The sequence below is a fragment of the Platalea leucorodia genome (assembly GCF_965183815.1).
Source record: "Platalea leucorodia genome assembly, chromosome: 4".
Classification (NCBI taxonomy): domain Eukaryota; kingdom Metazoa; phylum Chordata; class Aves; order Pelecaniformes; family Threskiornithidae; genus Platalea; species Platalea leucorodia.
Window position 1 is genome coordinate 73,815,130 of NC_138826.1, and position 65,988 is coordinate 73,881,117.

The 65,988-nt window shown below is 46.8% G+C and overlaps 3 protein-coding genes across 5 annotated transcripts; 1 reads left to right on the forward strand and 2 right to left on the reverse strand.

The window, feature by feature from the left end:
- The first annotated feature begins 3,808 nt into the window (after window positions 1-3,808).
- On the forward strand, window positions 3,809-9,921 carry HEBP1 (heme binding protein 1). The gene is made up of 4 exons (XM_082310602.1): window positions 3,809-3,918; window positions 4,083-4,221; window positions 5,471-5,651; window positions 6,970-9,921. Exons 1-4 carry the CDS (start codon window positions 3,841-3,843, stop codon window positions 7,139-7,141), a joined length of 570 nt encoding a protein of 189 aa, XP_082166728.1. The 5' UTR covers window positions 3,809-3,840; the 3' UTR covers window positions 7,142-9,921.
- A 19,680-nt stretch (window positions 9,922-29,601) lies between these two features.
- LOC309590133 (retinoic acid-induced protein 3-like) lies at window positions 29,602-32,421 on the reverse strand (the record flags this gene model as incomplete). The annotated part of the gene is made up of 3 exons (XM_082311102.1): window positions 29,602-29,694; window positions 30,392-30,444; window positions 31,500-32,421. The coding sequence occupies 3 exons, from the start codon at window positions 32,419-32,421 to the stop codon at window positions 29,602-29,604; spliced, it is 1,068 nt and encodes a 355-aa protein (XP_082167228.1).
- Window positions 32,422-55,284: 22,863 nt separating this feature from the next.
- Window positions 55,285-63,632, reverse strand: DDX47 (DEAD-box helicase 47). 3 transcript variants are annotated; one of them, XM_082308455.1, is made up of 12 exons: window positions 63,544-63,632; window positions 62,712-62,805; window positions 61,055-61,243; window positions 60,305-60,376; window positions 59,631-59,749; window positions 59,058-59,129; window positions 58,817-58,933; window positions 58,500-58,646; window positions 58,057-58,194; window positions 56,586-56,656; window positions 55,917-56,046; window positions 55,285-55,823 (listed from the first exon to the last, which is right to left on the reverse strand). In XM_082308455.1, the coding sequence occupies exons 1-12, from the start codon at window positions 63,622-63,624 to the stop codon at window positions 55,704-55,706; spliced, it is 1,350 nt and encodes a 449-aa protein (XP_082164581.1). In that variant the 5' UTR covers window positions 63,625-63,632; the 3' UTR covers window positions 55,285-55,703. The 3 variants fall into 3 exon arrangements, with proteins under 3 accessions (XP_082164581.1, XP_082164582.1, XP_082164583.1); XM_082308456.1 differs by lacking the exon at window positions 60,305-60,376; XM_082308457.1 differs by lacking the exons at window positions 60,305-60,376; window positions 61,055-61,243.
- Window positions 63,633-65,988: the final 2,356 nt, after the last annotated feature.

Sequence of the window (65,988 nt, forward strand, 5' to 3'; positions counted from 1 at the left end):
CTCTGTAGCCTCCGCCCTGTCTCGGCGGCTGTGGACAATCTTGTGAGGGAAGTCGAGTCGATAAGGAAAAGGCTAGAAGAACTGAATGAACGCCTCAATGTCATCAGCAAAACCGTCCTTCCCATCCGACTGAATGCTCTGCAGAGCCAGAGGCGTGGAAATACTCAGCTGCGGAGACTTCCAATGCATAGGAGAAGGCTGTATGCTCGCAGGAGACCTCAGAGGAGTTAATTTTCTACCAGAAAAAAGGGGAAATCTTTATTTTTCTCATCTGCTTAAGCCTTTCTCTATGGGACGCTGCTAGAGAGAATAAAGTAAAGCACGTACAAGTCAGCTTTACTAAGGAGACTAGAACTTCTGCATTTTGTTGCTGCCTTTCAAACCTAGGTCAGTAGGTGAAATCTGACCCTGTTCTTCAGTGATGGCTGTTTTGTGTCCCAAGCAGAACCAGTTGACAAGCTCAGTCTACTTGAGTGTGAATACCTTCAGGCTATACAGTCATTCTTTCTGCTTACCAGAGGAAGCTCTTTCTATAAAGATCAGGTGAATTTTTCTCTCTGTCCTATTTTTACAGCACTCCATCTGACACAGCTGGGGAATTTGATCTTTGAAAGTGCTGAATGCCTGATGAATGCAGAAAGATAGATTAGTGCTTGGCATTTCCAGCTGGGCAGGAAGGGGGAGAGGAAGCTGTGTTTTAAAATACAGCCTTAACCTATTCTCCATCAGTACAAAGAATGCCCCGTTCACATGTTCAGAGAGTGGGTATGGTTGGATAACCTTGGTCTGTGCATCACGTTTCAAGACTGAAGATGTGTCAGATTCTAGGGACCAAGCTTTAACATCTATCTTCTGCAAAGAGCATTTTTTTTATCTACCTGGAACTGGGCACTCAAAACCATGTTATTCAGCAGGCACATTTAGAATTTCCAGCGCTCTGAAAGACATCACATTGCCTTCTGCCAAGACCCTTGGAAACCAGGGATGTTTTTTCAAAACTATTTAGATACCTGGTGGCATAGATAGGTGTCTAGAAGGATTTTCCAAAGTAGCTTAAGAGACAGTTCAGTCCCCAAAATCACAGATAATAATTCAATTGGTGTCTAATTCGCAGAGTATCTTCTCCACATACAAGCACTGGCCTCCATTTTCCAACATCCTTTAGCACAATTAAGATCTGTAGAAAAAAAAAAATAACTACGCAACTCAAGAACTTTGGTGCCTCAGGGAGTACCCAGAATACCCCGCCTTCAGCTTGTCTTTGCCTGTGGCTTCCTGATGATGGAACCAGTGATAAAAACCAGTGCAGACATCAAATTATGCACTGAACAGAGGATAGAGTGGGCTTGCACTTCAGGTCTCTAAAGGTAAATCCAATACAGAGATTTCCATCCAGCATTGCAGCCAACTGCATACCTGAAATCTGTTGAAAGATAGGCAGGAGAGTCAGAGAGGAAAAGAAACTATTTTTTTAAAGGTCTGGATGAAGCAATTTATGGAAACAAAACTAAAGAATGGATTATGTCTAAATGGTTGTGGGGGAGGCTGGCATGACAATTGTTTTGCAAACACTCTCCAATCATAAACACTGAGGATGCAGACTATCTATTTAAGGATAACCTCCAGAGGGAAAGGAGAAAAACTAGTTTCCTGTGAAATCTTTCAAAATGAATCAGAAGAAGTAACACAGTCAGCATTTTGGCTGTAACCTGGGAGTTGAGTGGGGGAGGTATGAAGAGTGTATGAGAGAATCTGATAAATATGTCCCGGATGTAAATTCTCTGAGTTCAGGTTTTCAGAAAATAACAAAACTCTAACTTGGAAGGTCTTTCTTTGGCTTTTGCTTAAGAATTTGAAATGCTGCTTAACTAGACAAGGGAAAAATCAAGCCTGTGAAAAGGCTGATAAAAAGATACAGTTGTGCCTTTGGTGAAGTTGTCATAATTTCTCAGGAAATGTAGAGTATTTTCATCCTAGAATATATTTACCTAATTACAAGGAAAAACGGGAGAGAAAGGCCCCATCAACCTCCTCCTTGTTATTCTGTATTCACAGCTACTAGGCTATGCTGTAGCATCAGCTGTACACTTGCACAGACTGCTGGTCCCTCCAGGGGATGCTTTACGTACTTTGCTTGGGGCTGTAGGGACTGCTGGTCACTTTGTCCTATCTAGAGGAAGAATACAACATGAATGTCAGCTTTCATGTTCATATTTTAGACATGAGCATTTTATCAGGCAACCTGACGTATAAAATCCACCATGAAACAGAAAGGCAAGACTTCTGGCTCAGGGAAGTCTCTCAGTCACAGATGGCTGGAGGTGGGAGGCCAGACCAGATCACTGCATGCTTTTACTTTTTACCTAGATGTCCACCGCCAGCTTCTGCCAGAGACAGAGGACTGGGCAAGATGGACCTCTGCTCTGACCCAGTCCATGTATTCCTATACTGATATGTGCAAGTTGGTATTTTTGGCAAAATTCCTCAGCTCAATGGAGAAACTCACTGTTTTAAAAGAGAACAAATAAGCTGCAGCACACAATGTATATCACAATTTTGCAAATTCTTGCATAACGGTGAATAAACCAAATTATATAAATGGTTAATACATTACTAGATCTGTGGCCTTGTCACCACTGATAGCAGCCCCTGTCATTCACTCTGTTAAAGTCCATGCCAGGCCCCAGCCCTGCTCCCTGACCTGAACATGGCCTGTTTGATCAGATGACCGTGGCCAGCTGCTTTAACTTCTTTGTCTTTGCACCACTCTCTCTCTCTAAATGGAAATGCTTTAATGGCACATTTCTGTTATCATTTTCTCTTTTGCTTTTTAAGAGTACAGTAAAGTTACACATCAGTCTGCTTCCATGCCACTCACCTTCTCTCTGAGGAGGCAGAAGTCCAGCTGAGCAGGCATCTCGAGGTGCCTCTGCCTCATCTGCCTGGGGAGGCTGGTCTGATCCATGGCTGCCCAGTGACCGGTATTCGATTCCTGCCTCAGCTACCCACTTCTTAAACGGTCCTGGGCAAGGCATTTTCTCTACCTGGCACTTGTCCTTTGACATGGCTTACACAACTAAAACCACTTGTGATCATGAAGGATCCAAGTCTTCCATGTACGTGAACATAACCAGCTATATAAGCCATCTAAGCCCCCTGTTGTGTTTGTTTACATTTATTTCTGGGAAGGGACCTGGCTAGAGTTTTCAACGGAGCTAACCGGTTGGGCTGTGAACACATGCAGAGGTCAGCGGAGGGAGAGCAAATATCATCAGCGTCTTCTAAGATCTACCCCTTACCTAAAGCTTACAACATCCACAGAGACACAGAGCACTGCCTTAAATTCACTGTCTTAAAAACAACTGTGATCCCTCTTAGTTCCGTTTATTAAAAAAAAAAAAAACAAACAACAAACCAGTCGTTATGATTTTGCAGCTTCAGGAGAGCTGTGCCCCTCCACGCTAGATGTTACACACTTTTGTCAGCACTTCCCCTCCCTTGTGTTTTATTTCCTTCGGATTTCCTCTCTCCCCCAGATGAATAACCCCTGCTCCCACACTTTATTACTCTTCACACTCCTCGGCGTCCTCCATTCCTTCACCCCCGGGGCCGCCGGCGTTCCGCTCCCGCAGCCCGCCGCGGCCGCCTCCCCTCCCTGCCAGCTCCCACCCACCCCGGCTGCCGGCTGCCGGCTGCCCGCGCCCCGCGCCCCCGCCGCCGCGGCGGCGCCGGCGGCCCTTGAGCGCCCCCTGGGGGCGGTGTGCCGCGCTGCAGGCGGCGGGGCGTCCCCGGGGCCCTCCCACCTCGCCCGGGCCTGAGCCGAGCCGAGCCGAGGACACCATGCTGGGCATGATCAAGAACTCCCTGCTGAGCACGGTGGAGGCATGGCCCTACCGGGTGCTGAGCAAAGGGGAGAAGGTAGGTGGCGGGGCGGGCGGCCGGGCTCTGTTCCTCCGGGAGGTTTCTGCGCCAGCCGGGACGGATGAGGCGCTGCGACGGGGAGCGGGTGTCCTCCGGGCAGTGCTTTCCTCCCAGCCCTTCCGGGCAGCTGGCAGCTTCTCCGTCCCTCTCCCCTTCCCCAGGAGCAGCTCAGCTATGAGGAGAGGGCGTGCGAGGGCGGGCGGTTTGCGGCAGTGGAGGTTTCGGGGAAGCCGTTCGACGAAGCCTCGAAGGAAGGGGTGCTCAAGCTCCTCAAGTATGTCGGAGGAACTAACGACAAAGGTGAGAGATGCACCCAGCCCCACGGGGCTTGGGCGATGTTTGTGGTTGACTGCTGCTAGCAGAGGCTTGGTGAAAGCTGGATGGATGGAGACAACGGCACTGTGGGCCCACCTGGCTTGCAGTTCCCGGCACCGGTGGTCTGTGATGGGGATGGCCCCTCGCTGGGAAAAATAAACTTGCCACAGGTCAAAGCGTGCCCAGCCAACTCATGCTATGAGTCCACTCCTAACCCGTCTCTGTTTCAGGGTAAAAATCTCAAAAACGATTTGTTTAAGCAGGAATGAGTTACCTTGCAGCTGGGATAGCGTGAGGATAGGCACGTATATCTATCACAGTTCCCTGGGTGAGCGGTAGCTGATGAAAGCTGGGTTATCTGGGACACTGGTTCTGTGATCTGCCCTTGTAGGCAGTAAAATAACTTTTATGACCTTGATATTTTATCATCTACTCTGGCTATTTTTATTCATGAAAGGATAATGAACAATGAGCTTGCCTTTTAGTGGTACTTTGTAATGTTTTATAATGGTGCTTCCAGGTGATTGCTTCTAGTTCTCAATTTACTAAAGTATGTGCATCAGTAATCACCCATAGCAGGAGGAGAAGACCACAGAGTGGTTCTGAGGCATATACATTTTCTCTCACATCTTTCACAGGCAACTGATAGAGGGACTTGTATATTCTGTTCTTGGAGTGGTGGACAGCATGGACAGTCCTGCTGAAAGCCAGAACAGCTCTGAGTTTTGGGGCGCTGGAACGTGTAGGATGTCTGGAAACATTTGGAAGGGTTTAGGAGAAAGCTCCTGTCACGCAGTATTGGCTATGGGCTCACCACTAAGTGCAGATGATAACGATTTAAATACTGACATAGATTTACATGTGCCACTGACCTGCCCTGGAACTATAGACCCTGTTGTGTTAGAGGTGATTTGTCAGCAGAACAGAGTGTCTCGGTGGCAGGAGCTATATGGTTGAGAACCACACACACGCACACAGAAACAGGACCATTAATAAAAAGCCATCCAGATGTCACCTGGGGCCCTTATCTCCCAGGGTCCTTGTATGGTCAGTGGAGAGAGGAGTTTGGCCCAAGCAGAAGCCTAATGTGGCTGTTCTGCATGCCCCAGAGGACCCTATTCTTGACTGACTGTACAAGGAGTTCAGTATGAGGAGTTTTCCTAAACTAAAATTAGCTTTTGTGAATCCCGTTAATTCTGTGAGTTCTTCAGTAACGCGTGTGTGTCTCTTTCAGGGGTTGGAATGGGCATGACTGCACCTGTCTCCATCACTGCTTTTCCTGCTGAAGATGGCTCCTTACAGCAGAAAGTGAAGGTCTCTCTGCGGATCCCGAGCCAGTTTCAAGCCAACCCTCCTTGTCCTAGCGATAAAAGCATTAAGATTGAAGAGAGACAGGGGATGACCATTTATTCCACGTAAGGAACTCATCCTGGGATTACCAGTCCCAAGTGCTAAAGTCTCTAGCATGCACTGAAGGGCAGTGTTGGTTTTAGCAGGTGACTTGCTGGATAATGGGTGCATGTGGTAGAAGGAGATGGAGGGGTCTTTCTAGACTGAAGATGGGTGTTTTATGCCATTTCTTATCATTGATCATGTTGCACCCATTTGGATTATGGATTTTTTTTAACTGGGAAAACAAGTCCAAAGGTTAGCCCTGAAAGCCCTTTTGTTTCACTTGGGGAGGTAAAAAGCAGCAGAGGGTGAATGTGAAGTTACTGAGTCATTCCTAATCTCTGAAAACTATTGTTTTCCCCACTTTGTGGGATAAAGATGGTTCTTAGTCATCAAGAATGTCCTTCGGTGTGGTTCACATCAAATTACAGGTGTCAGCTGAAGCCTCATTTAGATGGACTCATGCCAGAGTCCATCATGGAAACAAGCAGCCATTGCATTGCTTCCAATAGCCTTTGAATGTCTTCGGTTGTGGACTGACAAGCTGGGCTCAAATTAGCATCACGACTGCAATAAGCTCTTCATCTTGTGTTTAACCCCTTGGATGTTCCCCTGCCTCCTTGCTGGAACTATTTTGGCTGACTCTAAACTGTCTGGCTCCTCCCTTGCCTGCAACCGCTGCCTGACCTCTGCTGCAGGCGTGGGCCACTTCTGCAAGAACAGGCTGTTTTGTCTCAAACCTTGGGCCTGAGGCAGAGTGGTGAGGTGCTGGCTGATGCTGAAACAGTTCCTGTTGGTGGGAGGTCAACATAAACCAGACCAATTCCAGCCTACCCCTTTTAAATAGCATTGTGGGCTGTAATTGCTAACATCTCTGTTCCCACCCCCCCTTTTCCTTGGGCTCACTAGAGTTTCGCTGCCCTTCATGATCTGACTTCCAGCAGATGGTTGTTCACACCACAGTGAACATGGTTGTTGACAGCATTAGTGTAAGGGCTGTGGGCTGAGCAGACTTGGAGATAACCTTGTGCTCTAGGAAGCTGTTCCTCTGATATGGCGTTAATTCAACAGGCAGGGCCATTCTGCTGACTGATACATATGGATCTGTTTGGGGTCTGCCAATGGCTGACTGCACCCCAGCTGTGTAACCCTTGAGACTTAATCTATCACAGACAAAGTGTGCTGCTTCACAAAGAACAGTGCCTGCATGAGTGCATGTTGGCGGGACCTGGATCAAAATGCATGGCTAAATATGTTGTGGCTGTATATTGTTCTCCCTCTCTTCCTTTCTGTGCTCTGCCAGGACTGCTCAGCACCTCTCTGTGCTTGGTTTCTTTGCAGGCAGTTTGGTGGCTATGCCAAAGAGGTGGATTACGTGAACTATGCTGCCAAGCTGAAGTCTGCTCTGGGGAGTGAAGCTGCATACTGCAAGGATTTCTACTTCTGCAATGGGTACGACCCCCCCATGAAGCCTTATGGGCGACGCAATGAGGTCTGGTTTGTGAAAGAGTGAGCATCTGGCTCCCAGTGGTGCTGGCTTGCACTGACAGCCTCCCTACACTATGTCCCCGTCCTCTTCAAAGTAAACTAACAATTTGGCAGAGGCAGAAAACCATTCTTTCCTTCCTCCACACCTATGCCTTGGTCTTTTATGGACCAGCCATTTTAGAACACTGCAGAACCTCCTGACGATCCTGCTCCTTCGTTCTGGGCCAAGTCCTCAACCACACAGACTCTCATGATCTCTTGGTGGCTTGCTTTTATCTCCCTCATGCTCCCAGAGTTCAATGCCGAGACAGCCAAAGTACTTGATTAGCAAGACTGGTGCCTGACAGGAGTCACTGCCAAGTGCTGCCAGACTACTGGTCTCACCTGAGGCAGGCAGAAGAACATGACGGAAGTGCATACAGGGACTTTCTTATCTTCTTGAGCTTGCTGCAGCTGTAAAATGCTGCTTTTATCTGTGCCATTCCAACAGCAGTCTAAAGGGATGTGGGCGTTGCTACCAACACAGCGCAGTGAAAATAAGCATCCTTTACATTGACTCAGACTTTGCAGGAGAGCAATGCTTCTGTCATCTGACTGAAAAATGTCATTTAGAGGAAGATCCAGGTTTCTGTTTGCAGCTGTCCTGTTTGAGTTGAGACATTTTGGGGTGTGTTATGTCCTGATCTTGGCTAGCAGCTGGACAAGGTGATGTGGAGACCCAAAGATCATTTCCTCACCTTCCTGTTACTTGTGTGTAACATTCCCTTTAAAACTAGCCTACACAAGGGCCAAAGCTGAAATGTGTGTGGTAATCTAATTGAATTAGAAAAATACAGGCTGTGGAAAAAGCAGGCGCCTATTACTTGTGATTTGAGGGTGCATTTGAAGAATGGTGAACATCTAGTGGAACTACTGTGGGTGCAGATCTTTAAAAAAACTCGTCTTAAATGGTGTTAGTTTCTGAAGGGCTACCCAGAGCAGCTGTCTTCTTTAAAGGAAAACCTGGCTGTTCTTGAAAACAGGGATTTACATCAAATAATGAGTAGCCCATTGGAAACTTTGAATACAATAGTAAGGGTGGATCTTGTTTTAGGAAGACCAGCAATGTTTAACTGTTGGGCATCGAACCAGCATTTTAGCTGTGGGCTCTGCCAGGTAGGCAGCAGGATGCCCACAGTGGGAACACGCTCATACGCCATGCTACTATGGGTGCCTCTATAATTCATTAACTCCCCTAAAAGAGGTGCGCTCTTCTGATGCTTAAGTGCCCCAAAGTTCAGCTGCTTTCGAAAAGCCATTTTCCCCCTGGAGCTGAAAGAGAGATTTGTCAGATGGCATCCCAGGTTCTGGCTGGTTGGGCTGTTTGACATGTGCCTGCTTCCTGAGAACAAATCTCAGCAGTAAAAGGAGAAAACCTGAGGTTCCGATGTGCCTTCCTTTTCTCCATTGTGAGCCATATAAGAGCTTTGCTGTGGACGTTATGACAGAGTTTCAGTCACCTGTGTGCAAGAGCAGCTAGTCAGGATGGGTAAAAAGAGCAGATATCATTTAATTTTCAAAAAAAACCAAGGGAAAAGCTATTGGCTGCAGTTAGTGATTGCAGTGCAGGGGATGAAGAATCAAAAGGGAAATCGAAGCAGACAAAGAGTTAGGCTTTTGAAGGAGTTTTTGAAGGAGCAAAGGCCCTTCTAAGGCCGTCCCTGAAGCCAAAGGGGTCTATTCAAGTCCCAGATTATTTTTATCTGTGTGGGTGAGGAATGGAGGGGTACAGTGCTGCCTGGTTTATGCATTCCCGGGTTCATTTTGGAACTTGTGCGTAGACTGCGGATACAGTCCTTTCTGGCTGCCAGTGATGAATGCCCTGCAATGATCAAAATCCTGAAGTTTCTCAAAATTTCTCCTGTGAAATCTCAGACATTAGGAAGACCAATAATAAACCTGGTATGAACAGAGCTGCACATCTCAGCAGCATGGTTTTTTTTTGTAACATGCATACACTCTGAACAGAAAGCAAGAGCTTCTGACCCAACAGTGAGAGTAATCGTGTCTGTAGGCTCTGCCTGTGCAGTCCTGCTACTGGGCTTTTGCATGCAGTAGGAAGGGTACAGTTTCATAAACAGTGTTAAGTGATATCAAAAGCTTATGCAAACAGAATTGCCTTTTCTGTATGTCATGGTTTAACCCGGTGGGCAGCTAATCACCACACAGCCACTTGCTCACTGCCCCCTGCAGTGGCATGGGGGAGAGAATCGGAAAAAAGGTAGAACTTGTGGATTGAGATAAAGACAATGAATTAGGACAGAAAAGGGAGAGAAAATAATAATGATAAAAGAATATAGAAAACAAGTGATGCACAATGCAATTGCTCAGCACCCACTGACCGATGCCCAGCCAGTTCCCGAGCAATGGCCGTGCCCCCCTGGCCAACTCCTCCCAGTTTTTTGTTCAGCATGATGTCATATGGTATGGAATAGCCCTTTGGGCAGTTTGGGTCAGTTGTCCTGGCTGTGTACCCTCCCAGCTTCTTGTTCACCTCCAGCCTCCTTGCTGGCAGGGCAGTATGAGAAGCTGAAAAGTCCCTGCCTTAGTGTAAGCGCTGCTCAGCAACAACAAAAACATCACTGTGTTATCAACATTATTCTCATCCTAGATCCAAACACAGTACTATACCAGCTACTAGGAAGAAAATTAACTCTATCCTAGCTGAAACCAGGACATTGTGCAAGCAAAGATGTCTATGTTCTGTCTGCATTTTCTAGAGTTTTCAAATAAATAAATAAATAAATAAATAAATAAATAAATAGTGATTTACAATTTTTGTGCTGATCATTGCCTTTGTAAGCTCAGTGGGAGTTGATGATTTGAAAAGACTTTTGGTTGCCAGTTTATCTTTTCTGTTTGGGGTACTAATCATGTCACAGCATCTATAGTCATAATGCTTTTTCCAATAAATTGCTATTTTAGGTATCCTGGTGTGGCCCTGCATTATCTGACTGTGCGAGACAGGAGCTGATGGAGTAATCTCCTTCTCATTGGTTCCAGCCACTGAGAGGCTTTGACTGATGTATTTGTGCTAATGTAGAAACTAGGGGCCCTGCTCACCTGAGGAAAATTGTGTGTTCACTTGTGTGTTCCTGTGGCTGGGGTTCACAGAGAGTGTTCAGGCAAATATTCGTGACTGATTTTCAACACGACCTACTATCTGGAAATGTTAGATATTGTCACATGTCTAGCTCAGTGACCTGCTGCCAGTGATGGACAGTAGTGGACAACTGAGAGATTACAGGATCAGTGCAACTGTGGGATGATATCTCTTCTAAATATTCCCCCATCTTTAGTACAGTGTGGCTCGGGGGTATTTGTTACTGTGCTTGGTAGACCCTGAAAGGCTTAATCCCTTGCACTTGTCCAGTTGCTTTTTAGACTAGGTAAATTTACTATATCTGCAGCATCCTTTTGTCCTATGGCAAGGAGTTCCTTGCATGTGGAAGGGCAGAAATACTCTTTGGCTGAGGGTTTCCAGCAGGTTGTCTCTCTGGTCCATAGGCAGCTGGGTCATCCAGCTCTTTGATGCACTTCCATCACTGCAGGTGCAGGTTTGTTTGGACAGCCAGACTCACTGTTGACATTAGAGGGTTTCCAGCAACATCTTTGTGCTGGGGCCAGGAGTCAGAGGTGCACTCTGGATTTTGACTCGAGGCCAGTATGGTCACAGCCACTCCGTTACAAGCAATTGACTCCTGAACTGATATTAAAAAAAAAAAAGCTTTTTCTCTGCCCCCTCCAGTATTTGCTCTCCGAGGAATAGCAGTGCAGCAGGTTGCCTAGAGACCTCCTTGCTTCTCTTCTGTGCCTGTGCAGTGTCCTTTTCCGTCTCAAGCAAACACTGAAACAGGGATATTTTGGCGCTTTTCTGATGTTCGAAAGGGAGTCATGGTGTTAACTGTTGTGTGTGGATTTAAGAAGACTGTGCAGGGGAAACTGGAAGAAGGACGTTTCTTCTTGCTTAGGCACCGTGGCGCTGGTAGCAGCTGCCTTGCTGTGTTGTTGGGGTGCGGTGGGCATGCGCAGCGAAGGCTGCATCGCTGCCCGGGGCTCCTCTCCCATCGCCCCACTTGGTGGGGAAGAGGAGCACCTCCATGGCTGCCTGCGCTGCCTCCTGGGCTGGACCGGCTCAGCGAGGTAACGGCCTTGGGAATTATCTCTGTCTTCCAGAAACAGGAGTGGCCTTGCTACTAATTAGCAGCCCGGCAGGTCCCTCCCAGCACAGTGCGGTGCAGCGGTGTGATGGTGATAGGGCTGGCCACAGGAAGGGCCACATTTAAATAGAGCCAAGTTCGAAAGCATAATCTTGATGGGAATTATATGCATGCCGTGTAGATTTAGCCATACTGGATATACTGGTTTCCTAAGCTGCCCCACTTGTTAGTAACGTAATCTGTGAGAGTTTTCCTGCTGGCCTCAACAGTGGCAAACCATATATATTTATATATATGTACATGTGTACCTGTATAAATATTTGTATATGTGTGCGTACGTGTATATGTACATGTATATGTATACACGTAGTGTATGTGTAGGGGCCTCCAGACTACCCGCTTTGATCTATTGGTTGGCTTCTGCTGTCGCTGAATAACTTGCTAATGCGAACACAGCCACAGGGCAAACATTTGCAGACTAACGTTTTAAGTCTGCTAGAATGAGAGCTTTGTTAGTTTCAGAAATAAATACTTTCTTTTGTAGACACATGCCTAAATATATCTAACACTGCATTAAGAAGGCGACAGCCTTTATAAAAGAGTTAATTGGTTAAGTTGTCCGTATAAATCTGGCCAGATTTACAATACCATAGTCACTTTGAGGGAATGGGTGATTTATGGTGAATGGGGAAGTAACATCATTATTTCCCCATTTTCATCAATCACCGTGGCAAAGGGTGTGTGAGCAGCTATTGTGCTTGTGGTAGCAAATTTTCAGCTTTGCAAGACTGCCTGAAGGCAATGGGACAGGGGAAGAAGATGGCTCCTAGCTCACATCGTCCCTCCTGCTGTAATTACAGTAATACCTCTTTTACCATAGCACTCTGAGCAGCGACTCTCTCTCTTCTGTGACAGCATTTCAGCCACACTGAGCTAAAAAAGAAATGCAGGTCTTTTGATGGGACCATAAGTAGCTTTGGATGTATAACGCCTCTATAAAACTGCTTGGCAACATGATTTATTGGAGCAGGATCAGTGGTAAAAGTGACTTCTCTGACAGTAATGGATGAAACACTTCCAGTGTAGCTACTCTGTCTCTGCTTGGTGCCTATGCCAACAGCAGGCTGGTTTTGTCAGCTCATTCATAATCTCTGCTTTGCTTTCAGCAGAATCTGTTGCACAAGACAGGTTTCAGCCATGGTGGATACTTTTTTCCTAGTCCTCTGTGGGAGCTGCTGCAGAAGATGGGTCAGTGCAAATGCTGCTTGATTCCTAAGGTGCTGTCTGTCTAATTCCACATCCAGACCCCATGCCTAGGTGAGACTTGGGTGCATGCTGCTCCCCTACCCCTCACTGCTGCCCACCCCCCAGTTTCCGTGAGGAGGAACTTGAGTGAATAGGGTGGAGGGAGCCGCGCTGTTCTTAGACTGAGTGTGAGGTCTGGCAGCCCAAGGTCAGATGTATCTTCTGTGCAGTCCCAGTGAGAAGACTGGGTTGAGAAGCCTGAATTTTAGGTGTGGATTTTTCAAAAGTACAAATGGAAGTGAAAGATCCCAGAAACCACATCCTGAAAGATACCACTGGGATTTGGGTGTTTCAATGTCTTTGAAGATCTGGAGTCTCATGCTGAGTCATCAACTCACGGCCACATACCAAGCACAGGATCAGGCCACTGCCTCCCATTTTACATCCCCTGCAGCCTGGGCTGCAGCGTGGACTTACAAGTGCCATGGCCCTTCTCCCCCTCTGAGATACCACGAGCTGATGCAGCTGGACATTGTAAGCTGTGAGCTTCTCACCAACCCCGCTTGCTTTGCGGGACCAAGAAGCAGCAGAGATGCTCTGGAGCTAAGAGGCCATTGAGAGGCAGCCGGTATGGAAAAGCAGTTCCTCAGCCATGCACTGCAGTGCCCTGACCTGCATCGTGACTCGGGTGACAGCGTGGCGTTGTGTGTGTAGTGTGGCACTGGCAGTGTGACCGGACACTAGGGCTCCCTGTGGTGGGACAGCACAGCCCACGCCTGTGCTATGTGGGCAGCGGCACCACCCACCCTGCCCATGCCTGGACTTGGAAGCTAAGTGGGTTTGGGTCTATGTGAGGAGTGTGTTGGGGAAGTGTCGTCTTCAATACATACTTCTGTTATCCCAAGAGAAAACAGAGAAGCATTGCCATGGCAACTATTTTCCCTTGAGTATTTTTCCAGAGTTTTCCAATCTCATTCAATTTTTTTTATATCCTTAGTGTTTAATTTAAGGCCTTTCCTAATTGGAGTCCAAAGAAGCAATTGAAGCGTCTTCTGTCATTAGACAAAAAGTTCAGTCATCTTCCCACATGACTGATGAAGTACAAGATCAACAGAATTGAATGTTGCTGTGAGTAGGAGAGGAGAGGATCTGAAATTTGAAATGCATTGTACTTAGACAAATGAAACAAATGAAACCTTCTTCCCAAAGCAAAGCATCGAAATAAATGGTAGTGTACAGCATGACAATTTTGGGTACACTTTCCTGCTGGCAGATCTTTCTGGCTGTTTAATCACTGATTGCAGAGTTTCTCAGTCCTCTTTATGACTCAGCTTTACAAGGGAACATCTTTCTAAATCAACATGTGCGGGCTCATTGAAATCTCTTTCATGAGCGGTAGTATTATTTAGCCAGAGTACTTTGAAGGGGTTGGTTACTGCAGTGGTGTTTATCTGGGGTAATTAAGTTCATGTAAAACCATGCCTCTCATTCTCCCATTCCTTGCTTCTACCTGCACATCGGTACCCATGTGTGGGAAACCCAAGCTGAAGGGGGAGGAAAAATCCTGTGGAGATGTAGGAGGGAGAAGGCTGATGCCCTGGTTGTGCTGTTTCAGGGGAGGGTGGTGTGAGGGTGGGTTGGTTGGGCACAGTGCCTTGGGTGCCCCATAACTCATGTGCTGGCCCTTTACCTTGGCAGACATTGCTGGGGGAGACAGCCAAAACCCTTCCAATAAGGGTTTATGCTGTGATGGCTGCAGTACAATTAAACTTAGAAGAGGAACCAGAGATGCCTCCCAACTTCTCCAGCTCTGCCTTGAGCCAGACCCTGTCTCCTCCCTACACCGGGGCCCAGGGAACAAAGCTCTCCATGGAAATCTCAAGCACAACTCTGCTTCTGCTGTGTTGCCATCTGCTTTGCACAAGACTTTGGTATACGCCTTTGTGGAGAGCCACGCTCTTTCTCTGAGGACATTCTCAGCACTGCTCCCCAGGAGGGGCGAAATCCTGAGCCACGAGAGCAGCTGAGACTGCTCTGAGCAGCCCTCCCTGCCCCAGGGAGGGGAAAAACAGAAACACTGCTTTTATGAGATGCTCCGTCTTGGAAACCTGGCCTAAAACACCCTCCTGCCCAGCCAATTTCAAAACAATGAAGGCAGTCCTGTGGGTTTTGGAGTGTTTGCTTGATCTGAATGGGGAAACAGGGTCTGGAGCAAATAGAGCTGGAAAAAACAGGTACAGTTTCAGGCATACGAGGTACCCAGGGTGGTTTTGTTCCTCCCAGGTGTGTTTGTTTGTCTGACTGTGTGTTGACCCCTATGTAGCTTCATGCCTCACCTCTCCCATCTCCCTGGGCATGGTAGTGGCAGTGCTTACCTTCAAGGCAGGCAGTGGCCTGTTCCCTGCTTTGCTCCTCAGATGCATGCTCCAGGCAAGGTCAGTATCAGCTTTTTAATGGTTGCACAGATCTCTCTGGATCCAGGAATGAAGGCCAGTTCTTGAACCAGGGGAGTCATTTGACTGGAGACAGCTCTCCACAGAGCTGGTTTGTTAACAGGCAGCAGTTCATTTATTTTACATTGCGATGGTGCTATTTCTGAACAAGAGAGTAAAATGAAAGTTTTTTTCTGTAGTATATGATTTAGTTTTTGGCTTTTCAGAATTTGTTTATTTTGAATGGAAGCCCAGAATGCACAGAATGTAGCAAAAATTGCATAGATACAGACAGGGGTTTTTGTTTCACCTTTCAAGTTACTTCCACTCCCGATGCTAAGGCAGTAGCATTTGAAAAGGCTCTGGATGTTTTCCCTTTCCCTGGAAATAAATACGTGAAAATAACAATCCTGAAGAAACACTGGAGGCAGCTGCTTCCACGTAACTCTACTGAAAGCAACACTATACGACCAGGCGCACCAGTGAGATGAGAAAACTGTCCTGGGAACCGCCACCCAACCAGAGAGTTTCCCAGTGACTGCAGCTCCCTGCCCTGGGAGATGCGGCAAGGGGATGAATGGGAGCTTCCCAGACAGTCCTGATGTGAAGATAAACACAATTGTTTTCCAAAATTTTTGATCCCATAATCCATGAGTCCATTTATCATAAATAGCCATTGCACAGCCCACTGTTATGACAAACTCTTCTGGAATGAATCCCATTCCAGAATTATGACAAGCTAAAAATGATGTCTATTCCCATGGCTATAGACAGAGAGCTGCTACTCAGCAACAACTGTACCACCAAGTGCCATAAAAATAGCCCCTTTGGAATTATTCAGTGTTTGGGAGTTGTCATTTCATAGGGGTAAAAATGGATCCATATTGTCACAAAATATGCATAATATGTATTCACAGCTTTATAAATAGCATTTATAAAATTATGTGTATAATTTTATCTTAAATTGATGCTGAGCAAATAGACAAAACAATCAACAAGAACTTAGCACAGAAGTTTTGTTCTGAGGAGAAATCTTGGTTGCTGGTAACACCTTAGATAACTAAGACTTTTGCCTTAGAAATGCAGATGTCAAAAGAGACCTTCATCCTCTCTCCCCCCTTCCTTTCTTTCTTTCTTTAAGACAGCTTTACAGAAGAATGTTCAAATAACTGCCATCATGGCAAATGTGATGACTCTAAGCTAAAGAAGCAGCCCGGGCCAGAGTTGTCACCCCACACAAATTAATTCCACAGCTTTAGCTATTCTGTAGGAGAGAGGTTTCCAAATGCAGAGCTGTATATCACTTGGAGTCCCAGCTCTTGGAAGTGGAGTCACAAATGTAATGGAAATTCAGTTGCTGAAATGGGGCTCTGAGCCAGAACTGGGGGCAGTAGCTGGGACATAACTTGAATTGGCTCTTAGAGGAGCATTTGGGGACTCTGCTCTTTGGCTTCCTCTCTTGTTATTCTGCTTCCTTTCATCTCACTTGCCCTTGCAACACTGGTGTGGGGACAAAGCATTTGTACTGGTGGGTGAAGAAGATGAGGTCTCATTGAAGGCATCTTTCCTTTCCCGCTTATTGGCTCTGCTGAAAGGGAGCAAGTACAAATAGGAAGGTTTTACTGCTGCCCTGCCCCAGGCTTTCCTGTCTGCCCTCTCCCCTCTGGAGCCTGGCTCAGGTGCTCAGTCACATCCTGTAGTGGCCAAAGCCCTAGGGAATGGTAGGAGCTAGGGGTGAGGAAGGCGATATCCGGGGAAGAAATATTGCAACATTGGAGCAATAATGCAGCAGAACTCAATGTGAGGCCTTATAGGAGAGGACGATGGTTTTGTCTGAGAACAGAAGTGGTTTTATTCACTCACACTCACATATCTGTACTCATAAGCAGCTGGATGCCAGCATCCAAGTGGTAGTTTACTCTGGGTCAGATTGCCACAGCCATCACTGATAGTCCCAGTTGGGGACTACCCTCCAGAGGAGTGACCTGTGGCTTGCCAGGAAGCACAAGGTGGAGAACTGGATTCGTGTCCTGGAGGGTGCCACCCCCATACAACATCATGCATCAGAGCTGTGTTTGTGGAGTCTCGGGATATAGTGCATGAGCAGACACGGTTGTCCTGTCCTGACCAGAGGGGATGAGGCAGTTTAAAAGCAGGATTTAGCAACTGAGAGAGGAGAATAAAATGGACATCTCAGAATGGTGCAACAGCACAAGACAGCAATTTCACTGAAACTCTGAGATCATTTAAATTGTAATGCTTTTCCTTAGAAGTCAGCATTAAAAAAATCCTTTTAATGAAATATGACATTTTTCTTTGAAAAAATTCTTAGAATAGTACATTTTAAAAAAAAGGTTTTTTTCATTTTTTCCTATGATTTCACAAAAGTCAATAAATATTTTCTGGGGAAAATTGTATCCCTCTTACCGTTTTACTGAAATTATCAAATCGTTTCCAGGACAACTTTCCAGTAGCACTAGGGTTCACATTTCTACTTCTTGACAGGTCAGGGAGGTCTTGGTCAGAGAAATCAAGGGACAGACAAAAATGTCAGAACTGTGCTTTGATGTTTTTCCACCTCTTGCTAAACCAAGAAATATTGCCTGTTAATGTGATAAAAAGGAGTGAGGGTAGCAGGGGATTTATGCCCTCCTGGAGACATGGTATGCGAGCTCTCCTCCAAGTTCTCTCATGCTATTTCCATGGCAACTCCATATAATGATAACTCCCACTGATTTTCTTCTTTTATCTGTTATTTTGGTCCCAGATAGTGATGGAGCTGAGGCACCCATTTCTTTCACACCATTTGATGCCCATCGACAGCCAAAAGTAAATAATATCCTCATTCTTCAGACCTTTAGGAAGCGCAGTTAGTTCACAGCACTTTCGGGAATTCACCTGCAGAGCTGGACAGAGCTGAGACAGGAAAATCAGTGCTACAGATGCTCAGAGGAAGCTGCAAAAGACAAACATTCGCTGTCAGCACAAGGTGACAGGATTACATCCCACTCCTGCCTTTCTCCTCCCCTTGGCCAGGATACCAGCTGGAGGCTAAGTAGGAGGCCATGGTGCAATGGGAGGATGGATGATTTGGGTGCAGGCATCTCAGCTGTCCTGCCCACGGAGACAGGAGGTCACTCTGCCTGACTGGAAGATGCTCCCATCCCCCCTGCTGTCTGTTCATGATTGCATATCTAGTCCAGATCACGAGACAAGGGACAGGAGGTTCTTCCAGGCAGAACTGCAGCCAGAGAAACTCTTGACCAAGTGCCTCTAGCTTGTGACTTCCTCCCTCTTACGAAATCTCTGCAGCAAACTGCTGCTGGCTGATTTTACATAGCAGAAGTGGCAGGCATGCAGCTTGTTCTGGGAAACCTGTGCTTGCTTCATCTAGCTAATAGAACAGGACAGGACAAATCGTCAGGGCCGGGGGGGGCGAGTCTACAGAGAGCCTCAAGACCAGCTGCCAGCATGGGCTGTGATTCAGTCAGTGCCAGGGAGGACAGGACAGTCTGAACAGGGTGGCCTATCCTAAGCATCCCCTTACTTCATGCAATGAGAGCATCCCGGTGTTTTGGCTCTCCTCATTTCTTCCTACAGAGATTTCCATTTAAGCAAATGATCAGTGGCAGCTGAAAGGACATCCTCCTTCAGGAAGGCACCTTAAACCCCACTGACTTACACTTGGTAGTAGTGCCCCTTCTGAGTAAGGCTGCAGATCAGAAGAGCTGTCCTACTCTGTTTAGTCCTCTCTGTCCTGTAAGCCAGCTGTTGGTGAGAGCTTTGCCGGGTCTCAGACTGTTTTAACAGATGGAGAGGCTAATTATGCAAGAAGTTATTCAGTTCTCTGCATGCAGAGAGATTTGCAAGGGTGGGAGCATGTCAACGATCAATGCCGCTCTGCTGTGACAGTGGTTAGAGCAACTGTGTGGAGTGGCGGGGAAGATGGCACTGCACCCACAGGGACCGTGTCCCATGGCTGAAGTCACTTGGGATTTGTGTTGCCCACTACCCTGGAGGGGTGAGCCAAGAGGGGGCACACAGTCTCCCTGCCTGGCTCCCCATCACTCCACTGGGTCTCTCTTCCTTCCACCCTTGCAAAGAGATTGGGACTGTTTCAGGTCTGAGATCTTTCGCTGCTCAACTTCACCTCATCAACACCCAATGACAAGAGTTAATCCCAAGGAAAATGGAAAAGGAGCCAGAAACTCAAAGCTGCGATTAGCCCCTGCTCCCCAGTTAGACAATGTACTTGCTGGTTGAGACTGGTGTCCATCACTGCCTGGATAACGATGAGCCACTGGCTCAGCTGAGGGTCCAGCCTGTGAGTGCGTGAGATGAAGTGTGTTTGCAGGAGCTGGTGTGGCTCAGCCTCTGGCTCCCTTGCAGTCACCTCTGAGTCAAGCCAGGGACATGCAATTATCCAGACATCACCTCCATTAAGGGGAGAGGAAGGAGGGCTCAGTAGGGTGAGTGCCTGGAAGCAGCCCAGGTTTGGATCTCTTCTCTGAGCAACACAGAGCAACTCACCTGGGTGTGAGGATGAGCAGTCGCCTAGGCATGGTGGAAATCTGCTCTTGACCTTGTGCCCTGAATGTAGGGAACAGCATTTCCCCAGCATGCTGGCATGACGGAAGAATAAGCACGTGAAAGGACTCCTGTAGGACTCAGCAATTCAACAGACACATCAAAAACACAGTAGGAGCATTAGTAAATGCCAGATCTGAGGTCACTTATACAAACTCAAGCCTAGCACCTTGTCCGCATGTATTGTGATGATCCCATCAATCACAAACAATTCTCTATCCCCCAGGGTAGGACTGGTGTTGAGGCAGTGGGGTTAAACACAGCAACAAATCTCTGCTAAGCGGGAGGTCACAAAGACACATTTCTAAACTCCTTGTAAAAAATGTACCCAAAGTTCATGTTTTTTTACTTCTTAGGATGTTGCTAAGACACATATACTCATAAAAATGATTCTTTCCAGACTTAGACATACAGATGCCTCTAAAGTGAGAACTAAAGCCAAAGAAACTTTTGTCATTGATTTTATCAGCAAGAATTTAACTTTTTTGTCCCAGATTCTCACTTCAAATGTATCATCATGCTTCTATTAATTTCAATGTGAGCATTGTATGCACAGTTGGAGGCAGAGCATGCCCCAAAAGCTGATTACATTTGAAGAGTGCACTGTGAAAGAGAAATCAGGCGAGACACTATCAAGGGTTTCATCTCTTTGGGATCCTGTAAAGGAGCATGCAGCTTCTTTCAGCATTTCCCCATTCATTCAGTATAGACAAAGTTGCTTCCACTTTTAGAGATTACCACCAGACAATAAAGACAAATGATATTCAAAAAAAAGGTGAGATGCATAATGAAACTTGCAGAGCAAGGACCTTCCCCTCTTCCCACCCCACTTGTCTCCAGGATTTGGAAAGAATCCTTTGTAGCTAGAGCCAGGGCTGGACACCTCGGTAAATCTGGCTTTAGGACTCCTCCTGTCGGGCGAAAAATGTGATGGTTGCCAAGACACGAAGCACTGATCTGCTGTGTACTCACTCGAGCAGTTTGAATAGGTTAAAAATGGTTCATGATCTATCTTCATACAATCTGGGTAACTCAGCAGAAACGGGACCGTGTGTCCACGGTGGATGCAGATCCCGCAGTGCCCCCGCCTGGTTACTGAAGATCGTGCAACAAGGGCCCGATATCATGGGAAAAATGAGCCCGTTCAGTATTTCAGGTCCTCACACAAGACAGGTTTTTAGCTGGTATTTCAGGGAATAGGCTAAAGCAGAGAGGGTATCCTCCTAGGAGAGGAGCAGGGAGGGTGCCACCAGTGCTGCGATACTGCGAGAGCTGCACAGGCAGGATCCCAGGTCATTTGAAGCAGTGTCATAACTGCCCCACAGTCCTTCCAGCAGCCTAGCAGCAGCCCGTGCCATGGAGAACTGAACTCCTGTCTCACAACCCAATAGCTTGCCACGTTGCCAGAAACTCACAGATAGGTCTGTTGTGCTGGAAAAACCTTATGCTTTTATCTTGTCCGTAGACCACCCAGTAGAGCCAGGTAGACGAGTTCATACATTTTTCTACCCTTTCCCCTTCAAACCAGCGCACACATCGCTGCATCAGTGACTACATCTGCTTGTGAGGTGACTTGTGCTTAAGAGCTGGGCATTTAATCCTGGCCCTGCCAAGGTCTCATCTCACACAAATCATCTGCCATTTTAAACCCAAAATCTGGTTGTAACAATGGGAACCACAACACAGCCTCGATATGGAGCGGTGATGGTGGTGATGGGTAAGGAGACACACAGGCAGGTCATGTTATCTACCTGCAGCTCCTTGCAATGTTATCTAGCTGCTGCTTCTCTGTGTAATAAAATTGTCCTGCATACGTCGCTACCAGATGTCACCAGCTCTGTCACTGGGGACCTCCTGTCCTGCTGACCAGCACAGTCCCACCTAGGCAGGCCCAGGAGCTTGGTGGCCTCCATTTGGGAGGCTGGACAGGATGAGAAGCAGAGCTGGTAAGCCATAGCCTGCCTGGACAGCCAGGCTGCCAGAAGCATGCCTGCTTGCCCGTTTGCTGCCCTACCCCAGTGACTGTCCATCTTCCGTGGCCTCGTGAAGCACCAGGAGGCTGTGGCCCAGGGTCTGGGGACTGACTGATCCTCCTTGCCCATAGAAACCTCACCAGAGCTGGGCAGGAGGCTTTCCAGGCAGTCATTTCCCTCCAGCAGCTGAAGTGCAATCAATCAGGAAGAGGTTAGTTGAAATCAAACCAAACTGTGCCTAAAGTAAAATGCGTTCACAGACCAGCTTTTTGTATTGCTGTATAAAACAAGCTGAACGTCACAATGGAAAAGCTTCCTTTTTAGGCTGAAAAGTTTTAGTTGGTTTTTTTTGTTTGTTTGTTTGTTTTTTAATTGGAACATGCTGAGTCAAATAAATCATGTCATGGGAGCAAAATAGCAAATTTTACCAAAATTCAATGAAAGGCCAGAAATAACTTTTTTTTTTAACGGTTTTAATAGTAAAGCTTTAATGAGATGCGTTTTTTTTTTTTTCTTCTTTTAATCACAACAAGGAGTCCAGCGTGTTTTGCTTTGACCCCCGGGGAGGTGGAGACGCCTCGGCCTGCGGCAGGAGCCGCCCCCCGGACGCGCCCCCGCCGCAGCCCGCCGGGGCCAGGCCCCGAGGCGGCGGCCGCAGCCCGGCCCGCCCGGCGCTGGGCTCCGCGGGGCAAGGGCGCCACCCGGCGGCCGCCGGCGGAACGCCAGGAGGAGCCGCCCCGGTGGGTTTCAGTCCTCCCGGCCGCGCCGCCGGCTCTTTTCCTCGCACCGACTTTCTTGGTGTTGCCTCCGCTTCCTTTGCGGAACCAGAAACCTAAAACCAGCATCCTCCTCCCTGGGTTTGAAGGGGTTGCTTTCACTCCTGCCAGAATCAGCCCAGTGGGATGGGGCCCGCTGGTCTGGAGACCACCATGGGTACCAGGCGGATGCCGAAAGCATCCTGGATGCTTCGTGCCTCATTGCTCCCTTGGCACCAGTCTCAGGTGGCTGGGTTAAGGGCTGAGGGTCACGGCTGGCTCCTTCTGGGCAAACAGGCAATGAGAGAAGGTGTTTCGGCACTGCTAAAACTAGAGTGCCTGCAGAAACAGCCTGTCTCTTCACTCTGATTATAGAGGGGTCCTGGGATGACTAAGTGACACTGAGCAACACCGAGGTGCCTAATTTCTGAGATTTATATATGTGTTTGTTCATTCTGGCAAAACCAAAGAGCTGATTTGCAGGAAAATGTGCACTGAGCAAGGAGCAGCACCAGAGTCAAGGATGTTACCTAGGTCCCTTTCTCCCCATGACTATAGATCTCACCCAAAATTTTCAGCACTTCTTCACACTTCTGCTACAGCATTTGAGCCTCACTGCAGACTGTTTTGGGGTGGGGGGGAACAGCAGACAGCGCCATACATTGGAGACACGGCATCCTATTTCAGCTCTTGACTAATTCATTAGAGAACAAAATGCCCATTTTGTTAGCCACAGTCTTTGCTTTCTTCTCAAATGCACCTGTTACTGGTTTGATGGGAGAAACTCCTCAGCCAGGCAGAGCCCCAGCTGACTCTGGAGATAGATCCAGATAAGATCAGCCTGGCCAGCTGGAAGGGCAGCTCCTGCTCCATGCCTGGCACTTCAGAAAGCCTTTTGCAGAAAAGGGCACTCATATCTAGCACGGTGCTTCATTCGTCACCATAGCAAAGGCAAAGCAAACACGAGTTTCCCTAGAAACTATGGGTGGTAGGGCATGTTGACTTTAAGCGGAGGAGAGGATCCACCCATGTCCGGGGTGCAGAAAGGTGAGTGTGCTGCAGGTAGGGAGAGGGGACAGGACAAGTCCCAGGCACATAGGGACCAGGGTGGCCAGAGTGGGTCAGGGTCCCCCAAGAGAGACTCCCATGGCCACTGTCCTGCATTGCTCAGTGCAGCAGCAAAGACTGCCTTGGGACAGAGGGAGCCGAGTCCCCGTGGCTGGATGGCCCAGTAAGGGCACAGATTCATTGAGCGCAGCTGGTCAGCAACAGCTCACCAACCCCAGCCTGGGTGGAGTGATGCACACCAGCTGGTACCCAAGGGCTGGGCTTGCTGCTGTTGAGGCACACCTCCACTTTGCATTTAGAGCCCCCAGAAAGCAGGCAAATGGTGGCATGGGCCCTTAGACTTCCTTCCCCAGGACTCCCTGCTGGGAGAGGCAGCTTCTGCTGCTGCAACCCTCAGCTCACGAGTGGCCTTGGGTGCTGTTTCTGGCTCCTGCCAGAAACCACCTGCCTTAGAGATGGAACCTCAGGATAGTTCAGTCCCTTCTATTTATAACCAGACAAGATCCTCCAGGGCAAAGGGAGTAACTGGTGCTGGGGAAAATTAACCTGAAGAAGGCATTGCCCAGTGGTGCACACTTGTAGCAATGTATGCCAACCACATACCAGACTGCATAAGTAAGGGCGAAGTCAGCAAGGTGAGGGAAGTGGTTATTCCCCTTTATTTAGCACTTGTGAGGCCGTATCTGGAGTACTGTGTCTAGTTTGGGTCTCCCAATGCAACAGACCATGATCAAGTGGAACAAGTCTGGCAGGGGGGCTACTAAGACAGTTGGGTGCTACTTGGAGCATGGGAGACAGAGGGACCTGCTCGGCCATGAGAAGAAAGGCTAAGGGGGATCCAGTTGCTCTTGTCTATGAGGTAAATGGATGCTATAGGGAAGATGGGACTAGACTTTTCTTAGAGGTGCACAGTGAAAGGACAAGGGGTGACAGATGAGTTGCAACAAGGGAAATTCTGATTAGGCACAAGTTTAAAAAAAATCCCAATGAGAGTGATCAGGCACCAGCACAAGGACCCAAGAAGCTGTGGGATCTCCACCTTTGGAGATATTTAAAGCTTATCTGGACAAGGCCCTGACAGCCTGGTCTACTCTGAGGTGAGCCCTGCTCAGGGCAGAAGCTGGACTAGATCTCTCCAGAGGTCCCATCTGACCAAAACCTCTGTGTGACTCTCTAATTCTGCTAAATCTACTAAAATGCAGGAAAGCTGGAAATGAGGAGGAACCTTGTGGCTTCTCAGAACCACAACCTCCCTGCACATGTGGGAGCTTATGCACTGAAGGGAGCTTAGGGCAGAATAAAGCAAGAAGCATCCCACGTGTTACCCACGCATGACCTGCACACTGGCAGCCTTTAGATCTCGTGTTTGTCTTTAAGGCACTGCAAAGTCAGTTCCTCCCTGGGGAGTGCGTGTGTCGAGGAGAACAGCATAAGCTAAGCAACCCACCTGGCCAGGTGGAAATGCAGGGGGAGGTCTCTTCACGCTCTGTTGCTGCCACTTGCTCCTTTGGGTGGTGGTCCCATTTGGGTGCTGCTCACAGGCTGTAGTGCAGCTACTTGGGGTGGCTGAAGGAGACTCTGCTCCAGCTGTCTGCCTTGCCTGTATCAGGGCCAGGAAAATGAGAGGTGTTTCTGCTCTTCAGCTCCCTCTATTTGTGGTCCACTGGGATGAGATACACTGAAGCCTACAGTGCAGGGTTTGAATGGGAGAAAGTGAGTGCTGTCATCGGCGTCTGGACACACCAACTGTACTGGCAGCCCTACTGTGGAGATGGTCACCTTTGTCAAAGGAGCACCATGCACACTTGGGTCAACAGTTGCCACATCTGAGATGTGGCCCCGTGGTTTTCTTCCTTGGGGAGCAGATCTGATTAAAGCGATCCCCTGGCCCCATGAGCCTGCAGAGAGTGGGTGCACGAGGCTGTGCCAGGCTCCCCACAAGCCCCAATTACTCAGGCACAGCCTGAGTCACTGTTTGACACCACTCTGTGTTGAATATTGAAACAAGGAGGGGAACGGATGGCAGCAGAAGGGACATCTGAAGGGGGAAGTCAGGGGTGGCTTCTAGCGACCCATTGCTCATATGGGGGAGGCTAGAGGAGGATGCAGCTTTTCAGCACTTGCCTCAGAAAAGGCTGGGGGGTGTGAGGGGTGCCCCACACTTACAAGGGGCTTACAAGGTGTTGTGAGTTCCCCATCCCATGCACCTGCCTCCTGCCACCCCAGGAAATGAACACTTGCTTTCTTGGTCCCAGCCTGGTGAACATGGGAGCTGGGCAAGCTCCCCAACACCTCTGCCTCCAGAGCCTGAGGAAGGATGCAACCCAACCACGGCTCCACCGGCTGGCAGTGTGCTCCTCCCTGCCTCCAACCAGTCCCCAACATCTCCTGCCACAGCTGAGAGAGGAGGACTCATTTACCACCCCTGTGCCCCAGCAAGAACTACAGGGCTTGTGGGGAGAGGGTGGATCCTTCCCTATACTGGTTTTGGCTGGGATAGAGTTAAACACTTTGTGTGGGGAGGATGGCGCCCCACTGGCTGCCAAAGGGGAAGCTTTTTTGGCAAGCAGGGGAGCATTTGGGAGGTGAACCCCGCAAGGTCCTTTCCCATCCCAGGCCCTGGCAGCACTGGCCTGGGACTGTGCCCCAAGGGTTTACTGCACCCCCTGTGCCCATGCCTGGCTGAGCACTTGGAGCCCTCCAGCCCTGGCAAGCCTGCGAGATGGTGACCCTGAAGGTCCTGGGTGCGAGCAGTGCCTCTGCCCTTCCTTGCCCTTTTCCTGTGACATCCCTGACCAGAAGTTCAGCTGAGTTTATCCAGCCTCCCGATAATCCTGGCTGCTTTCATAATCCAGGTGCTCCGTGCCTACCCTTCTCCAGTGTGTACATTTCTGGTGCTCTGGTCTCCTTGAACAGGGAGAGGAGGGGTGAGAAACCAGAGGGCCCTGCAGGCAGTGGACCTGCAGGCCCCAACATCAAAGGAGCCCTTTGCAGGGGAGAGGGTGGGTACGAGCCTTACTGGGTTTACTGGCCTTCCAGTGGGCAGATATTAAGAAAAAACAGCACAAACATCAGGCAACCTCGTGCCTCCTCCACTCGCTTGTTCCTTCTGGATCTGATCTGTCTGGCCCTACCAGTGTCGGATTTTCCCAGGACCTGTATGTGTGTGACTAAGTGGTCACCTGGGTTGGTTCAAGGTCAACTGTAAGGAAAGAGGAAACTGCTGCTTTCGCAAATGCCTCTCCCGAGCCTCTCCCACTGCTTTCCCGCCAGCCCCAAGTGCCACAGAAATTTGTATTTAATTTGGCATTTAAATCAGCCTTCACCCAAAGCTGCCTTAATACTGAACAAGAGCAAAATAACACTGGGCAGATTAGTATTTGTGTCATTACAGAGGTTTAAAAAAATTACTCTAAAAGGCGCTGTAAATCCATGGAAGGAGATTTTTCACTCTCTGCCGAGCAGCATGCACAGTAACAACCAAGTAATCAAGAAAATTGCTGTGCCCTGGATCGATGGGAGTGCATATGGTGTCCCTCATCCCTCCTAGTTCTGCTACCTCTGGGGCCAAGGCACATTTGGGAGGCACTTTCTGGTCTGTGGCAGTCAGTGAAGGAGTTGATAAGTGTCTGGGATGTGGAAAATACACATCGTAAGAGCACACTTCGCTGTTATTTTTCCTGTTAGCCTGTCCCTTTGCTCCACCAGACCTCACTGAAGCAGGGGAGCTGGCTCTGTCTTATCTAGCACATTTTTGGCTCCTCCTAGGACATACTCTAGCTACACATAAGCCATCAATGGCACCACATCAGCTTGAAAACCTAATTTCTTGAAAGTCTGGTATTTTTTCAAGCACATCCCTCCTACCTTCAGCCTGCAAGTCAACAGCTTGCATCAGACCTCACATACCCGCTTCCCAATCTGCTCTCCAATGTTACATTAGCACCCTTGAATTTTCTCTCCCATACTCCGTGTTACACATGTGGAACTGCGTAGGTGGAGGGCAGGGTAAGCATCGTTTCCACCTCAAATTTACTAGAAAAAGACAAGATGTCCTGTGATGCATTTCAAACCAATGCCTAGGAGGGCTCTTTCTCATGCCAAATGATTCAGAAGACCCAAATGTCTCTGCGTCGCCCTTCAGTGCTGGTAGTCAGAGTGGGGAAGGCCCAGCCTGCCATTTTCTAGACAGCACTGTGCCTGAGGAAGGGGGTTTGCTTGCCAGGAGCATATGGATATGTGGTAGCATGACATACCATGTAAAAACTCATGGGAGAGGAAGCCTCTAAAATGGGAGATTACAGCCTCATACCATCAGGAGGTTTTAAAAAAATCATTATTATTACTATTATTATTAATATCATCATCATCATCATCACCATCATAATTACTTTGCTTTGATATTATTTCTACTTTCAACTAGAAATATTACATATGTTCAGAACATCAGAAAGACATATTTTTACATGCTGAGTTAAATACCTACAAGCTCCTTTCCTATTCTTGATTATGCAAGTATCCAGCAAGCCACAAGTGAATAAATGCAGGAATACAGACCCAGCTGACACAGACATATGCAGTGATGAAAAGATCACATCCTTCTTCCTTCATTTGCTTGCTGTGGCTTGGGTTTGTATTTCTTCATTTCTTAAGCACTTCTAACATTGAATCAGCTTTCTTTATTCAAGAAAAGTAGCATGCAGAAGCTACTAACTCTCTTCTGCACTCTCAAGCAGCTGATCTCTGCTCCACAACGACAGCTTCGAAGAAGCCAGCATCTCTTTGCCATTTTCCCCCACAGCTGCAGTCTCCCAGGTGGCCCACTCCAGCCCATGGGGAGCTGTTGCTGTCACCCCACCAGCCACTGAAGGAATCACATTCCTGAGGAAGAACACCAGTCTCTTGTAGTCAGGCCGTTTGAGTTTTTATTAATTAAATATTCCACGTACGAAGTACTAAATAAATACACAACTGTGTCAGACACCAGCGTACCATACACACCTGCTTGGAGAACTCTATGTATTTATATATGAAATATCATGGAAAGCTATTTACCAAATGCAAAGCAGGCTACAGAATTATTCAACTCTGCAGACTTGTGGCTCATCACCAGGGTGCAGTCCACACAAGCACACACACACGCGCGCGCGCACGCATGCACACTCATGCACATGCTCACTGCTGGGGAGCTCACTCCTGGGAAGAAGCGTGTCCACCCTCCGTAACCTGGCTTCTTGGGAAATGTTCCTGTTAATGCCACAGACACACTCGGGAGGAGGCAGAGTTCCAAGATGCATGGGATTAAATCTCACCAGGGTATTGCAAGCAGCTGCATAGAAGAGTTTTTTTCTGCAGGGATCGACAGCCTGAGGTGGCAGGGGTGGGGAGGGAGGGTTTGTGGGGTTGGGCAGGCACCCCGGGGATCTCAGCTGGGGTGCGTAGTCAGGAGTCAGAGCTAGGAGGAAGGCTGATGCTAGAGTGCAAATCAGAAAATATGTCAGGGTAAATAGGTGTAGATGTTTTTATGTCTTTAAATTTTCTTCCCCCTCTCCACCATGGTGTCTAGGTGATGAGGAAGGGGTCGGAAGTGAACAAGAAGAAGAAAAAGGAATACTCTTTCTCTCTCTTTCTCTCTCTCTCTCTCTCTCTCTGTCTCTTCTCCACCGATCTCTGGAGGAGAGCCAGGCAGGGCTGGGAGTGGGCACAAAAGTAATGGTGGATAGATAATGGTGTCCTCGGTAGTACCCGAGATGTGTTCATGGGTGGGCAGGAGTGGGGATGTGTAGGGTTGACACTCCTGCTCCTGGCTCTTCTCCTGTCAGATGTGGGGCGCAGGCATCCCCACGAGCTGATCAAAGTGAGTCCTGGCTGGGGCAGAGCCAGTCGCAGACCCAGCTGATGATCTTCCTGCTGCTCTAGCCCTACAGCATTCCTGCTGAAAATAGGCCAGGACAGGCTCTTCCCAGCACGTTCCTCTGTCAGAAGAGATGAACTCCATCCCATGGAGTAAGCAGGAACAGGATGGCCAGAGCAGTGCCTGAAAGCTGTGTTTGAGGAATGAGAGGGGGCTACAAGGGTGCCTGTGTGAGGAAAAGAGGACCCCTCTCCTCTTTTGCCAGTGTGCGTTGACGGTCTCTTCTGCAGGATCGGCTCACTTGTCACCACGTGGCCCATTCCCCACGCCTCTGCTGATGGGCACTTAGTCTCTTTGCTCCCTGCGGAGCTGCTACATGGGGTCTTTCCCACCGATGTAGTCATGGTATGGGCTTGTCCGGGCCTTGGGCCGAGGGATAGAGAAATCATTTTGGGGTTCAATGCTCTGAAAAGGAAGCAAGAAAGTCTTTACTGTTCAAAACTGGAGAGATGTAATAGAATAGGGCTTTGAAAAAACCAAACAGGAGAGGGAGAAACAGAGCTGAAGGTTTCCTGAGAGTGTGATCAATGGGGCTGTGGAATAGGATCCTGGCAGAACAAACCAGTAATGGAGACATGTCACCAGAGGACATGTGGAGACATGATGTGAGCTACTAGACCTGGCTAGGCTGTGGTCTGAAAGAGGACCGGTGAATGGACATGGGGACATACAGACTGCCCCACTCTCTGGATCTGCACTGCAACTTCCAGTAACTGCTGGTGGGAATACATTCAGGGCATGGGCTGGGGAAAGGAGCACGACCTCCTGAGGACAGGGCACAGTCTACTGCAGGAACTGTGCTGAAAGAGAGGACTTCTTATGTGGTGTCAAATCCAGAAGTATTGAAAACCACAACCTCAGACTTTGCCTTGGGCCTCTCTTGCCTCCCCATGTCCCTGGACATGTCACAGCTCCCTCCCCCCAGACACAGGCACCTCCATGAACACGTCATGGTATCACCCAGCTCCATGCAAAGCACCTGCCTGTCTCCACAGAGCCTGCTCTAGGTCCATCTGTCTTTGTCCCTTCTCCTTCCCTTCCTTTCAGTGCCTGAACAATAGCCTATGTGTGGTGAAACAGGTGAAGGGGGGCACGAACTTACCTTCATCTGGAAGTGAGAAGAGTATGGGGAGTAGCTGAGGTCTCCCGTGTCTCCTGAGTCACAAGACAAGAAGGGGGAAAGTTAGTGAGTTAGCGTTATATGGTAGCTTGGAAATACTACATCAAGGGAGACTCAGAGAGCCTGTGGCCACGTTAGCATTTGCTTTTAGACAGATCAAACTATGCAATATGTGGGCAGGAATGGGTTAAAATCCATAGGTGGGTGACTTATTAAATATTTCCTTATGAAAACAGGAATGAATGGTATTGTAAATAACAGGACATAGGTGGCCTTGGAGTTTAGACACCTCCTGTTGCCTCACAATTACTGTCATCATCACTGGCCAAATCCCTCCCACTTGCATGCACAAGACCCTCTCTGTGGTATTCCCTGGGAAAGCACAGCCTTTCTTGGCTATTCTTTTACAAACCTGGAGGTCTGACTCCAGGGGACAAACGTGATCTCAGTAGCAGATCCACGGGGAGTGCAGTCACATCTCCTACCCATAGATTTGGGAAGCCTCAACTGATAAAACATTTTGCTTTGTCCAAGTAGGCATGAGACTCATACAGAAAAGTAAGACCTCCTTGCCTCCTTTTTGGATTATGAGTTCATTTTTAAATAGCTAATGGGAACCAGGTCAGAACTGGAATAAATAATCTCCAAGGTATAACCTGGAGAGGCCTGAAGAACTGGAGCATTGCTAAGGGACAAACAAAAAACTCCTGAATTTTTACATGGACTTCCCAGATGTAACAGAATCATAAGGAGTTATGTCTCAGCCCTGACACCCAGTAAGTCTCCTACTCGGTCACTTCTCCTACACATCTTTGGCTTTTGCATTGGTCCTTACTCTTTTTCCTCTTGTCTGGAGATTCATTTTCACCTGCATTTCTGAAGTTTCATCAGTTTGAAACTTTTTCCTACCACTGAATTATCATAGAATCATAGAATGAGTTAGGTTGGAAAAGACCTTTAAGATCATCAAGTCCAACCGTTATCCATCATCTTCAAATCTTTTCTTGTAGCCCTTCTACCCCTTTTAGCTCATGAGTAGTGCATGTGTGCTTAGGGCTGAGGGACAGTGGAGTTGTTCACTTCATCATACCTTGCACAATTTCATCTTGAGTGTAGGCATGGTTTTCCACTCCAGTTTGCTTTAAGTACTTGGGTTCGCAGAAGTCATTTTCTGGAGGGTAGTCTCCCAGCTTCAGAGGGGCAGTGAGGAAACAAATTTCAGGGACGATATACATTATCAGGAAGATCCATCCATTGGACACCAGGGCAATGGCCACGACAGGATCATCCCAGGTACGTCTGTCTAAAACTGTGTTGCCTTTTGTGAGCATAGTGATCCACACTACCCAAATAGCAATAGAGAAGAGGACAGTGACAAAGATGTGCGCCCCGTGCCTCTTCCAGCTTTTGTATGACCCACAGAATGTGAGCATGGAAACCAAGAAGGTCAGAGCCATCAAGAAGAGCACATAGATCAAAAGCATGACAAAGTCCTTGTTGGTCTCCTCTGCAGACATACTCAGAAATCTGTCTTTCTGGTTTACGAGCATGGTGACTAAGTACTCAATGCTGATCACAACTTGTACCAGGGCAAAGGAAACAATGAGGAGCAGCAACACCAGCCAGGAGAAGGGCCTTCTTCCTCTCACTAGTTTGTTGAGGTTGCAGGCATGGGTGAAGAGGCATGAGAAGCAGAGAGCAAAGATGACTCCAAATAGGAAGAAGCGAGTGGGGCGAGTCCTGTCATTGAGTTTGATGATGAAGGCAAAAGTGAGACCAAAAATGCCAAGTGTGCCTAAGAGAAAGAAGAAATAGATGGAGATCATGTGCCGCTTGCTGTTGTCTTGGACTTTACAGATGAAAAAGAAGAGCGAGCAGATGAGGAAAATGGTGACGAGGACACCAGCTGCTGCCAGCGACTCCAGGACAATCCCCCAGGCGTTCTCCATGTCACAGAGCAGGTAATAGTCAGCATTGATGCTGCCACAGCCTCGGGGAGGTGACGTCACCATCCTCTTGCCTTCTTGAACAACCTCCCCGTGAAATGTTTCCCTAAAGCTGTAGAAGAAGAAAAGACACAGGCTGTCGTTATCAACCACCTGGGTGCCATCAGCAGAGGGCAAAGAGAGGCAGGACAGGCGTCCATCCCCAGCTCACTGGGCAAGGACACAACAGTACTAAGGACATGGGGCTGTGGGAGCAGAGCCATCTCCTTCTGTGGCATCGGCTCTCTGTCAAGGGCAAGCCAAGCCCCTTAGCAAGAGGTGATTCACCTTGCATGTCCTCTGCACCATGCCTGGGGTTGTGCAATGTTGTAGGAGCATGGGGAGCAGGGAGAAGGTGAGGTGATTTCACAGGCGTTAGCTTGGTGCCCTGCAGCAGAGACTGAGCTGCCTTGTCACTTTTGTGGTACAAGAGGAGCTGTTAGTCATAATACAGCTTAGGCTCTTTTGACAAGTTCACACAACATCAGTACCTTGTACCATTGAAGTTCAGATATGAACAATGCAGAACAGGAAACCATTATTCTGTTTCTTTCCCCTCTATTACTTTCTCCGAAACACTCTTTGTTTTGGTTTATAGGTATGAATGAAGGGGAACTTTAACTGCGTTCTACCCTGCAGATAACTAATCTGGATGCCTCCAGCATAACTCCTCTCACTCCAAATTAAATAGCAAATATCGGCCACTAACCCTGAGCCCCAAACTCATATTCCTTCTTCTTCATGGCAGCATGGCAAGAAGAACTCAAAGATCTCAGTCCCCTCCCCAAGATACTGCCTTGTGCTGGCTGGAGGCCTGACATGTCAGAGCTAAGGCTGTTCATTGCACGAGAAGTAACCACCAAGTTACTGCTTGAGGAGTCCACAAGTCAAGGATGGACAAAGACTCTAATGCACCCAGCAAATTCCTGCTGCCTCGTCATGAGGAGTTCAGTGCTGTCTGAGTAAGCCTGGTTTAAGCCTGTCTCGCCAGAGGATAAAAGGGCTGTTTAGGTGAGCTCTGCCCATCGCCGCGGGGAATTAAGTTGCCTGCTTCCTTGGGAGTCTGAAGCATGTGCAGAAATCACTGCATGAGGACGCTGCGTACTTCGTGGCCCATTATGCAGGCACTGAGTGAGTTTAGATCCCAGGGCCAGGTACTGCTTTCTAAGTACCAAATTGCTCAGTTAGGCTCGGGTCTCTAAAATCTATCAAAACAGGAGTTTACATACAATATCAGCACGAAACATGGGGGAATCTGGCCTTAATGGTGATCCACACTGGAAAACCAAGGGTTTTCTTTTTTGAGATACAAAGAAAAAAGTTCCCCTTGCAAAATTTAGTGTTTAGTGCTCACTGTGCCATTTGCCTGCATTTTCCCCCTCCAGAACAACACACTGCAGTTATGAGGCTGGTTCTAAAACCTTTCCAATAGATTTTAGGGAGGGGAGGTTGAGTCTTCAATAAATGGCAGATGATCTAATCAAAGGATGAATGAAGGGAGAAAATATCACTGACTCACTCTCAGCCCCACATATGCCTCAATGTGACCTGCTTATAAATGGTGGGGTATTTTTCCAGCTTTTAACTTCACTGTGTAAAAAGAGATGTGCAGCTCTTCAAAAAGCTGGCTACAATAAAATGCAAATTATGCAACTATGCAGGAACTCTGGACTATCATGAAGAGAATGGAATTGGTGAATAACACACGTGAGTTTTCACAAATCATCATTCACAAAATTTTGGGGATTTATGATCTCTTGCATAAATAGCTGAGAGTTATCTGGACACTTGAGAGTAGTAAATAACAAACCTTTCTGAAAATCTGGAGAGAAAATGCTACAATTTTAACCACAGAAATTTACCGTTGATCAGATAAGCTTATCTCTTCACAGCTCTGGCAGATACAGATCAGTGCCTGCTGTCGGGGTGGGTGGAGAGCCCAGAGAGTCAGCGTGACACCCCAGGGCAGCACAGAGAACATCCATATCTTTGGGTCCTGACTGGTGCTTACTGAAAGTAGTACTTGCCACACAGTCGGCTGCCATGGCCCTTGGAACAAATAAGATGGAAAGAACCTTGCCGCCTTGGACAACTGGGTCGCTTGTGCTGATTTTTACTCCCTTTTCTTTTTTTTCAGGGTAGATGTCCTGTGAGGCATGAAGAGTCTCTGCCCTGTATCCTGGGTGAGTGTTGCCCCCCCCAGAAGCCGAGTCTGCTCATCCAGCACCTACACAAGTGTCTGGGATTTCCAAGGGGCTCTGCAGTCTGTGCAAGGGAGCCTGTGCTGTGGTCACTTCACTGCTGCTGGGTCCACATCACAGCTCACCCCAAATCATGGTTCTCACTGTAGTGCTGAGTCTTCTCCCTCCAGAAGTATCTTTCATTGATACTTGTGCATAAAATACACCCATCCAGCCACAAATTTCAAATCATTTCCCAGAAAAGTCTGCCATAACTCTCCCAGCTCCAGCTGGCAATCCCATGTTAGGGTCAAGGGTGAGAGGCAGTCTGTGTTCACCGTGACACCCCATGCCCCTGCTCGCCCACCCCACAGAGCTATGGTCCTGCATACCATCCCGCCCCAGCCACAGAAGGCAGGTCTGCCCTCAATCCTGTAGGACATCATTGCCTTGAATTACCTTTCTGGGTCCTGCCTGGAGACAGCAACAGGGAGGCTCCAGCTAGAAAAGGCAACTTCCCAGTGCACCGGTAACACAGTCACCTCCGCTCCTGTTAACCCCAGCCAAGCAGCAGCCCCGTGCGTGCCCTCCTTGGGAGCTTTAACAGCTGGAGGGCTGAGGAGGTGTGGCTGAGCACGCCTATTCCAGTTCCACAGCCTCTCCTCTCTGGCAGGACACGGCTATGAAAATACAATTCTTGTGCCAGGAAATGAAGTAAGGCCTCCTGACGTCAGCGGGGCACTCACCCCCGTGTCGGGGTGGAGATGGAGCCGCTGCCTGTCCCAGCCCTGGGATGGGATTGAATGCTGCTCAGCGGAGCGCCTGGTAAGGTTCTCTCCCCTGTCTGACTGCTGGCAGCCATGGGTGGGGACCGTGGCGATAAATAGCAGTGCATCCCCTCCCTGCTCCAAGGCTTTTCTCTCTTTGTGTGCTTTCTTGCTGGATAACTGCTTGCAAGGTGAAAGACAGAGGAGGTTGTGGGATGCAAACGGACCCACAGCACCTGGAGGGAGAGTGGCTGCATGCCCAGCTCCAGGGACAGTTTCCTCGGGGCTCTTGCTGGGCGTTGTGTCTGTGTGTGGGGATGTGTCTGCTCCGCTCATCACTTCTACCTGTGCCAGTGAAAGCCACGGGCTCCTTTCCTGAAAAGGGCAGTTTGTCTTTCCTGGTGTCTTGCTCAGCCCAGCCCTGCTCTCTGAAGGCACAGTTTGTCTGCTTGTGAGTCACTTTGTCCAAATTGCTGGCCCAAACAGTTAATGAATGAAGGCAATGACAAATTCCCCCTTGCTCTACATTGTGCCTCTGGCCTGACACACCTATCAGCACAATCCCATTCAAAGCCTCAGGTATCTCCAATGCGTTCATGACTTCATCTGTAATTTTAAATATTATTCACTGGGAGTATATTCTGATTAAAGAATTGACATCAGGACCTATCCACACCAAGCACTTGGTCCCCACACACAGCTCCTAAACCTGGAAATCCTTCCTACCCCATGGAGGTTGTGCTCCTTCCCAAAACTGAGGGGGCAGCTGTACATGCCTGTGCTGCGGTCTGACTGCCCATGGTTATCTCATTTGCATGTTAATTTTGTTTGTTTTTTTGTTTTAGGGCCCCTGGCTTATTTCTGGGTGCTGATCCCTTTTGAATGTCACAATGGAGATTGCCGCAAAACACATACAAGAGAGTCCTCTAGAAGTACACGAGGGCCTGCAGGGATGAGTGGCTCATCGAGTGAAAGGCAACGCTCAGTACAGTCGCTGCAGGGTGGGCCATGCTGAACCCTAGGACAGTTCCTCATGTCCTTCCTACTTTCATTTCAGTGTAAAATCCTCAGGCTTCTTAGGAAAGGACATACCATGTTTCTTTACATGAAATTAGCCTTAACTTTAAAGTAGGTCCCAGGCTTAGTGAGCCAGCCAAGAAGGCGGCAGTTGTGAAAAATGAGAGGAGGAAAGAAGGAGTGATGGGGAGTAGTTTAGCACCAGCTCAGTGGGACCCAACCTGTTTAGGAAGACATCCCAAGAAGCTTTCAAAGGCCTCTGGTCACCGCCAGCCTATTTTTATCTTGTCAGAGGACATTATGGACCGCCAGCTACTTCCCTATATTTACACAGATACACAAAACCTCATGGAAGGCAGCGTGTCAAATTATATTGGGGAAAAATAGAAGAAAAGATAAGAAGAATAACACTGACATTTTCCAGAATGCCTGAGAAATCCTTGAGAGTCAGTCATCAAACACACCCTGTACTTTCAAAAGGCCAACGAATGGGGCTAAGTTTAAAAAAACCATCCCAAGTGACTTAGGAGCCCAAGTGCTGTTGATTCATGGTAGGTAGCTTGAGAAATGGTGCCCATGGCCTTCATGCTGTGTCAAGGAGGGTGGAGAAGCATTGCTGGTCTACATGGGTGAGTACAAACGGCGCAACAATCACACCAGAAAGGTGAGTTGCTTGTCACCTTGCTTTAGGGATGGGATGCAACTTGCAGATAGAGGCACCTAAATTTAGATGTCTGATGGGTATTACCTAAATGTGAGCTGGGTGTCTCAGCTCCCAAACAGCCAAAAGGTCAGAAGGACTGGCCCAGCTGACTGGATGCAGGTGCCTATTTCTGTGTACACTGAAATGCCCCTGGGTGTGGTTGGCTGGATTGCCTGGGGCCTCACCTTAGTTGCTTGCACATCGGCATATAATGTTGTTTGAGATGCCACAGGGTATCCTGCTCAGCTTCTAGGGACCACTCCAGGAGCACATGAGTCTCCCATACCTCCTGTATCAGATCTGGCAGTCCTGTGCAGATATTTTGGATACCCTTAGGCAACTCAAATCACTTTTGTAAGAGCAAATGGATTGAGTGCTGAATCTCTACTGGCTATTTCAGAGCTGAGATGCCCAGCTTATATGTAGGTACCTAGATATAGATGTCCACCATATGGACTTCATTCTGGTGCATCAGCATAGACAAGTAGTTCATTGAAGGTAGTGTAGCTGAGTCACCTGTAACTCAGTCACCAGCACAGGGATGGCATACAGGATACAAGAGCTGTGGGAAACTACCCTTCTGGAGCATCAGCTCACACTGAATAACCCAGGGGATCTCAAAGGGTCCTAGGCACCAGTGTGTGGGCAATTAAATGGACTCCTAGGTGTCTACAGAGCAGACTTCTTCATCGGAGGCAGTCATCCAGATTCCCACTATGGTTGGTGGAGAGAAAGAGGCACTTCCAGGGGAGTTTCAGTTGACCTGCTTCATGACAAACCAAATCACACCTGAGGAGTATCTGTTTCTCTCCAACAGAGGTGAAGGGAGACAAGATAATGAATTCAGATACACATCTTTACACTGGTCAGCTGAATTGCATAGCAAGTCTCCAAAATCATTTCAACACAATCCAGTAGCAAAATGCTTGTAACATTGGAAGTTCCTTTGGGTGGGAGGCTGTTAGTAGCAAACCAGCTTGCTTTGGCCATACCTCAGCCCTGGACAAGCAAGCTGGCTGCTGGTGAATGGGAAGGAGCAGTGGCTACAACTGACAAGGAGAGGCAGGGATGGAAGCACAACTGACACCTTTGGGCAGCAGGCACCCACACCTTCCATTCCAGTCCTCAGGCAGCTCGACAAGATGGAGGAGGAGGGCTGGGCTCTCCCTCTGTGTCCGCTCCACTCCTTTCCCCTTCTGGCAGCTGGCATTGCCTGCCCGTGCTCCCTCCCGTGGGGTGCCAGTGCCCAGTGCTGCTCACGGTGCCCTGGGCCAGCCCTGCTCTGCTGGCTTCAGTGTTGCAGGACTGAGCTGGCAGCGAAGGGCAGAGTGCTGCAGCCCCTCTCAGCTCAGCAAGGTCTGGGGGAGAGAGCATGTCTGGGAGGTTCAGGGACTGAGTTAGTATCTTTTATTAAGCCAAGTAATAAAGCAAGTAGATGTCTGGGGAGAGACGGTGCTTGGCACTCTAGAATGTGTCTAAATAACATGTTTATTTTAGGTCACTGGTATTGGCTGCATTATGAATATGCTTTTGTCATTCCTTCTGCTTAGCTACCTGTGCAGTACATTGACAACACAAGAACAACCTCTCTCCCTGAAAAAATCCCCCTTGCCAGCACTTATCACAGTCATACTGAGCTAACATTACAGCAGCCTCCACCCTGTCCTGCCCTATCCATTTCCTTCATCTTTAAATCAGTTCAGACACAAACATTATGACACCCTTGGAAACAGCCTGGCACCGAGGTGACAGGTCTTCAGTCCAGGCAGCCAGCTCAGAAGCATCTCTGCTTTAGACAGTGCTGTGGTTTAACTCCAGCCGGCAACTAAGCACCACACAGCTGCTCGCTCATTCCCTGCGGTGGGATGAGGGAGAGAATCTTTCAATTCTAAAAAGTAAAAAGTGAGAAAACTCATGGGTTGAGATAAAGACAGTTTAATAGGTAAAGCAAAAGCCATGCATGCAAGCAAAGCAAACCCAGGAATTCATTCACTACTTCTCATCGGCAGGCAGGCGTTCAGCCATCTCCAGGAAAGCAGGACTCCATCACATGTAATCGTTACTTGGGAAGACATAACCAAAACTCCATAACCCTGAGTGTCCCCCCCTTCCTTCTTCCTCCCCCAGCTTTATATGCTGAGCATGTTGTCATTGGTATGGAATATCCCTTTGGTCAGTTGAGTCAGCTGTCCTAGTTGTCTTCCCTCCCAGCTTCTTGTGCACCCCCAGCCTACTCGCTGGTGGGAGGGGGTGAGATGCAGAAAAGGTCTTGACTCTGTGTAAGCACTGCTTAGCAGTATCTAAACATCCCTGTGTTATCAACACTGTTATCAGCACAAATCCAAAACATAGCTCCATACCAGCTACTATGAAGAAAATTAACTCTATCCCAGCCAAAGCCAGCACAGTGAAGACAGGAGCAGGGGGTGTAATTTTCTGGAAAGGGACATATGGCACCTCTGCATAACAATGGGTTTTCTCCTGGGGGGTCCTATCCCTCAATCCCTGGTGCTCTGGCTCTGAAAGCATGTATCCGAGGATTCCCAAAACCCCTGTCTAAGAGCTGAATCTTTTTCCTTTGGAAATGAAAACTGTGGCACCAAAAAGTAAATGTTATTTAAAAAAATTGCAAAAGAAACTTATACTGGTGTCCTTCAGAGCTGTTACTTTTCTCTGCAGCCATCAGCTCTTCCAAACCGTGCTGTGCTCCCTGCCATTTTCAGTCTCAGGAACCAAATAAACTTTTCTAGTATGTAACAGTGATGTGCTTTGCTTTGCTTTGAGTATTGATTGCTGCTCCTCTCAAAGTTGCTCCCTTCTTTAAATGCGTAGATTTTGGCCAACCTGTTTCTCTTCCTGGCTCCTAAATGCCCAGGTTTCTGGTAATTTACTGGGAGGTGGAGAGATTTGGGCAAGAGAAGGGCAAGGAGATTTGTTAAAATATTGAAGTCAGTGCTACCGAGTATGTCCTATAAACTGAAACTTTCAAACCTGTGAATTATCTGCTAGAGCATCCCTAATTGGTGAGAAGACCCTGCTTCTGGAAATTTAATGGAAATGGACTGCCTCGTTCTCCACTAGGAACATAATGTTCTACTGTGCTGCAAACAGGATCATTTCTGTATGTAATCCCAGGTACAGCCAGCCTAGTACCTGGAAACCCAGGGGTAGGGGGTGGCTCTTGGAGCACCTCCTGAAACTGTGCTGAGTTCATGCCTTAGACTTGCTCCTATCCCTCAGTGGCAGGCACTGTCTTTCATATTCCACAAGTGTGGAAGCCAGAGCAAGAACAGGAAGAAATAAGTGGAGTACAGCTAAAAACTAAGAGCACCTGTGGCTGTGATCACTTTGGCTAGGAAGAGCTTTTTAATACAATGAAACTGGTGCACTTGAAGGCTGTGAGCAAGTTAAAAAAATAGATTTATCATCTCCTTTAGGACTTTCAACAGTATGCTGATAAACATTTCACTCAGGACAACTGAGCCACTCCTCTAGAGGTTTCTGGAGGTATCCCATGCTCATCCACTTATCAGAGCCGCTAAGAAGGCTCCAGTTCTCCTTTATGGCATTAACCTCATCTGCTTTTGTGCTGATGTGTTCCCAAAGCAGCAAGTTGCACTGATATGGATGAATGGGTATTGTATGTAGACAGACATTTGGGGAGAATTGCATAACTCTCAGGAAACAGGGATCTGAAAACATACCAACTGGTGGGGATGTTGCCTGATACCCTCAGAAAGGAAGACATGCAAGGGAGATCCAGGAGGCATTTTCTCTCTCCCAGAAAGGCTGATCCCAAGGCTGGGGAAATGATTTAGGAGAGAGGGGATGTCTGGCTGTATCTTTAGCTGGTGAAGCCTGATAAAGAGACTCTCAGCAAAGCACTCCAGGAGTCAGCCTTTGCTTTCCTTGTGTGCCAGTACTCGTTTTGGTGCCCTTGCCTGGCCCCTAATGGTGTTCCTTTTGGTATTCCTTGCCCACTGTGCCTGGAGTAGTTTTCCCTTTTCCGTCCTTTTCCACTCCACGTGGGGCTGAGATGACTGGCTGAGATTCTTACTGAGAGAGGATTAGGCCCTCTCTCACATGGGTGGCTGTTGGCAATAGACGTTCTGAGACAGCCATTCTGCCCTGGAGTCTGAGACTGGTTTCTCCTACCAGCAGTGCTTTGGGTAAGAGGCTCTGCAAAGGACTGCGTCCACGCAAGAAGCATTCCTGGCAATCAGGCTGCACACAAAAACTCCCTGCTCAATGATATGGAAAATTCTGCTTTACTGCTCCTGGATCAAACAGCACTGCAATAACACAAAGCAAAGCTGAGATCCAACATAAATCACTCCTCCCTTTTAGACTTCATCAGAAAAAAAAGTGTTGATAGATTTTGTTTTATTTTTTATCAACAAGCTTCTTGCTGGTACAGATCTGTGTCCCCACACAGCCAGCATAAAAGCTGGCATAAACTCAATATCGTATATCCTGGCTAAATTATCAAAAATACAATTGTATTTACATGCTTAATCTTAATCAAACACGTCCTATCGAGCGATATGGCTGTGCACATATCTGCTATTGGCTGCAGAACCATGGCCTGGGATCAGCCAGCAGTTTCGGTCGGTGTGCGTTATCCAACCAAGGCTAATCATTAATCAATGCTGTGATTTTTCTTGAAGGAAATGGGCAGCAGGGGAGAATAATATAAGAAACAACTGTAAGGTCAAGTAACTGAATTCACAGCCTATATAGCCTCAATATTTTCTTGTGGTTTAGAGCAGGTCCCCAGTGCAGGCAGTTCTTGATCTCTGGCTGCCACAAATCCCAGTATCACCTCTTGGAGCTGGAGAGCTGCTGAGGAGCCATGTAGGTCCCTGGGAATCCCGGTCAGGCTTCAGGGAAATGTAACTGAGGAACATGGTAACACACAAGGCTTTGGTGCTAGCCCTGATAAAGAATGTCTTACTGCAGCCCTGGAAGAAGGAGCTTCTCTTCTGCACAGTTTCATCTTCTGGAGTGTCAGGTGCTTGGCAGCAAAGCTCAGGCAGATGGAGGTGGGGGCTTCTAGCACTGCTCTGCTCCACAGACACAGCCATTTCCCAGCAGCCGTGGGCATTACAGTCCATGGGTCCCTGTGATTCGAGGGGAGATAGTCTGTGTTCCTCTAGGCTTGAGCTGGAGACTGCTGGAAGTGCCATGCCAGTGCTGACCTGGCAAAAATGCCAGTGAGTAATAGTTGCCAAATTATACATATAAATGGTTTATAAAGCCAATGCCTCAGTTCTGCTTACTAGTTCATCCTAGGTAAAGTTTGTTGCTTGACCATGATTATGTATGTCCATAAAACTCCTCAGGTGTCTTTCAGGGCAGCTCAAGCACTCATATGTCAGCAACCATGAGGGGAACCCTAGCTCAGAGCATGCTGCAGTCCTTCCCCAGCTCAGTGTGCACATGCCAAAAAGGCCGATGCAGCCTTGCAAACACCCAGGGAGATGGGATGGAAGAAAAACAGAATGTGTATTTCATCAGGGCAGGGCTAGGGCCATGCTTTCAGCACACACAATATGCCTTTTCACTCAAATCCTGAAGACTCCCCTCCCTTTGGCAACTGTCGTGGTTTAACCCCAGCCAGCAACTCTGCACCACACAGCCGCTTGCTCACTCCCCCCCCGGTGGGGTGGGGGAGAGAATTGGAAGGGTGAAAGTCAGAAAAACCATGGGTTGCTATAAAGACAGTTTAATAGGTACAGCAAAAGCCACGCGCACAAGCAAAGCAAAGCAAGGAATTCGTTCACTACTTCCCATGGGCAGGCAGGTATTCAGCCATCCTCAGGAAAGCAGGGCTCCATCACGCGTAACAGTTACTTGGGAAGACAAACGCCATCACTCCGAACGTCCCCCTCTTCCTCCTTCTTCCCCCAGCTTATATACTGAGCATGATGTCATATGGTGTGGAATAGCCCTTTGGCCAGTCTGGGTCAGCTGTCCTGGCTGCGCTCCCTCCCAGCTTCTTATGCCCCTGGCAGAGCACAAGAAGCTGAAACGTCCTTGACTAGTGTAAACTCTGCTCAGCAAGAACGAAAATGTCAGTGTGTTACCAACATTATTCTCATCCTAAATCCAAAACACAGCACTCTACCAGCTACTAAGCAGAAAACAAACTCTATCCCAGCTGAAACCAGGACAGCAGCCCAGGAGCCAGGGGAATTCCTCTGTAGACAGCAGCAGCCTGGAAGCACTTGGTTTCTGGCACAGGTAGATAGTGTGCCCTGGAAGCCTGGAGGTCTGGTGCTCCTCAGGCATGTACAGATGGCAGTGGGTCCCACCATCACAGGGGGAGTGCAGGTGGTACCCTAGGACCCTCACACTGGGTGGAAGTTATGGAGCTGGCTGGGCAACAGCGCTTGGTATCCTCCATTTAAAAGGCCAGCACATTTCTGAGCACCTTCCTTTCACCTGGCACAAGACAACACATGCAGGCCTCCTTCCACCGCTTCTTCCATCATGTTGTATGTTAAGGTGAGTGGGCTGCTCTTGTAACTTCAAGGACAACACCCACTAAGTATCCCCAGATACTGCCTCACTAGGGGCCCAGGACTGCAGTTCAGCTCTTCACTCCTCCCACCAAAATCCTTTCTTGAATGATTCTCCCAGTGCAATATTTGCCAGGAGCAATCAGCTGTTGCATCAACATTAAGGTCTTTCAAGTTTCCTCCTGTCCTACTGCTAATCACAACTGATGCTTTATGAGATCTCCAACTTCCTAGTATCACCAGTGACATTAAGCTCCCTAAGAAACATAGCAATGCTAATTTGATGCATGCCTGCTGCATCTGGTAGTTAAGCAGCATAAAAATCTATGACATAATGATACACATTCAAGTAGCTGTACTTAGGGAAAATGAGGGGGAAACAGTGCTCTATTCTATCTGCTTAACTAAGGCAGAAATTTAAATGGGTGTGTTTAAGAGGCCTGATAGCATTCCTGCTCCAGCTGCTTGCTTCTGTAAAACAATGCCTCTCTTTGCAGTGTCTACCTAATTTCAGTGGGCACATAACCCCGCACAAACACGCATACCTGTGCGCAAGCGCACACACACGCACGCACAGCAGCCCGGCCACACCCAGCCTCGGACTGCCTGCCGTGCTTTTGCCTCTGTTGTTGCAGTATCTATTAAAACTAGCTAAAAATGCAGGACTGGCAAGGTGCGAAGGTGCTGTTGATGGAAGTGATAGCCAGGCAGGTTGAGAGAGAGAAAGGGCAATTGCAAGCCAGGAGCACCACTGAACATGGTTTTCCTTAGAAAATTAATTGCAGGATGTTTAGCATGTGATAGGACCCCTCTGCTTGCTTTCTGAAGCCAGAACTGAAGATCTGCACTCTTTAAATGCTGTCTAGTTCAGTGGCTGCACTTTGTAAAGATGAAGCACTTGAGGTCATAGATTTGAATCCTAGCCAGAGAGATTAAGTACCTGAGAACTGAAGCTGAGGCCCTAATGTAATCATTTCATTATTCTCCCTTTAATTCTGTCACAACAAAGAGTGGAAATCTCAAAGGGAGAGTTGACTGGAAAACTGAGTCTGTGCATAAAATTCCTACTCTTAGTGTTTTAAGTCTTCTGATAAATGCAAAGAAAAAGTAACTCTTTAAATATGCAGTCTTAAACATACAGTTGCACACATACAGATGAACACACACACTCTCTTCCTCACTCCTTTAACCAAAAATCCATCATTCCACAGAAAGTTCAAATGGAAATTTCCACTGATGGTTCAGACCAGCTGGCAGGACTTAAAAGCATCTCTTGATCTGCTGTTGGCATAGTTTCTCTGTCTCACCTCACACCTTCATTTAATTCCTCTCCTGATTTCACATAAGCCTGTGGGGATATCTACCATCTCACTTGATGGTCACTAAAGATATTGTAAACTGCCATGTTTGCACAGATCTAAACAAGCAGCAATGCTGGGTTAGAAAAGAGCATTACACTGTTGAATGTGAAGTAGAAACTTCTGTACTCCAGGAACTTCCAGCCTGGAGGCTGTGCCCAGGGCTGGGAGGAGATGAGGTCTGAACTAAGCAGAACATACAGCCAATTGCCAAGTCTCTGGCCTTGATTATTTTTCTTCCAACCTTCTTGACAACCCAGGAGCTCCCGTAAGCTAAGGGGAAGAATGTCAGTGCACAGCCATTATTAGTAGCCAAATAGACAGGACTTGGCTGGAAGGCAGGAGGTTTACAAAGCTTCTGGCTTGCAGCATGGAGAGAAAGAGAGCACGTGCTTCAATTTGGTCCAGTAACCTCAACCTAAGGAGCCCCTTTCTGGCCCTGCTATGCTCCTTTCCTCCCACTTAGCTCGTCCCTGGGTGGGAGGGACGAGCAAACTCTTCCACAGGAGCCCCTGGGCTCCTTGCTGCTCTCCAGACCCAGCACCCCTGGCTGTTTTGCTTGGTAAACAAAGGTGACAGCCCTTAAGTGACAGCCATACCCCAGGGAAGCGTTTAGTGAAGGTTTAATTTTTCAGAAATACAAATACAGCTTCAGCTGTATTGACACTTTCAGGAAAGTGCCAGAGATGAGGGACAGCTCTTGGTGTGTGCATATGACAAAGGGAAGCTTCAGCCTCCCTGCAGCAAGTTCTTCTCCTCTTCCAGGGTTGTTGCATTGCCTGATAATCCCTTCCTTATTCATTATTAACAAACTGCCATAAGAGACATTCGTTTGCAGTAATGAAATACCAACTGGCACACAAGCAGCTCTCCTGAAAAGGCTGTAAAGTGCTTTTTCCAAGAATCCCTGGCTGCAAACGGGACCCGACCCCAGGATAAAACCTAGCAGCTGTTAGGCACCAGACAGCACCACTACGTTTCAGCAAGGACGCAACACTATCTCCAGGACCTGCAGGGAGGTTCATTTAATCCCACAGAAAATCCATTGCTTTTGTGCTTATATTTTAAAAGGCAAAAGGAATCGTTACAAATTTTGGCTCTGACCTTCTGCTTGGCACACAACACATCCCATCATGTATGGGATAAGCTAAGGTATGTTCTTGAAAAAACAAACAAACAAAAGCCTATGCTGTATGTGAATGAGGGGATCTCGCATATGCTGTGGATTTGAGCGATGTTATTGCTGACTCCGAGGGCTTTATCAAGTTACAGGGCCGTGACGTACATAGGGGTGAAGTTACCATGAGATCTTACATCACCTTGGGTTAGCTTTTCCTCAGCCAGAACTGAACTCACACAATAGATCTGAAGCTGTGTTGAACTGGAACTGAACTAAACCAACTCCAGTTCTTATCTGACAACACAAAAAAGAACTAAATCCAGCCTATAATGATTCACCTGTCTGATCAGCAGTGTGGTTTTACTAGAGGTAAAGGCAAAGGAAAGTGGCAATCCATGTGCGTGATTCTGCCAAACAAAACACACATTCTAGATATATTACATGACAGTCTGCTTTCTTTAGCAAACACAGCATCTGTTTCAGTCCTATTCCAATTAAAAAAAGGTCTGCTATTATGTAACATTTGATAATCCCCAATCTCCGGGTGGTTAATCTAGATGTACGCATGGTTAAAACCTCCGCTGGCCAATTGAAATCTGACTTTCCTAACTACTCATTTATAATCATCAAGCAGAGAAATGACACTGTTGAGTCTGTTACTGGTTAGGATGTATCCTAACCTTCCAGGACAGCATAAAATTTTGATAGGTTTGCCCTAAATCTAACCATCCTTCTCTTTACTCATCAAAAGGATTTAAGACAAATACAATTAATGAGTTGAAAGAAGTTGTTGAATATAAATGAGCCATCTTTTCCTAACAAGCAGTCCTACATTATTAAGCAATGAGATACTTGCCCAGAGAGCCCAGCAGGGTCTCCATTGCTTTCTATCATTTACCTCATTGCTTTGTATCTTCTAGAGCATCTGTGAACACAGATCTTCATCAGTCTCTGAATGGCAGTGGGATATGCCTGCAGGTGTGCAATGGAGAGACCTCCACCTGCACAGGGGCTGTAGTAGCTTCCTCTGGCAAAAGGCTTCAAAGCACAGAAGTGTCTCCTAAAACACCATCAAGAGCCATACGGGAACTGCTGAGGCAGCTCACATCTCCCCTGCACCCTGGAAAACACAAGGCAGAACTGCAAGCCAACGGCTTGGGCAGGCACCTGTCCCTCAGCCGGGAGAAGAGCCTGCAGGACCATATTGCAGTGCAGCATGAACAGCAAAGCAAAGAACCAACCCTGCAGCAGTTCAGGGACCTGGTTGCAGGCTGCTTGGTGGGGCAAGGCTGGGGAGAAGTGAGCAGGACAGAGTGCAGGAGGTGCTTAGAAGGGGAACACATGCATGAGACCACCTTGGTGAAGGCAGGGAGTCAGACACATAGGAATGGCTAAATGGGAGGGAGGAGATGGGAGGTCCCAAAAAGGCACCAAATAATGGAAGCTCAATAAGGCACCACATTACAGGGCATGCTGAGCATGAGGAAACCCTGCGCAGGGAGGATCTCAGCAGAGCTCAGCAGTCCTGTGCCAGCTGCAGGAGCAAAGCACACGGTTGCCAGTTAATTACGTGAAGGGAGGCCTTGACCGATGCTTCGAAAGGAGTAAGTCAGTCCTTGCGGAGAGGCCTGAAGGCAGGGAGGGAGGCTGCACCCAGGCACTGGTGGGCGGAGAGACTCCCCTACCCTAGGCCACACGGGAAGATTCCCTCTGCCTCCACCACAGGAGAGGTGGCTCCCCAGCTGCATGCCCCTGCAGGCACCACCACCCCAGGATCTCCATCACTGAATGCTTCCAAAGGTTTGTGAAGTCCCTTGGTCAGCTTTATCTGATCAGATGATGGGAGCGGACCGGATAATGACGCAATCCTGCAGACAATGCAGAAGAGCAGAAAGATGCAAACTCTGTCTATCTGGGCAGTGAGATTTTGCTGATGTGCCGAGCAAGCAGGCTAACCTGCTCTGGTGTACCAGTACAGCCTTGTATGTCAGGCAGTCCTGGCTTCTGCCACGGGGCTCAGCCCATTGCCCACTTCAGTCACAGAGGAAAAGCCTTCCATCTGAAGCAGGACCTGGGGCAGTGCACAAGCTCACAAACTTGTTTCCTTCTATCCAGGACTCATTTTAAGGCTCAGCACAGCTTCTGGTGCAGAGAATTACCTTAGTTTAGCAAAGCTGGCAGAAAATTACATATTTTTCGTGCCACTGCAAAGGCCAAGGAAATGAGTGTCCAGATCATGGAATTCACTTCAAGGCAAGGTCACCCAGCCATGGCTGGCTTCAGATCTCTGCTTATCACAGGTCTTTCCCCACCAAGAGAGGTAACTGCTCTGTGCAACTTACCATCCAGCTTGAAAGAGGGTGTTTCCCCACAACAGTCCTCTTCTTTATCCCTGTATCTTTACATGTCAATAACTACTGCACAGTCCTTTCCACAGACCGCAGCATATTTTTGGATGTCAACCCACAAGCTCTTTGAGGCAGAAAAGCATCTCCTCCAGTGCATTTTCTGTGCTACCCATGTAAATTGGTAATATGTGGTCCTGTAAATCTCAGGTGATCAAAGCAGCAAAGGGCTGACATGTCCAGCGAAGCCCAACAAGGCCAACACTTCCACGAGGAGGCTGCTCTGGCACAAGTAGGAGAGGCTAAAGAACATGTCAAAGGAGAAGAGGTCTCAAAGTCTTTGTCTGCGTTTCCCGCTTGACACAGGCCAAGCGAACACTGCTAGTTCAGGACCTCTGCCTTCCTTTCTAAGAAAGAACAGAGCAATTAGCTTCCTAAAGGGCTTGTTGTGTTAAAAAAAAAAAAAAAAGAAAAGAGAAAAGAGAAAAGAAAGCCTTATTTGCTATGTGTATAAGATACAGAGATAAATGCTCTCACCAAAGATTTCATTGATAGTATGCCCTCCAGCAAGGTGCCTTCCCATTGCCCAACAGCTTTATCAACAACAGAAGACTAACAGGGCCCTGCACTAGCCACGTCTTCCTCTACATCTGCTGCTTCTACTGAATTCAAGAGAGCCACAAATATCTGCTATAGGATTTTCAAAGGAACATGGCAGTCATACTCACAGACAGTCCATGCAAATAGAAGACCACATGGCAATCACATACTCATAAACAGCCCATGCAAAGACAAGACCAAAAAGACCAGTGACAGCAATTACAGCAATTCCCCTTCCATCAGCTTAACACAACCCTGATGGAGAGGGAGATTCCTCACTAATCACAGCTGTTCAGCCGCCAGACCAGGTGGCAGCATCTGACCTGTGAAAGCAGCGCTGGCATTTTCAAAGAGAGAAGGTAGCCTGGCATTCAGAGGATGGATCTTCAAAAAGTCATCCACTGAACTAAAGGCAGTGTAGTTGGAGTAAAAGAAGTCATATCTGAGTGGGAGCCTTGGAAGAACCAAAGGGTCACAAAACACTAGCATGCTTCACAAGGAAGGGCTGTTTAACAAACTCGGATGAGATGAGCAAGCCTGGCTGCAGCCAGCCAGCTGAACACAGCAGAGAAGTGAGGCTATCTCTAAATTTTATCTTAGAGAGAACAGACAAGCAAATCTATACCTGACATTTCTTCCATAGATCTTTTATAAACATTCATCACTATGTTATCCATTTTGGAGAGCATGGCCAATACTTTGCTTGCATTTTTTAAAGCTTGCATTTTTATCTAAACTTATCTTGAAAATTGGAAAGGTGACTCCAAGATTCCTAGTTAATACTAAAGCAATTCTCACCAATGGGTGGAGAGAGCCTAAACTAAGACACGTATATGACTTGACTGTATCGAATGGAAAACAGTCCATAGCTCTGCACAATCTCTAAGAGGCATCTCGAGACCTGCAATTGCAGGAACAGAATGCTGATTCTGCCTAGGCTCTGTCAAAGGAGTCTATTAGGCTGTCTGCTTCATGTTGTTGATTGCGTTTGGAGAAGACCAGTCCTTAATAAACAAAGAGAGCCTCTGGCATGCACCAAGGTAAAGGTTTAACACACCTATAAGCGTGCACATGAGAAGCAGTAATAGCAAATCACTCAGTAGTGGCAAATTTATCATTCTGAATACATATTGAGGGAGAAGTAGTATTACTTCCCTGCTGATGATACATCTAGCACAGAAGCTGGCAAGGACAGATCAGGCTGGGTATCTCCTGTTATAAATTCCCTTCAACTGAGCTACAATAGAGACAGTAGAAGACCAAGTATATCCAATTACATGCTTGACTGGGGTACGTTAATTTCTGCTGCTTTAAATAAAATTGAACGATCCTCCACACGTTCTCTCCCAGGCTTGCTGCACGGATCCTGTGCCCCCTTACATTGCTACTGCAGGAAAGAAGGAACTTTTGTGACTCCAACTCCCACTGTGCAAAAGACTTTTTCCTATGTCAAAGCCAAGAAATTTCATTTTTTAGCCCTGATCATGGGATGGAGCAGAAATACAAGAAAAATCACACAAAGGATTCATTTTCTTCCTGAAAGCCAGCGTAACCAAAGCAATTCAACCTTATCATGCAACCCTCCCTCTAGCTCACACAGATGACTTGCAGAGCAAGTTTTGCTATTTGCCTGCCTTTACACAGAGACATGTTTGTGGGTGAAAATCTTGAGGAGGATTAAAGGGGACTTAAATCAGTCCAAATAGGAAACATGTGCCAAAAAACCTGCCTTCCTTGACAATATCAAACAGGGAGGATAAACTGATGGACAGAAGGAATAGTCTCTGTGAGAGGTCTGTCAGCAGGGTTCTTTTTCTGCCTTTACTAGGATTTGAATGGAAGACAAAACATTTCCCCCTCTTGCATAGAAAGCCCACATTGCATTTCCTTTTCCTCAGGAACCCTTAGCAAGCACAAAGCCCAAGAGAAGGCAGAAACTTTTGACAGAGTCCTATCCCTAGAGTTTATTTTAGGGAGACGCAACAGAGCAGCATGCATATCTCTACAACAGTAAGGATCTTCCAGCAGAGAGGGCAAAGATAAAAATAGTCCTCTTCCCTTTGGGCATACAAAATTATCCTATGTTAACCTCTAGTAAACACAGCTTCAGGCTCCTAGATGCTGCCCTGAAAAAGTGCTGAACAGGCTCCAAGGGCATCCACCCGTCCCTGAGGACTTACAATGTCAACAGCTGAAGACTGCACAGTGCCACTCTCTCTTATTATGCAACTAGGCACGACTTTAGCACAGCCCAACAGACATCCTACCATGAAACATGATGTATACTTGATTATCATATTCAGGAAGGCATTTTCCTGTGTCCCAGGGGGGCTTTGGAAGCAGAGAGAAAGTGCTGTTGTCATCACAAGCTTCCATATCTGAAGGGTCCTCAGGAAGAGATACAGCACTGGAGGTATGGCTGTATTCATCCCTGGGCCAGACAACAAGCAACCATTCCCATTTCTTAGGTGCCAGAGGAACAAAACGTCCTTATCTCTCCCTTTTAAATATTGTTATTCAGAAAGAGCTTTCATAGTCTGACCAGGAAAAAAAGCCATCTTAAGACTAAGAAAGTGTCTTTTAACTCTTTTTTTTTTTTTTTTTTTTTTTTTTTTTTTTTAAAAGCTCAGGAGTTAACCCGAAAGCTTGGGATTCTGTCAGAAACTCATATTCTGATTCGCCATGTTTACACAGTGATAGCTGTTTCCTCCCAAAAGATCTACTGGTAAGTGCATAAGCAAGAGCAGTAAGAATTCAGAATGACTGCATGGACTACTTCTGGCACCAAAGCTGGATTTTTACAGCATTTGCTATGTAACATTTACAAGAATTAATTGCTCACTTGAATGTTTACAGAAGCTCCTCACATGCCATTGCAGGCAAACCACAACTTCACATTTATACAACACCAAAATGCTTGATACATGCCTGTGTCTTTCACAGGTCATGCAAACAATTACATTCCTCCTTAAGTGCTTCCAAGGGCTTTTAAGTACGTTGGATATTTTCCTTCTTCAGTGCTTGGCCAAACTGGGAATGTTTACTAATTTCAGTCCTGCTTTGTAAACTAGAGTCCCTCCAGATTCCTAATCACTTCTTACCCTGAGAGTTCCCTCCTAAACTGAGCCTCTTCTCAGCACAAGTTAATGGTGTTGCTAGAAAGTCATCATACTTAGCTTTCCCTCTTGGTCATCTTTGCTGTTTTGGGGAAGGGAGGGAAGGGGGCTGCCAGGTCCTTGAACAGGCTGTGTTCCTCATGATTACCTTACGCAGACTTGCACTCAGGCTGCCACCACAGAAAAAAAGCCCTGGATTCCCCACCCTGGTTCCCAGCTGTGATTTCCTGCCCACATCTCCCCTTGCAGCTCCTGGGCAGAAGGTGCATGGCACCGGGGAAGGGAGACAGCCGAATCCATTTCAGACATGTCAATCCAGTGCAGCTTCTGCTCTGGACCACTGCTTGGTTACAAGGACTGCTACTTTTTGCAGCTATCCTCACTTATCTTGATGTGGAATAATGATAAAACTGTAACACAAATTTTGGTTTCCTACTGCTTTCTACCCTGTTTTCATCACTGACATCAGTGTTTAATTTTACTCCTCCCATCCCAAAAGATTGTCCCGCTTCTGCTAGCTCTAGAACATTTAAATGAAAGACACTATATCCCCATTCTTTACTGCCCAAGGTAGGCACCTATGCAGTAAACAAAACTATAAAACATTATTTAAAATACATATTACAAGTATAGAAACAATCACCTTCTCATTATGGACTTGGGAATTACAGAATTGTTTCAAACTGCAAACATCCCCACTGAACATCTTTCGAGAACACGGCTTTTGTTGAAACTTCACTTGAGTTTCAACCACAAAAAAATGACAGGTTGTGTTAGCCCAATCCTGCCTTATATCACTAACGTTAATCCTCCACTTCAGCTCCCTGCTGTGCAGACTCGAGAGGCGTGCGGAGAGGTGTGTTTCAGAACTGCCCCTTGAGAGTCCTCCTGACTGAACATGCTGGCATCAGTTGTTATACAAAAGTATGCAGCCACACACATACCAGTGCTGGTATTTTCTGAACTGTGTTTTATCCAGAGAGACAGGTCTCTCTCCATTCTTTTCCCCTCATTTTTCATTACATCAGCTACAGATTTTGCTTTAGCCTGGCTGCAAATTCTGTTTTCACCAAATACACCTTTAGACACTCCCTATTCCACTTCAGTTATACAAACACTCTCTGACCTAGCCCTCACGGCATAGTCACAATAAGAAACTATTTCCTGCCCCTCCAACCTGTTGAGATATTTTTAGTTGAAATTGAACGCACATACCTGTGGCAGGTGAGGCAGCAGTGAGAATATGGGTGTGGCGAGACCTTTGCTTTTCTATTGCCAGGTACTTCTACAGCTTGTCATTCCAAATCAAGGGAGGTGGCCAGCTGTCTAGGAGCCACTCTTCTCAAGGAGGCTCTGCACCCTTTTGCAAGGAGCAGCTCTACTGCTCTGTTATTCTGCAACTGCAGAGGAGGGATAGAGGATCTGTGATCCCATCAAAGAGCAAGACAGGTCCCCTCTGCTGTTGTAGGCTTCCACGCAGGAAAGAACACAGAGATGCGAGAGACTCCACCAATGTACTAGAGAGCCTCATACTACTTCTGAAAGGAATGACCCTGCCCTACCTCCTCCAGTAGTAAAATTGCCCTTCACATTACTTCACAAGATTGGTTCAGGACTGACTCTGCATGCCACTCGTTACATAGCTGGGAATAACACTAAGAGGGTCTCCAGAGACCCAGGAGCCTCAGACAGATTTAATCTTCATTTGCTGATAGTGGGACCAACCCTGTCCCACTTACAAAAGATAAGAAATTTTGTTCAAGCATCCAGCAGGACAGACCACCAGTTGGGAGAGTTCCCTGTCTCCATGGGGAACGAGCATTTGTATCTCCACCCACATGCTCATTTTATTTCTCTCTCTCTGATGCCTTCTAGGGCTGTTTCCTCTTACCTGTGGGGACGCCTACCAAAGGGCCCTGCAGAATGAACACATTCTCATTGCTGGGCTTCCACCCCTGCCTCTCTGCACTAGGACCCACAGAAGCCACACACGCTCTTCCTGCTTTATAAGAATGCTCTCAGCAGTCAACATACTGAAGATCTGTACTGTTACTTATCTGCCACTGATCCTAGACTGCTTTAGAGCCATCAAACTTGAAGGCAAGTATTCCAGAGATTTGAGTAAACTGCTATAAAAAAAAAGGACAAAGTAAAAACACTGGCACTCGTCTCACACCAGAGAGTATGTTTGTTCTTCATGAAGACAACAAAGCTGTTTTAAATAAAAAAAGATATGTTCCCCTTAGTTTTAACCATACTGTGTTTTTTGTAATTTTGCAAAATGTGCTGCCTCAAACAAAAGTATAAAAGCATTCTGACTAGCATACATGTGTATATTAATGTTGACGCTATGAAGTAGCCGTTGTGCACATCTTGACTACTGCAGTAGTTTCTGCTTTCCATTTAGATCCAAAAAAAGAATCTTTTGAACATTGTTTTTCATGTAGCAGAAAATCCAGTTTATGAGTGGTTCTAACGGACATTGAATTTTCACATTGAGTGATCACAAAGGAGCTTCTCACCCTTCTCTGCCCACCAGCAGAAACGACCAGTGTGAAAATTTTTATTGCTAATGGGAACTAGCACTAACCTTCTGGTTTGATATGAAGGTAAGTAACATTTACCCCATTCTTGCAAGAAGCTACTTATATGGCACTGAACTCTGCCTAAGACAGAGCAATAAATACAGAAACACAGAAAGAGCCTCTACAATACCTTTTCTTCACCACCCATCTCGTGAGCTGCTTTCCTATGTAAATACCGCCCTCTTGTGTTGGTTTGTAAGTACTACAAGAATCAGCTACCAAAAAAAAAAAAAAAAAAAAAACCAAAAACACACAACCAAAACACCAAAAAAACCCAGAACAAACCAAAACCACCACCCCAAAACCCACCCCTCTCCTTGATCTTCCCAATCGTTACGGATTCTGGATTGAATTCCAGGCAGTGAATAGCCTAATCCTGCCAAAACAGGTTCTCTGTCCTGGGCCACTCTTCAGCTGACATATCTAAGGTATTGATGTCACATCTGAATCACTAAGATTGACCTTAGAAGAAAACCTTCTGGCAGAGCCGATATTCAAAATGAGCAGAACAGGTCAGTGATAAGACAAGGAAAACCAGATAGCTTTAAAATTAAGCAAAATATATTTGAGTTCTCCACATCACATGTCCCTTCAGTAAGGCAAGGGCATTACAGCTGTGCCATGGAAACTCAGTTGCTTCTTTTAACTTTTTCCTCTTTCTTCCGAGAGACCTATCTGACCCAAGATGCACTCTGAGTTTGAGTAGCGAGACAGGCTGCACCTCTTCGTAAATGAGCAGGGCCAGACCACAGCTTCTTTCAGGTCCAGAGGTGATGGTCTGGTGTCTCTGAAAGGAAGACTGATCCCATGGTACCACAATGGGCCAAGCTCAGTCTGTAACTGGTGAAGCAAAAGAGAGGAAGTTGTTTTCCAGGCGGACTGCCCGATTTCATAAGTAGTTCTGAAAAAAATCCACTGGAGATGGCTTGGTAGACCATTTTTGCTGAGCTCATGTAGCCATAAAAAGAAAAATAAAAAAGTCTGTCCAAATACTGAACTAGAAGGCTTTTCTTTTCTTCTTTTTCCCACCTGCCACCTTATTCCTGACACCAATAGCTTCCTCTGTGTCATCATCGTCATTCCGAGATCTCTTCTTCTCTCCCTGCTCCCGCAGCTCCTGCAATGCAATCGAGAGATTGACCAAGAGTTCTGGCACCTGTGGAAATTCTGACTACAACAGCAAGCAGAGGGACAAAAAGCAAGCACCCACCATTCGAGCGAGTCTCTGGGCCTCAGCCACACGCTCTGTCAGCATCATAACTTCTTCCTCTTGCATGGGGAATGCTGGCAGCTTCTTGCCAATCAGGTGTTCAATGCGCTGGAACAGCTCTACATCATACCTGAGAAAAGACAAGACTCCAGCTTAAATCAGCCCTCCTGAGAGGGCTTCAGCTGTCACCACCCACAGACATCACCCCTTATCTCCAGCCCACAGATATCGTTAGCTTGTGCTGATGGTCTCACAAGCAACTCTTAATTGCATCCAAATGATGCCATCGTTCAGGATGGCTTTGCTGATTTATTCAGCTCATCTCTGTTCAGAAGTATTTGGCAAGGACTTTTTAAGACAAATACTTCAGTATTTATCAAAAACCCCACACTTACTTAACCTGCATTATATATTATAAAAACGTATGTATATTATACAATCAAGTTATAAACAGTTAGTTCTGCTCATTACATGACTGCTTCTAGAATTTATCCTAGACCTTTCTCCCTCCCCACCCTGGGCTTTGAATTCTCTTGCCTTCAACTAAATAAATCCAACTGACATCTCAAAATGAAATGTAGTATTTTCTTCTCACCCAGGATGAGGTCAGATGTTTACTGCTCTGAAACACAGCTGGGAAGAATAAGTCTGCCACATTTTAACACTTACTGTGTGACAAAGGTGATAGATTTGCCAGATCTCCCAGCTCGAGCTGTTCTCCCAACACGATGAATGTAATCCTGAAAACAATTTTCTTGATAAGCAATAAGGTATGTGCACCGAACACAGAACAGAAGTTATGAGAAATCAACCCATATAATTTTTCTTTAGGAAACAACAAGAAAATGGGGAGAAAATACAGCCAGGATTAAATACCTGGGACTGTGTGCAGCATTAGGATTTGAGAAGATGCTGCCTCCTGGAGGCATACCTTTGGTTTTAATATTAGAATTCTTCTCTTTCTAAAGGAAAAGACCACCTCCAGTTATTCAAGACTGCAGGACAAAAGTTGTGATACATCACTTTGTTAATGAACTATCACTTCCTTGGAAAGCTAATATTTGCAGTGAGCCAATGCCTGCATTTTCAGTCTTGGGATCTAGTGCTCTACATATTCTGTCTTCCAGACAAACTCTCTGGCACGTAGATTTCAATTTGGCAAGCACAGTGAAAGGATGGATGAATGAGGACAATTTGGAACCGTCTGATCTATTGAGCATCTTCTGTTTATATGGTTCTAGGCTGTCTTCCAGGTTTTATACTGCGTTATGAAAATTAAAATACTCCCTTCTCTATACAGGATCTATGGACAAAGGAGGCATCACGAGAAATGATGTGTTCTGTGACACGGTTAGATGAGAGGGAGAGGCACAAAAACTGTAACGACATCATTCATGCTGCTGCCCCCACCATTTTAACTTTTGTCCTTTTACGACGTCAAAAGCAGTATCTTCAAAAGAACCACCATATTTTCTTCTGCTTGCAATGTGTAGTATCTTTGATCATTATAAGGAACAATAGCAATTCCTGGAATGCATGTTAATAGTATGCTTTCTGAAACTAGGCTGGGAAACAAAGTCACACCCCTAAGATAATACTATACTTTCTGAAAGGTAGAAGGTTAGTAACTCACTTTTTTTCAGTTTGCTGTACTTCTGTGACATGAAGGTGAAAACATAGTAAAGACATCTTTCTTGATCAAATCCTCATTGAACATAATGGGAGAAGTTTTACTTTTTTTTTTTTTTTTTTAAACACAGTTTAAAACGTGAAGGCAAACCTGGATCGCAGGAAGAGAGATGGCTACCTGAAACTAGTAATACGTTAAACCTATTTTCAAAGTCTAGAAGCCCTTTAATATAATAGAGCAAAACACATACTCTGAGCAGAAATACAAAGACACAGAACATCCCTCACTTCCCCTCTTCACTTATGGGATCAGTTCTACAATCCAGATGATGCCACCCAAGCAAACTGAGATACCACCTCAATTGCAGAGGCTAAACTACATCTTTTAATTTACAGAAGTGTGAACGAGACTTCCAGTCAGCAGAACAGAGAGGCGTCTTTGTTCCTTTGTATAGCTTCTCTATGCCTCCCAGTGACCAGAAGCTCTCAGCTGGCACATAGACTAGCTTACCTTAGAGTGTGTAGGAATATCAAAGTTTATCACCACATCGACATGTGGGATGTCCAGACCTCTGCTTGCAACATCGGTAGCCAGCAGAATAGAACGTGCCTTTGCCTTGAACTTGTTTAGAGAGCCTAGGCGTTTATTCTGGAAGAGAAGAGGACAAAAAGGGAATGAGAGAATAATGTTCATTCTGGTTAATACACTCTTGTTGAAACACTGGTACAGAAGAACCGGGGGAGAAACTATTCAAAAAATCTCACTTCTCCAATTTCTTTTTGAACTATTACAGATCAGTGGCAGCATTCACATTAGTTCAATTTCTAGCGATCAGTCCAGTCCACTATCTGTGAAATACTCCTTCTGCAAGGTAGTTGTGACTCAGTACGGTGCAGCCCATTTCCCAAGCGACACGTCTCCTGTCTACTCCACTTTGCAGGGTATGCCCATACCTGACTCATCTGCCCGTGGAGAGGAATGGCGGTGAACCCCAGGTTGCGGAGAAGTAGAGCAGTCCTCTGAGTATTGTTACATGTACTACAGAATATCATGAAAGAGTTTCCAGCTAGTTCATTCAAGATATAAACCAGGTAGCTGTCCTGTCAAGAAACAGACAGAGAAAGAAAAAAAAAAAAAAGATAATCACATATGCCACATTAAAGAGTAAGTAGGAAAAAAAAAAGCCAGAGAAGATGACAAGATATTGGCAGATGTGGGAACAGTAAGACAAGATACAATCAGAAGAGGGAAGAAACAGAAGTGGCATTACCTTGAATTTGGAGGGGATGAAAATGTAGTACTGCTGTAGTTTTTCAACTGTCTGATATTTGGAAGAAACAGCACATTTAACAGGATTCTTCAGAGCAGCACGCTGGAGTTTTTGAACCTGGGAAGATCAATATAAGTTAGTACTAGATGGACAGAGATCTTTTCAGAAACTTGTATCATACAGTTTAGTCAACAGTACAGCCTCATGGTAGGAGAACTAAAGCAGAGTACTCTACTCTCACCTTCTTAGTCATAGTAGCAGAAAACAGGAATGTCTTCCTGTCTCGAGGAATCACTTTTAATATCTTATCCACCTGTAAAAATAAAGGAAATGGAAATGCTGAATACAACAGCAATCAAGACATAAGCCTCCTCCAAATATAATGATCATCCAAATGAAGAGTAATGCATGTGTGCAACTTAGACGCACAGTAGGAACAAATTTCCCCTCTTCGAGGGAAGATGTAGGCTGATAGCTTGTTGACAATTAGGCAGTGTGAACTCCAGAAGTCCAACAGCAGTGCAAATATCAGGCAACATTCCTGCAGGAACATGCGTGCCATCATGTTCTACAGTAACTGCATCAATGTCAGGCACTCCAGAGAAACCAGTAGATTTCAGAGACAAAATGCCTCCTACTGTCTTGCTAGTGTTCTGCAGAACTCTGCTAAATTCTACTCCCACCATAGACTTTTGTGGAATTATTAGATCTGAGTTACAATTTGCTATTACTTTCTACAGAACAGCTCAGTGTTTACTACGTGCCTGTATGAAGCAATTTTAAAGGGACTCATCTGATTTTAGCAGATTCCTACCTCTGTCTCAAAATCCATGTTAAGGATCCGGTCAGCCTCATCCATCACTAGGAACTTCAGAGCTCGTAAGTTGAAGCCCTTTGTGTTCTCCAGATGATCAACTAGACGGCCAGGAGTTGCTACCAACAAAATCACAAGAGCAAATTTAGAATGAAAGCAAAGGAAAAGATCCAAAGAGGCAAGAGAGTCATCCATTACAGAAATGGGATTCTTTGCCCAAGAGAAGTAAAGGCAGATTGCTTTGTGGGAAAGACTCTCTCACAGGATATCTTCAAAGTGTTTTGAAATAAGATTAATGGAGTCAGACTCTCTGAAGAATGCCCTCCTTCCCCTAAAAAAAAAAAAAAAAAAAAAAAAAAAAAAAAAGGCAAAACAAAACAGACTGTAGACAAGCTGTACTGAGAATGATGAGACCAGCATTTTGAATACTTGAGGAGAATGAAAAAACAAGCCAAAGGCAGTCTAGCAGGAATGCTTTGGAATGAGCTTGTAGCAGCAAGGCTACTGGTGTATACTTTAGAAACACTAACAAGCCAGTACTCAGATCTCAGGACAAAACCAAATGAAGGATGTACTCTCACTTCTTCAAATGCACAAAGCCTTTTGGTACGCTTTCTTTGGACAACTGCAGTTTGATAATATTCATACCCTGTACCCCCAGCACGTTAACTCACCAATTATAACATGTGGTTTCTTGGCTAAGGCCAGAGATTGAGACATCGAGTCAATTCCACCCACAATAACCGCTGCAGGACAAATAGAATACAGTGAATCTCTCAGTGTAGCACCAGCCAACTCCTGGCACCACAGTGTTTCCTCCTACTCCCTGCCACCCACAACAACTCCGTACAAATGAAAGACTACTTATCTTTATGAGAATTCACTTTATTTTTAGCAAACCTGACTTTCCCAGGCCTCTTAAGCCATACAATTAAGTCCCTACTGGCCCCGAGTATTTTATTTTCACAGTTGAAGAGCTACAGGCAGCATCTACTCCTTGCAGCTTAACTCAGCTGCAAAAATCTAGGAATTCTAAAAACATCCACAAAGCTTTCAAGTTTGCAAATAATATCTAAAGAACCAATACAGACAGTCTGAAGGAAAGATTAAACTACATCACACTATAGAGTGGAGTTCCATGCAATCTCACTGGACACAAACTTACTACTGAGAAGATTCTCTCCTACTTCCATCTTTAACTGTTTGGACATAAAATGCAGAAGAGCTGCAGACTACTCCATAAGGAAAGACCATACAGTCTTTCTTTCCCAAACATGATGCCAGATCTGTCTTCCAGCATCACAAGCTTTTCTCATCTTTTGTTCAACCCTCCATACAAATACTCTCTACTTTTTCCTTTGCAATTTACAGCTGACAAACTTCAGTCTTCAGGAAAACTGCTCCAATATGACAAAGCTACTTACTACTGTGGACACCAATGGAGGATCCAAGAGCTTCAAACTGCTCTGAGATTTGGAAGGCTAGCTCCCGTGTTGGTGTGAGGACAAGAGCAAATAATCGCTGAGGTGTTTCCAGCAGTGCTTGAAGAATTGGCAATGCAAAGGCTCCTGTTTTTCCAGAGCCAGTTTCTGCCAGTCCAATGATATCTCTACCTACAAGGAGCAGCAAGGAGGGCAAAAACTGTTACAAATCTAGACCAGAGAAAGAAGCCTTTAAAGTACCATGCAATAAAGCACAACAGTTCCCTAAGGATACTAAAAAAAGGAGACACACAAAGGGTAAAGAAGAACAAAGGGCCAAAATAAAGAATTTCAGTACATCTCTGCAGCATTTTTAGTGTGACTTCATTTGTACAATAATTACAGTCTCAATCCTTTCCATTCTCTCATTAAACTTCTGTCAATATACAGGTTTCCATACTAACTTCAGGTTCAAAAAAAGCTTTAGTGTATTATTTCTCAAATCTGTCTGTCAATTTACAGCCTATTGCTTCTATCTGGGTAAGTATTCTAGACAAACTGTTGTCTGTTTACCGGCTTACAAGGAAATAAATTCCAGTATTTGAGACTTAGGTCATACCAACTACAAGACAACAGCACTACCAAACTCACATTTTACAAGCCGCCATCAATTTTGTGCCATTGATTAATAGAGTAATCTTAACCGGTCTGCAGAAGGAAGGATCAGGACAGCAAGTCCTTTGCCCAAAAACAGTGCAGGCAGAGTAGAATTCATCAGTAGCGTCCATTCTGACCTCCTAAACTCCTACAGCTGCGAAGGACATGCTGCCAACAGGCCTTAAAGTGGAGACAACTTCTCAGGAATACAATCCTACTTGTATTTTTCAAGAGCATCTTATACGTGGAGTAAAAGAGTCTATCAACAGTTAAGTACTAGGACAGAGTAGACACTGGAATTTTATTTCCATTCTGTCACTACATTGTTCTGTTCCTGCTTCACAGTGGTGGGTTTTTTTGTTTGGGTTTTTTTTGTTTTTTTTTTTTTTTAATATTCTAGAGGCAGAAATGTTTACTGAGTTCAGTAATTTATTTTCCTGTAATTCCAGGATATTTACAGAAAGTCATTGTGGTTTGGTTATTACTCACTCCACAAATCTAATTTCAAAGAATTGCCTGCTCACAGCAAAGCAGATTATACAAGCTATGTAACCAGTCAAGGCATCTCCAACTTCAGACACACACTGTAGGTCTCTTGACAGAAGAGGCACAGTCCTAAATCTATCAGAGGTTTCCTGTGTATCCTTGAGTATTTCAGAAAAAAAATGGTCGATGCGGACTAGCAGTTGAAATGATTGACAATAATTCTATTTAACATGGAGTATGAGAACTATGCAACAGTGGTGAACACTCAAGAACACATGTTCGTACCCATTTGAAAGTTTGCAATTGCAGGCAGTGTTATAGGAGAAATTAGTATGCCAAGCTCCACCTGGGAAGGACACAAAAATGAACACAGAGACTACTTCTAGACAGAGATCTTCAACGATGAAGAAGTGAGAATACTCTCATCCCTGCCACTTACTTCTCACTCAGCAAAACTCATTCACACAGAGCTCCCGGGGCATCCCCAGATTTGGGATCAGAGAAGCACACTGCTCACCTTGGAGAGCCACTGGAATAGCCTCAACTTGGATCTTTGTTGGCGTCTTCCATCCCAACTGGTCACAAGCTTCACACAGGACATCTGTCACTCCCTGAACATTAGCAAAAAGGGAAACAGACATCACCAAGGAGACCTCAATTAAATCATAGAGTTAAGTTAAATACATGCTGCAACAGAGCCAAGCTTGTCTCTAGCTGAGACAAACCCCATCACGCCCTCAATGCAACTACATGAAAGGGCAGGCTGCTCACAGTGATCCCCACCTCCATCAGTAACTTCATGGATTTGTTCAAAGCTGTTAGAGGTGACTGCCATCATTAAGTAATTAGTCATTTTTTCCCTAGTTTACCCAAGGACCTTGCCACACACACAGAGCTGTCTCTCTTCCCCCCTGGGAGTATCCCATGAGCATGGAAAAGGGAAAACGCCTGGGCAAGTTAACACAACTGAAAACACAGGCAGCCGGCTGAGGAGCACAGACCGGAGCAGCAACGCCAACCTCACCGGAGCAGAGGCCTGAGCTCCCCAGACCTGCCGCCCGGGCGCAGCACCACGCCCGCGGATGGTCGCAGCGCCGGCGGCGCACGTCTCTGTTCCTCCGCGCACCGGCGGCTCCGCCGGGCCCGGGGCCGCCTCTAGCCCGCGGAGGGCTGCAGCCCGGGGCCGCGCCACGACAAGCACGGCGGGGCGGCGTGGGGCACGGCCTGGCACACGCGGCTCTGCGAGGAGCTCCCCCCACGCCTCGTATGCGGGATGAAGGCAGGAGGGTGCTCCTCGGGACGGGGGAGGGAGCAGCGGGGGCAGAAGCGGCTCCACAGCCCGGCCTCACCAGGTCCTTGAAGCTCCGTGGCTCTTCCACCGCCACCTCCGGCTCCGCCGCCGCCTGCCCTTCCTCCTCTCCTGCCGCCATTTTGGACCGTCCCCGTGTAACGCGGCACAGAGCACTGTGGGAGTTGTAGTCTCCCTTGGAGGTATCATGGGATTTGTAGTTCCGAAGGAAGAGCCGATCGGAGCGGGAGGGGCGGGGCTTGAGGGGCCACGCGCGGCGGCCGTTACCCGTGGCGACGGTCGTGCTGACGTGAGGTGCGGGCGGCCTCGTTTTCTTGAGGTCAGGAGGAGTCTGCTGCATCCGGAGTCCCTCAGAGTGCAGACGTCGGGGAAGTGGGCGTAATGCTCGGGGTGCCAAACGCTGTCATCTTCTCCTCTCCCGATGTAAAGGAGCCGACGTTGGCCAAGCTTCCACGTTTGCGGGAACATCCTCGCTCTGCGCAAGCTTATGAAGCAGCTCTTCTAAATGTGCTCAAGACTTGCTTTCTTTAAACTTAATCGGGCTTATGCTTCTGCTGGGGGGGGTGATTTATGTGATGAGCACTATGCTTTGCTAAATTAGAAACCGTGGGTGGATTTTCACAGAACTCTGGAGAGGTCTCCAGGGAAGGGGGAGTTACGGAGCTACAGCCACCCGTCACTGGGATAAGAGCACACTGAATTGGCTGTGTGAAAACCTGCCTGCTTGGCATGAACTGCAAATGGCTCAGCTGCTGGCCTGCAGCTCAGCATTTGCATTGCTTGGGCAGTGTGCGTGATAGTGTTCTGTATTCATAAATTCTACAGTTGTGAAGGAACAAGACAAAATGAGCTACCCAGGCACGAAAATACAAGAATATATATAAATTTACATATATAATACATATAAAGAGCAAATTAATTTCTTCAGAAGTGCCAGTATGAAACATTTTGAAGTACTAGTGAGTGAAGGGAAAAAAAGAAAAGTCAAGAACTGTCATTGTTCCACCTTGTTTTCCTGTTTATCGTAATTGCCAATGTGCAACTTTAAAGTGCCAGAAATACATAAACTGAACTGTGGCAACTCACAGCATGAAATGAGAGAATAGAGGATGGGAATAGATGCAAACACTCCCCCAGCTCTTGATTGCTGTTGTTGTGACTCAGGCAGGGAGCCTGCAAGTGCACAGTGAGAGGTGAAAATGGTGATGGATTTAGTGCCCTTCGAGGGAGAGCAGCAGCAAAATATCATATTATGATGGTGGTTCCTGAGCTCATTGGTTTCCATCTGGTCTGCGTGTGGCCTCTCTGATCTGTAGTCCCAATGCTGATTGCAGCAGGGCAACCTTTCAGCTAGGTGCATGTGCTTTGTTTTAGGGAAAAGCATGCTAACGTATCAGAGAGCTCAGTCTTTGAAAGGACAGCAGAGCCAACTGCAAAACAGAACTCGTGACTGTGTTTTTGAGCAGACCTCTCTCTCTCTTGCTGGTTGGGAAGCCCGGCTGGGTGTGCTCGCAGTGGAAATGCTGACGTACCTGAGCATCTGTCACTGGATTCCAAGCGTGCCATTTCCTCTGCCCCCAGAACAATGAGGAAAGTGAGAGGAAATCCGAACAAACTCTCTGCGTGACAGGGAAAGGAGAGGAAACCTGAAACAATTCACTGGGCAGCAGTGGAAATGAAGCTGCTGCGTCCCGCTGTGCTCAGGAGTGATGATTTTAAAATAAATAAAAACAAAACAAAACAAAAACCAACAAGAAACACCCAATGTAGACGCTAGTTATGCCCATATGTTTCAAAAATTACGGCAGTCTGAGCCATGAGCATGCTATATATCATTAGTGCTGAAGGTTAAGCCTGGCCAGTACCTAGACGTGAACCCTTGTAAGGGTCACTGGGATGCCTCAGGAAATAGAGTCAGGGATGTGACGGGAAGTCACTGCCTGTGATTCTTTGTCGAACTCATTGCCCATATAATATGGTAGATGCTGTTTTGGTGGGGAGCAGGGTGGAGCAATTCTATTCTGGTGAAATTCCAGTTTGGCTAAATCCCTTTTGTCAGTTCAGGTATTTGAATAAAAGTTCCCTCCTGTCCTAAACTGCTGTTGGGAAGCACTCGCTTCTAAATGGCAATTCCCTTTTCGTGCTTTTCAGCACAGGACACTGCAGATTATACTGGATTTAGAAATTTTCACTCCAGGGCTTTTAGACTCGGCTTTTGACCAAATACATTCCTAGCCCTACTGCATGTTACAAGCTCAGTCTTCCTTAGGGGGGACAGGATGGGAGCATCCACAGCAGATGAATTTTAGTGCAGGTATAGTGCCAACTATTGCACAAGATTTGTCCCAGCTGCTGAAACAGTGGCTGTGATTGCAGTGCAGGACTATGCTGAGCAGAGCAAACCAGCCCTCATGAAGCTCTAAGCTACCAAATTCAGATCCTTCTGCCAGTCAGATTAGTCCATTCAGAGCTGTTGTTTTTTCTG

Excerpts from the sequence above, each read along its gene's own strand:
- HEBP1 (XM_082310602.1), top strand. The coding sequence starts at position 3,841 with ATGCTGGGCATGATCAAGAACTCCCTGCTGAGCACGGTGGAGGCATGG. Across the intron at positions 3,919-4,082 it reads TGCTGAGCAAAGGGGAGAAG|GAGCAGCTCAGCTATGAGGA; the intron begins GTAGGTGGCGGG and ends CCCCTTCCCCAG. Across the intron at positions 4,222-5,470 it reads CGGAGGAACTAACGACAAAG|GGGTTGGAATGGGCATGACT; the intron begins GTGAGAGATGCA and ends TGTCTCTTTCAG.
- DDX47 (XM_082308455.1), bottom strand. The coding sequence starts at position 63,624 with ATGGCGGCAGGAGAGGAGGAAGGGCAGGCGGCGGCGGAGCCGGAGGTG. Across the intron at positions 61,244-62,711 it reads TATTCCAGTGGCTCTCCAAG|GTAGAGATATCATTGGACTG; the intron begins GTGAGCAGTGTG and ends TGCTCCTTGTAG. Across the intron at positions 56,047-56,585 it reads TCTATCACCTTTGTCACACA|GTATGATGTAGAGCTGTTCC; the intron begins GTAAGTGTTAAA and ends GTCTTTTCTCAG.